The 71,858-nt window shown below is 35.0% G+C and overlaps 2 protein-coding genes and 3 long non-coding RNA genes across 7 annotated transcripts in view; 3 read left to right on the forward strand and 2 right to left on the reverse strand.

Annotated features, from left to right (window-relative positions):
- LOC101897252 (UDP-glycosyltransferase UGT4) overlaps window positions 1–9,649 on the forward strand; it is a 10,283-nt gene extending 634 nt beyond the window's left edge. Inside the window, exons 1-5 of the mRNA XM_059127889.1 lie at window positions 1–118; window positions 3,832–4,266; window positions 6,429–7,058; window positions 8,353–8,521; window positions 8,630–9,649. The exon at window positions 1–118 is cut by the window's left edge and continues 634 nt beyond it. Of these exons, the coding sequence (XP_058983872.1) occupies window positions 1–118; window positions 3,832–4,266; window positions 6,429–7,058; window positions 8,353–8,521; window positions 8,630–9,364 (2,087 nt within the window). The 3' untranslated portion in view covers window positions 9,365–9,649. The remainder of the gene's footprint in view (window positions 119–3,831; window positions 4,267–6,428; window positions 7,059–8,352; window positions 8,522–8,629) is intronic.
- Window positions 9,650–14,734: 5,085 nt separating this feature from the next.
- LOC101897074 (UDP-glycosyltransferase UGT5) lies at window positions 14,735–32,577 on the forward strand. Of its 3 annotated transcripts, none has more exons than XM_011297408.3 (3): window positions 14,735–15,452; window positions 31,514–31,682; window positions 31,743–32,577. In XM_011297408.3, exons 1-3 carry the CDS (start codon window positions 14,785–14,787, stop codon window positions 32,472–32,474), a joined length of 1,569 nt encoding a protein of 522 aa, XP_011295710.2. In that variant the 5' UTR covers window positions 14,735–14,784; the 3' UTR covers window positions 32,475–32,577. The 3 variants fall into 3 exon arrangements, with proteins under 3 accessions (XP_011295710.2, XP_011295709.2, XP_005191127.2); XM_011297407.3 differs by lacking the exon at window positions 14,735–15,452 and adding an exon at window positions 23,226–23,960; XM_005191070.4 differs by lacking the exon at window positions 14,735–15,452 and adding an exon at window positions 26,902–27,685.
- A 2,009-nt stretch (window positions 32,578–34,586) lies between these two features.
- Window positions 34,587–35,006, reverse strand: LOC131802368 (uncharacterized). The gene is made up of 2 exons (XR_009342171.1): window positions 34,867–35,006; window positions 34,587–34,775 (listed from the first exon to the last, which is right to left on the reverse strand). It is a non-coding gene; the product is annotated as an uncharacterized LOC131802368 (long non-coding RNA).
- Window positions 35,007–57,189: 22,183 nt separating this feature from the next.
- Window positions 57,190–57,837, reverse strand: LOC131805356 (uncharacterized). Its single transcript, XR_009343660.1, has 3 exons — window positions 57,527–57,837; window positions 57,406–57,423; window positions 57,190–57,331 (listed from the first exon to the last, which is right to left on the reverse strand). It is a non-coding gene; the product is annotated as an uncharacterized LOC131805356 (long non-coding RNA).
- A 4,262-nt stretch (window positions 57,838–62,099) lies between these two features.
- LOC131805382 (uncharacterized) lies at window positions 62,100–62,687 on the forward strand. Its single transcript, XR_009343671.1, has 3 exons — window positions 62,100–62,388; window positions 62,461–62,478; window positions 62,543–62,687. It is a non-coding gene; the product is annotated as an uncharacterized LOC131805382 (long non-coding RNA).
- The last annotated feature ends 9,171 nt before the right edge of the window (window positions 62,688–71,858 follow it).

The following is a 71,858-nucleotide window of genomic DNA, read 5'->3' on the forward strand; positions in this document are numbered from 1 at the left end:
AACCTGTACCGGCAGATGATAATTATGGTTTTATGTTCCGTTTGAAAAATTTATTAGCTGGTGCGATTGAAACGATGTTAGTGAAAACTCAGTATGGGACTATTGAAGGTATTTATAGGTAAGTTTCGCTTGATATCTGTTGACTTAAAATACATTTGAGAACAACTTAATCACCGTATTTTTGAGGAGTTCCAAAAAATGCAAGTAAGAAAACAGCTAAGTTCGGCCGGGCTGAACTTGTAATTCCTCAGCCATTTGGAAGAAACTTAAAAAAAAATCAAACAGCTTCCGGAAACTACAACCTAAATGAAAACTGTAATATGGGGCCTATACAAAGACGTGGACCTGCATACGAAATTTTTGTGTTATAGGCTGTAGTAACAATTAAGATATCCCAATACGAAATTTGAAACGATTTCGGTAAATAATGTTGCTAAAATCATCGAAATACCGAATATCGCGAGCTATCGTTATATGGGGGCAATACGAAGACGTGGACCTGCATACAAAAATGTTTCTCCATAGATAGTAGTATCCATTACGAACTTCAAATACGAAATTTGAAATAATGTCGCTAAAATCATGAAAATACCGAGTACCGAGAGGAATTGTTATATGAGGGCTACACGAAGAGGTGGACCTGCATACGGATTTTTTTTCCATAGGTTGTAGTAACCATTGAGATCCACCAATACGAAATTTGAAACGATTTCGGTGAATAATTTTGCTGAAATCATCGAAATACCGAATATCGAGAGCTATATGGGGGCTATACGAAGACGTGGACCTGCATACAAAAATGTTTGTCATAGGCTGAAGTAACCATTACGAACTTCAAATACGAAATTTTTTTCCATAGGTTGTAGTAACCATTGAGATCTCCCAATACGAAACTTGAAACGATTCCGGTAAATAATCATGAAAAATCGAGTATCGAGAATCATGAAAATATCGAGTATCGGGAGGAGCCGTTCTATGGGGGCTATATGTAGACGTGGGCCTGAATACAAAAGTTTTTCTCATAGGCTGTAGTACCCATAACGAAAATTAAATATGAAATTTGAAATAATTCCGGTACATACTGTCGCTAAAATCATGAAAATGCCGAATATCTGTTCCGTACCGTTATATGGGGGCTATACGAAAACGTGGACCAACATAAACATTTACGAGCCTAACCTGTCTACTGGTAACTATGCATGTATGGTAAATTTTAGCCATCTATCCTTATTCGTTCGAAAGAACAAAAGACAAACAGACAGATAGACGGACAAACCGACAGACAGACGCACATATTGTCTTAGAATTTACGCTGATATAAATATTTCGAGGATTTACAAACTGACTGACAAAGTTAATATACCCTCCATAGAATGGTGGCGAATAAGTTCTGAGTGGCGAATATTCCAGGTAATTCTTTTAAAAATAGTGCCTGATCTGTGCTATTAAAGACATTGTGTCTTACGTCATATTTTGGGTTTACGCTGTCCTGTCTGAACTATAACCACATACAAATTTTTAAATTTAGCATAGTACATAGAACATTTCGAATTTCTTGTACAATCATAGTGATTTTCTCACTTAAATTAATTTTTATTTGGCATATAGGGGTTCAGAAATCATTACCCCTACGAATACCAATTGATAGTCTGGATGATAAAAAAAAGTAATTTCGAACATTAGTTTACAAAAACCGGTAATAATCTAATGACTTGCGTTGCCGATTCAGATTAAGGGTTATGGTCAATTCAATTGATATTAATAAAATTTAAACAAGAAAATTAGAGAAATGCTCCGTCATTCCTAAACGATTGCAAATTGTTTTGATAAGACTTCATTCTAATAACATATGTCATTATGTTATATCTGTATAACATAATGACTAATCAAAATTTGATATATTATTTTCTGGGAAACAATTACTTCTGTAAAATTTATTAAGTTTATACAAAACCATTTTTGTTTTCTTTTCATATTTTAAAATACCAAACATTACAACGACTGAAAAATACACATAATTTCAAAATGTTAAATTATGTAAAAACAAATAAAAATTCAGTGAACATATCGCAACATTCCATTCGGCAAATATTGAAAAATGAGCTAGGGGTAAAGCCATTAAAATTACAAAAAGAGCAATAACTTACACCGCAACAAAAAGAAAATAGACTCAAAAGAGCTAAAGAGTTGCTTCGCTTGTCCGAAAGTGGTGAACTGTCGAGTTTCGTTTTCTCCGATGAGAAAACATTCGTTGTTCAGAAGTTTGTAAACAAACAAAAATATCGTGTTTACTTGCCAAAGAGGTCAGCTGAAAATGTGCACCTTCGGTTGGCAACTTGAACTCAAGTGCCGGCCATGGTGATGGTGTGGGCCGCCATAACAGCTCTCCGCTCGTATTAATCGACCGTGGCATCAAAATAATATTATCGCGAAAATATTCTGGAGGTTGTAATAAAGTCTTGGGCACACAGACCTTGGACTTTCCAACAGGACTCAACACCATCGCACTCAGCACACGCCACCCAAGAATGGTTACAAAATGAGTTTCCTCGCTTCATTTCCAGTGCACAATGGCCACCAAAATCTCCGGATTGTAATCCGTTGGACTATTGTGTCTGGATACAATTACGGTGAATAATATCGCAAAATTTATGAAAATACGGAGTATCAGGAGTTACCGAAGACGTGGACCTGCACAGACAGATTTCTGTCTTAGGTTGTAGTACCCTTTAGGATCTTCCAGTAGGAAATTTGAAACAATTTCGGTGAAAAATGTCGTTAAAATCGTCAAAATATCGAATATCGGGAGGTACCGTTATATGAGGGCTATAGGAAGACTTGGACTTGTATACAAAATTTTTTGGCATAGATTGTAGTACTCATTAGAACCTTCCAGTGTGAAATTTGAAACGATTCCGGTTAATAATGCTGCTGAAATCATCAAAATACCGAATATCATGAGGTACCGTTATATGAGGGCTATGCGAGGACTTGGACCTGCACAGGCAATTTTCTGTCTTATGCCGTAGTATCCATTACGAACTTCAAATACCAAATTTGCGTGAATAATGTCACTAAAATCATGAAAATACCGAATATCGGGAGGTGCCGTTATATGGGGGATATACGAAAACGTGGACCGACAATGTTAATATAGCCTCCATAAAATGGTGGAGGGTATAAAAATCATGGCGTTTTACTTTGTTGAAGCTTTTTTATCTCACCCTGTATAAAGAAAAATATAATTAGCTTTCTCTTAAAACATCTTTTTTGCTGGCTGAAGTGGCCGCACCCCTCCTAAGAGAAATCTATAGCTAACTAGTGTAATTAAGCGATATTTCCACATACAAGTTGAAACAAATTATTATTAATTAACTTTATGATTGCACATTGTTTAATAGTAATAGGGATTCCAATTCGCTAATATTATTTCTGTAGCTATTATGTGAGGGAATATATTCGTTCGTCCAACATCGTGATGAAAGACTGAATCTATGAACATTTTTATATCTGTATTTCCCAAGATATATTTCTTCCTCCTTTAATATCATTTTATATATATTTATAAAATATTCAAATAAATGACACAATAAATTTTTCGAAAATTCCCATGATCGAACTGTACATACCTAATAAGTGAAAGATGTGAGAATAAAAAAATGAGAACTGAAAATAATATCTTATAGCTTTTAAGTAGTTTACAAAAAGTTTTCCCATCGAAAAGAACAGTTCCTCAGTCGTTTTTAGTGATCGAAGCGCAATTCAACATCGTTACATTCATATACTGTTCACCAATTGCCTGAAAAATGCGAATTAACTTATTCATGTTAGCAATAATACTAAATGTGTTAATGTCACCCAGGGGAATGCTCTTCAGAAAATTCTCAAAGCATTCTCAATGATGAAAAACATGACTCTTACATTTGGTGAAATGCTCGCCGATCGTAAAATACAAAGCCTTATTGAAAATAGTGATAATAAATTTGATCTGATGTTATATGGTTATTTTTATGCGGACTTCTTTTTTGGTTTGGCGGAGCATTTTGACTGTCCCGTGGCATTGCTATGGCCAAATATACCGGTTGGAACAATTTTACAATTAATAGGAAATCCACTGGAAATGACATACTCGCCAGTCAGTTTAATGCAGAAAATTCCTCAAGACGACAATTATGGATTTGTATATCGTTTAACAAATTTACTAGTTGGAGGATTTGAATTATTGATGGCCCATTCACAATATTGGACTATACAAGGTATTTACAGGTATGACAATTGTGTAAAAATATTTTAAATATTTTTTTGGGTGTAAAAAACGTTTCTTTGGCTTGACAATTTCTATGTCTTTTTCGTCCATTATTTCATAAACCGGAAGATAATTATTACAAGAACAGATTTTTCGGCTTCAAAGTGTTCTAGAAAAATGTTGCTCAGAGAATTTTAAGTACGGTTCTCATAATGACAAAAAATGGTAATTTCATATTTTGGTGGTTTTTTTTTTAGAATTTGTCCTAAAATTGTCAATACATTTTTTTGGAAGAGAACTGAATAGTCTATTACAAGGAAGTGTAAACAAAGGACCTCCTTAAAAGGTACAAAGCCAAATAATTTTTCGTTATGCTGTGGGTAATGTCGCTAAAATCATCAAAATCCCGAATATAGGGAGGTACCGTTATATGACCTTTACAATTTTCTGTCACAGGCAGAAGGTGCACATTTTCAGCTGACTTTTGGCAAGTAAACACAATCATTTTGTTTGTTTACAAACTGCTGGACAACGAATGTTTTCTCATCGGAGAAAACCAAATTCGGCAGTTCACCACTTTCGGCCAAGCGAAGCATCTCCTTAGCTCTTTTGAGTCTATTTTCTTTCTTTTGCGGTGTAAGTTCTTGCACATTTTGGAATTTTAATGGATTTACCCTGGCTCATTTTTCAATATTTCCCAAATGGAATATTGCGATATGTTCAGCTCACGAGCCATTTTTCGGTCACTGCGACGCGGGTTTCGATTAAGTCGCTTTTTTACTTTTCGAATCATTTCTGCTGATGTTGCTGTTTTCCGTCCACTTCCTTGAAGTCTGGCTGATCTACCAGTTTCACGGTAACGACCGATGGTTCGAGACACAAAAGATTTATGGAGGGTATATTAATTTTTTCGTTCCGTTTGTAACTCCTCGAAATACTCATGTCAGACCCAACAAAGTATATATATTCTTGATCAGCGTAAAATTCTAAGACGATTTAGCATTGTCCATTTGCCTGAAGCTAAAATGTTGAACACATGTATATTTTGCCAGTAGGCAGGTTAAGTTCGTAAATAGGTCATATAGGTCTACGTTTTCATATAGCCCCCATATAACTGTACCTCCCTATATTCGGTATTTTGATGATTTTAGCGACATTATTCACCGGAATTGTTTCAAATTTGGCGTTTGAAGTTCGTAATGAATACTACATCCTAAGGCAGAAAATCGTCTATGCAGGTCCACGTTTTCCTATAGCCCCCATATAACTGTACCTCCCAATATTCGGTATTTTAATGATTTTAGCGTCATTATTCACCGTAGTAGTTTCAAACTACGTAGTTAGAGTTCGTAATGGAAACTACAGTCTGTGACAGAAGATTGTCTATGCATGTCCAGGTCTTCGTATAGGCCCCATATATCAGTACCTCCCTATATTCGGTATTTTGACAATTTTGGGTACAATAATCACCGAAATTGTTTGAGATGTCGTATTTGAAGTTGGTAATGGAAGCTACAGCCTGTGACAGAAAATTGTCTATGCCAGTTCAGGTCTTCGTATAGCTCCGATATAACGGTACCTCCCTATGTACGGTATTTTGATGATTTTAGCTACATTATTCACCGTTTATTTCAAGTCTCGAATTTGAATATGGTAATGGCTTATGACAAACAATGCCAACGTAGGTCCACGTCGTACAGACACTAATATAACGGCTATATTCGGTATTTTTAAGATGTTAGCAGAATTTTTGGCGAATGTTATCTTTTTCGAAAATTTCCAAATTCGTTCTAAATGGTAGAGGGTATTCAAAGTTCGGCCCGGCCTAACTTCCTCCTTTTTACTTGTTTTCAATTCTTTTATTAATTATAATAAAATGGCAATACTGTCATATATCTGTCGTCATAATCTGTCAATTTACTAGTTAACATTTTGGCAAAACCGCAAATAAACGATCGGATCTCATAGTGGAGTATGAAAATTGTTCGATTAAGACTTTTGTTTTAGTTCTTATCTCAATATCTTTTTATTTCTGTGCACATTCATAAGTACTTTTCGTAGCTAAGCATAAACAAATCGCAAACAGAGAGTAAAAGCTTTGAATAACTAGTCATATCTCAGAGAGAATAAAAGCTCGCTGCCACTGAGTTTTCTCTTTTAAAAACAAAACTTGATTTTCAATTCAATTCAATGTTGCCGGTGCAAATGTTTTGGTCTTTCTTCCCACCTCCAGTCCGTCACATTTAATTATTGAAACAGCAGTGGCAAGAGTTATGTCTGAAGCGAATCATAATGTGACAATTGTTTCGGTTTTACCTCTTCACCAAGAATGGTTACACACCAGTATGACGCACATAAAACTTGAATCGGGATTGCTTGATATGAATGCGGCTATTAACGGTACTCAGGGAAATCGATTTCAAAGAATGTTTAAAGCATTCGATGTAATGCAATATATGCTATTCGGCTTGAGTCACATATTCGATGATCCCAAAATGCAAGAATTAATGCATAACCCGGATAATAAATTCGATTTAGTAATATATAGTTATTTATATGCCGATTACTTTTTTGGTTTGGCGGAACATTTCGATTGTCCAGTGGCTTTACTTTGGCCAAATATACCAGTAGTGACGATTTTACAATTAATTGGTAATCCATTGGAAGTGCCGTATACCTCGGCGAGTTTAATGCAATCTGTTCCCATCGATGAAGGTTATGGATTTGAATTTCGTTTGAAGAATCTATTGGCCGCCGCATACGAAATTATTATGATGAGCACCCAATATAAGATTGCAGAAAGTATTTATAAGTAAGTTGAGTGAATGATAAGGCAAATATTTGTTTTCTCTTAGTTGTGGTTTTGTGTTATTGTTATTTTTATACCCTCCACCATAGTATGGAAGGTATAGTAAGTTTGTCATTCCGTTTGTAACACCTCGAAATATACATTTTAGACCCCACAATCCGTCCGTATGTCCGTCTGTGTTGGTACAATTTTACTTAAATGTGTATTATGTCTGCAGGACTTTTGGTATTGAAAATAGGCTATGTAGGTCCACATTTTGGTATAGCCCCCACATAATGATACCTCCCTTTTTCCGGTATTTGGTGATTTATTCACCGGACTTGTTTCAAATTTCGAATGTGAAGTTCGTAATAGATACTACAGTCTATGACAGAAAATTGAATGTGCAGGTCCACGTCTTCGTATAGCCCCCATATAATGGTACCACCGCGATATTCGGTATTTTGATGAGTTTAGCGTCTTTATTCACCGGAATTGTTTCAAATTTGGTATTTGAAGTTCGTAATGAATACTACAACCTAAGACAGAAAATTGTCTGTGCAGGTCCAGGTCTTCGCATAGCTCCCATATAACGGTACCTCCCGATATTCGGCACTTTGATGATGTTAGCGACATTACTAACCGGAATTGTTTCAAATTTGGTATGTGAAGTTAGTAATGGATACTTCAGCCTAAGACAGAAAATTGTATGTGCAGGTTCACGCCTTCGTATAGCCCCCATCTAATGGTACCTTCCGATATTGGATATTTTGATGATTTCAGCGACATTATTAACCGGAATTGTTTCAAATTTGGTATTGAAAGTTCGTAATGGATATGACAGCCTATGCTGGAAAAATGTCTGTGCAGGTCCACATCTTGGTATAACCCCAATATAATAGTATCTCCCTATATTCGGTATTATGGTGATTTTACCGACCATATTCAGCGGAATTGTTTCAAATTTTGGTATTTGAAGTTGGAGGGTGTTCAAAGTTCGGCCCAACCGAACTTGTAGCTTTTCTACACGTTTTGGCCAATAATGAGTTTTTGGCTCCCTATTACATATTCATGTTAAAATAAGGATTTGATGGGCTATTTTATTTATCGCAGTTCTAAGCTTACAGTGTCTGTCCCTAGAGTAACTGATTTTTTCGTTATATTTCCCATAGGACAGACTTGGTTGTAGTATTAGTGGAAACAAAAACATATTCCGACTACTTTAATTATTTTGCTCAAAAAAGTAATTATTTCCAAAAAAAAAAAACTTTTAAATCAGTGATTTTTTAAGAAATTATTTTTTGTTCGATTTTTATAGAAAACACTTTCCAGCCGATAAATATGCAAGCCTGGAAGAGGCCAAACAACGTGTTTCTATGATTCTGTTTAGTCATCATTTTAGTGAAAAGCCAGCCCGACCTTTGGTACCAGGCATGATTGAAATTGGAGGGATACATCTGAATGAAAATCCCAATCCTTTGCCCGAGGTAAAGCTTCCATTTTTATATACGATTTTTCCAAACTTTATTCCATTTTCCAGTATTTATAAGTAACATTCATTCACTTATAAGTAACATTCAAACTTTAAATTTTAGGATATTGAATCATTTGTTGCTGGAGCCAAAAATGGAGTTATATTCTTTAGTTTGGGTACAAATGTCAAGAAAGACCATTTAAAACCGCAAACATTGGAGAAAATCTATAACGTGCTCTCTAAGCTACCACAGCGAATTCTTTGGAAATGTGATGATGAATCAAAGGTGCCGGGAAATGCCTCAAATATACTCTTTCGCAAATGGTTGCCCCAAGGCGACATATTGGGTCATCCTAATGTGAAATTATTCTTTGGCCATGGTGGTAAAGGTGGCATAACCGAAGCGAAATTTTATGGCGTTGCTATGGTTGGTCTGCCAGTATTTGCGGACCAACCAATGAACATGGAAGAAGTTGTGGCAAAGGGTTATGGTCTCAGTATAAACCATGATGAATCATTGTCCGAGGAAATTATTCACAAAACTGTCACGGAAGTTTTAAACAATCCAAAATATTCCGACAATGTTAAACAATTTTCAAATCTCTATCGAGATAGACCATTAAAAATTAAAGATAATGCGGTTTATTGGTTGGAATATCTGATACGTTACAAAGGAGCACCACACATGCAGAGTCCCCTGAAAACAATGTCTTTTGTGGAAAAAATTAATTTAGATGTTTATGCTGTTATATTTTTAGTTTTGTATTTGATTTTAAAAATTGTCAAATTGTGTTTAAGGAGTGTGATTAGATGTATAAGTCGTGATGAAAAGGCTTCAAAATTAAAGAGAGAATAATTTTGATAATGTTATTTCATTTTGTACAGCTATATTAGGTGATTAAAGTTCATTTTGCCATTAAAAAAGTGTTTTATTGAAGTATGACAGCTCAAATGGATGTTGTTTGGACAAATGCGATATGAATTCGTTTTGAAGAGTACATAAAATTCACGATCTGTAATTATTTTTAAATGATTGATGTTTAACCTAATTCAAATGACTAACAGGTATATAATTTATAGGTTAGCTATAATTATTAACAAAAAAACAGGCCTAATTATACATATGAAATAAATGCTATATTGTCCCAAAATCAAAGAAAATTGTGTTAATACGTATACACCCAATTTTAGATCCCACTCAACACAGTGGTACAAAAACAACCAAAAAAGTGTTATAAAATGAATCAGAAATTAAAATCTATTAATCAAAAATATATCGACTGATTTTTGAACGCTTGGTGGCAGTGTAGTAAGTACTTACTTCCAATGATATGCCAATGGTGAAATAAGATGTAGGATGATAATTTGTAAGTATTAATTGATGCTAAAATTATTATTTGTTACTGAGGTTTTAAGTTGGTTAGGGAGTTATGTGAACCGAATATCCCATTAAATGGTAATCTGAACAAACTATTTTCTGCATTGCTAGTAGGTTTAAAATAATGAATTTTTCTTTGCAATATTAAATCAGTAAGGAAAAACTTAAAGTCGGGCGGGGCCGACTTTATGATAACCTACACCACTTTGCTAATTTAGTAGAGCTCCACATAACAATTAAAAGTTTTTATGGGAGAATTCAGTCATAAACGCTATGACTATAATTATAATTTAAAGTTCAAAAGAAAAGCATTTGTATCTTTTAAACTCGGACTTGAACCAATCTTGATAAAATTTGGCGAAGATATTTCTAAGCTGTATTTGATATATTTCCCTGAATATCGTTGTTACGGAGTGCATATTACGGCTGTGGGTAACAAATATAGCAAATCAGATGAACAATATATATGGGAGCTATAGCTATATCTAAGCCGATCCTCACCAAATTTTACATACTAGCTTCTACACTCAATTCGTCGTAAGTGCCGTTTGGTGTACAATAAAAGGTAAATCGGACGAAGTTACATATGGGAGATATATCCAAATCCGAACCGATCTCGATAAAATTTAGCAAAGGTATTTCTGAGCTGTATTTGATATATTTCCCCAAATATTGTTGTTACAGAGTGCATATTACGGCTGCGGAGGACTAAAATAACAAATCGGATGAACAATTTCGATCAAATTTGGGATACTTATTTGCAGGCCTAATTTGGTTGTATGTGCAAAATTCCATACTATTCGGCCTGATATTACACGTTTGGTGCACAATAAGAAGCAAATCGGACGAATATATATATATGGGAGCTATATCTAAATTTTTACCGATTATCTCCAATTTTAATAGGGTTCGTCCTTGGGCCAAACAAATGAGTTCATCTGAATCGGGTAATAAATGTGAACTGTACTTTGTTCACAGAAATACATGTACAGACGGACGGGCGGGCAGACATGAATAAATCGACTCAGAATGTGATTCTATGCAGATCATCAAAAGGAACTATGGGTCTATCTCGTTTCCTTTTGCCTGTTACAAGCAAATGCACAAAGACATAATACCCTGACCACCTTGTGGTGTAGGGTATAAAAGCAAAAGAACTTTAACTTCTCATTACCAAGCAATGAGTAATGTCGGCACAGTTTGTGCGTATCCGACCAAGAAACAGAAGGTTGTGAGTTCAAGATCTGGCGTCGAAAAACTAAGAAAAAATAGCAAGCAAGGGCAATACTGTTTGTTCACAGTAAGTTCGGCCGGACTGAACTCTAAATACCCTCCAACATTTTGAAAGAATTCGCAAATTTTCAAAAAAAAAAAAATATATATATATAAAAATAATAGTGGCAAATATGGGAAGTTATAGTTATTGGGGCCTATAAGAAGACATGGACCTGACGTCATTATGATATTCATATCCGAAACTGAAAACAATTCCGGTGAATAATGTCGCAAAACCCATGAAAATTACTAATCTTGGAAGGTACCCTTACATGGGGCTCCAACAAAGCCGTAAACCTGCATTAGAATCTTCAAATACGAAATTCGAAACAATTCCGGTGGAGAATGTCGCTAATATCATCGAAATACCGAATATAGAAGGTGCCGTTATTTGGGGCTATACAAAGGCGTAGACCAGCATGAGCAATTTTCTGTCATAGTCTGTAGTACCCAAATTTCGAATTTTAACCATTTCCGGTGAAAATCATCAGAAAACCGAATATGTGGAGGTACACTTATATGGGGTCTATACCAAAGCTTAGACTTATATTGACAGTTCTATGCAGGGATACTTCCTACAAAATGCGAACACACTTCCAATTTACAGCAAATTCAGTTTGAAGTTGTGACTAAGACAACCGAAAAACATTTAATCTGCTGGTACAAAAATATGGGACCTATACCAAATCGTCGACCTATTTAAATTACCTAACACATCTGTCTACTTCTTTTCATTCGGAAGGTAAAGCGATTTCCATGGACGGACGGACTGACAGACAGACATCGCTAAACCGACATAGAATTTGACTTCATTGTATTTAGTTCTGTCCACCCAGAACATTCAAACTCAATTCCTCCTTTATCTTATAATGGGGGTTAATTATTTAGTCATTCAGTTTGTAGCACCTCAGATAGTTTGTTGAAAACCCCATAAAGTGTATATTTTTGATCTGTTTATCCGCCCGTCAGTTGAAATAGGTGTCCCATAGGCTTCTATTCCGATCCTATTTTGTGCCAATCGGACTATAATTGCGACTTTTTTATAATAGCCTCAACTCAGTGTGTAATAGGGTGTGATAAAACTTTACAAAATGTTCATTTCAATATATGAAAATATCTCATGCGATATTAAAAATGACAAAAATGTAATAAAAATATTCACTTCTTATTGGGAAATTTATATGGGTTTTTAGATATTATCCTGTATGTCAAAAGCCCATTTTGAATAGAGTAGAATTGTAAAAATTCATCCAGCCGTTATAAGCGTTATAACTAATATACTTTTTTATATATTGTTTATTTTTCTATCAACACAAGATCTTTTATAAAGATGGTAGAGATCGGACCATTCCTTCTGGTACCTTCCCCCTCAAAGGGTCGAAGTTTGTTATATCTAAATATTTGCCTTTGCCCGAAATCTGATATGAATATGCCGTGAAGAACATCGCCTATAAAGGGTCTGCAGTTAGAATAATCATAACTCAAGGCTGGGGGTATACATCTGTCGGCAAAACCGACTGATACTATTTAACTTGTTTTATTCATATTTTTATTGGCTTATTTTTTCGCTTCCGAAATGGTGTATATTGCCAAAGTAAGGCCAGCCTTTCTTGAGTTAAAAGAGTAGTTACTAACATCACTTTCATTCAAAATAGATTCTTAAAATTAGATTTCTTCAAGATATTGCTGAAATTTCACAGGTGTTTGGGTGCAATTCTACTGAAAGTCCCACGTTTAGGGGAATATATTCGGCAGATAAGATACGATGTCTATGCTAATACAATGCTGATAGATAGCTTATCAAATATTAAAAGAATCACAAATTGATAAATATAACATTGTGCAACAATTTTTGGGTAATTTTTGAAATATCCTTTAGAAATTCCTCCAATTTAGAAAACCTAACATTACTTTTTATGTTTGGTAACAAATTTTGCGATTTCCAAAATTTGCAGAAAATTAGAAGATTCTTCCTTGTTCCATACGGTAAACTATTTTCTATGAAAATGTTCACCTTTTGTGGTATTTTCCATCTTGTCTTAATAAAAGCATTGGGATGTGTGAAATCTAAAAAGAATCCTTTGTGGGGGAGGTACTCCATGGAGTGAAGTTTTTATACCCAAAAATAAATATACAGGGTGAGATAAAAAGTCAAATGCCATAATTTTTACTTTTTAATTTTTTTTTTTAAATTTTATTGAATGAAAGCAAAAAATAAGTTTAGATTTGTTCTAATTGGTCATCTTTGGCACGTATTATAGCCTTCAAACGGCCAATGAAACAATCACACGCTGCCAGAATGTTGCTCTGCGGTATTTAAGCCCATTCCCGGCGAATCGCATGCTTGAGGTGTTCGACACTTTGGTATTTTTTAGTGCCCACCTTACTTTCGAAAATACTCCAGACACAATAGTCCAACGGATTGGTATCCGGAGATTTTGGTGGCCATTGTGCGCTGGAAATGAAGCGAGGAACCTCATTTTGTAACCATTCTTGTGTGACACGTACTGAGTCTTGTTGGAATGTCAGAGGTCTGCGGCGAAAATGTTTGCGTGTCCAAGGCTTTAATACACCCTCGAGAATATTTTCGCGATAGGTGCGACCATCGTCTGTTTTGGCGGCCCACTCCATCACCATCGCCGGCACTTAAGTTCTGGTAGCCAATCGAAGGTGTACATTTTCAACTGACCTCTTTTACAAGTAAACACGATCATTTTGTTTGTTTACAAACTGCTGGACAACGAATGTTTTCTCATCGGAGAAAACCAAATTCGGCAGTTCACCACTTTTGGCCAAACGAAGCAACTCTTTAGCTTTTTTGGGTCTATTTTCTTTCTGTTGCGGTGTAAGTTCTTGCACTTTTGGAATTTCAATGGCTTTACCCCGAGCTCATTTTTCAATATTTGCCGAATGGAATATTGCGATATTTTCAGCTCATGAGTCATTTTGCGGTCACTGCAACGCGGATTTCGATCAAGTCGCTTCTTAACTATTTGAACCATTTCTGTTGTTTTCTTTCGTCCACTTCCTTGACGTCGGGCTACGCTACGTATCACAAAAGATTTATTCACATTTAAATGATGGAGTGCTAACGATAGCCACTTGTGGTTTTCCCGCCGAATATAAAGAAATCACACTATCATGTTTGAATTCCATCACGAATAACTTTTTTCTGGAAATTTCTCACCAAATGCTTTTGTAGGCTTCTTAACAATATAATGAGCTGTAACTGGAATAATTTTAAAAGCTGTCGGACGAGTGGCTTTGATATGACAGCAGTCTGAAATTGGTTGCAGGTTTTACATCTCACCCTGTATATAGGGCCTTAACGAAGACGTTAGCCGATAATGATTTTTTTTCATGAATTTTTCTAATTGTATGTTTTTCGAAAAACATTCCTATAGTTCTTAAAAACTCACCCTATATAATCCAAAGAGTAAATTTACAACCAACATTTTTCTATTTCATAATCGTATCTTAGTGAACATATTGTGTATTTTTATGTTGCCCAGTGTCCATCAACAATTACTGTTGAATTCAAATTTGAATTTTGGTTAGTTAAATTTTGGTCATTGTGCTGATAGATTATAAAATAATTGTAGTACGCGAAAACAAATCGGAATATGCACAAAGTTTTAACAACATTTTTCCTAATAACATGTCTCGGCACCAACATCACAGAAGGGGCAAATATTTTCTCCCTACTATTAACTCCGAGTCCTTCACATCTGGTAATTGAAATGAATGTCATCGAAGGTTTGGTTGCGCGCAATCACAATGTTACTCTGCTTACTGTCATACCTCTGAAACCCGAATGGTTATATCCGAATATGAAACATTTGCAACTAGATAGTGGCCTCATAGACCTCGATAATGTTATACACACCACTAAAAAATCGAATTTTAATCGACTTGCCAATACTTTGCCATTGATGAGAGAAGTTCTAGCATCGTTGGGAAAAATACTCGAGGATCCAAAAATTTTGGATTTAATGAATAATCGAGATAATAAATTTGATTTGATGTTACACGGTTATATGTTTTTTGATTTCTTCTTCGGTTTGGCTGAACATTTCGACTGTCCTGTGGCTTTAATACGGCCCAATGTACCGTCTACGGCAATTTTAGATTTAATTGGAAACCCATTGGAATTATCGTACACCATGACGACAAGACACCATGTTGCATCTAACCCTGAAGGTTTCAGTTTTCGTCTGAGAAATATAATTGCAACCGGAGTTGAGAATGTATTTATGAAGATACGAGATATTTTATCGAAAGATATGTACAAGTAAGTAGTATTTGTAATTTACAATTTATAAAATAAGAATAATCGGATCAAAAGCTATATGGACTACATTTTTGGGAAAATATTCCTTATACGCCAAGAACTTTGGTTTTAAGCGAACTCAAATTTATTATATAGAAATGATATTTGTTACAAAAAAAAAAAAAAAAAAACAGGAAAGAAAGTTTTAAAGTCGGGCGGGGCCGACTTTATGATACCCTAAACCACTTTGCTAATTTAGTAGAGCTGCGCATAACAATTAAAAGTTTTTATGAGAGAATTCAATCATATACGCTATGATTATAATTATAATTTAAAATTCAAAGGAATAAATATGCCGAAGCATTTGTGTCTTTTAAATTCGAGCTTGTATTGCCCATTTGGTGCACAGTTAATTTAAAATCGGATAAAAATATATATGGGAGCTATATCCATATCGGAACCGATCTCGATAAAATTTGGCAAAGATATTTCTGAGCTGTATTTGATATATTTCCCTGAATATCGTTGTTACGGAGTGCATATTACGGCTGTGGGTAGCAAATATGACAAATCGGATGAATAGTATATATGGGAGCTATAGCTATATCTGAACCGATCTTCACCAAATTTGACATACTAGCTTCTAGTACTAGCTTCGGTCGTTAGTGCCAAATTTCATCCCATTTGGACAAATATTAGATGTTTGGGGCCCAAAAAAAAATTAAATCGGACGAAGTTATATATGGGAGCTATATCCAAATCTGAACCGATCTCGATAAAATTGAGCAAAGGTATTTCTGAGCTGCATTTGATATATTTCCCCAAATATTGTTGTTACAGAGTGCGTATTACGGCTGCGGAGGACAAAAATAACAAATCGGATGAAAAATATATATGGGAGCTATAGCTATATCTGAACCGATTTCGATCAAATTTGGCACATATATTTTCAGGCCTAATTTGGGTGTATATGCAAAATTCCATACAATTCGGGCTGATATTACACGTTTGGTTCACAATAAAAGGCAAATCGGACGAAGATATATATGGGAGCCATATCTAAATTTTGACCGATTATCTTCAATTTCAATAGGGTTCGTCCTTGGGCCAAACAAAAGATCTTTGCAAAATTTCATCTGGATCGGGCAATAAATGCTACCTGTACTTTGTTTACAAAAATACATGGACAGACGGACGGACGGACATGCATAAATCGACTCAGAATGTGATTCTATGCAGATCATCAAAAGGAACTATGGGTCTATCTCGTTTCCTTCTGCCTGTTACAAACAAATGCACAAAGACATAATACCCTAACCACCTTGTGGTGTAGGGTATAAAAATGACCAAAATGTTGGACTAATGTCTTGCCCTTATCTCTCTCTCTTCATGTGACCTGTAAAGCGACTTCAAAATCAGGAAAATTTAAATTTGTTGGTCCATTTGAAACCGTAAATATACATCCTAAAAACAATATGCTTCTATTCTGACCCTAACCCTACCTTCATGAAAAATTTCGTGAGAATCGGGCGATATTTGCGACCTGAATATAATACTCTCAACACTTAGTGTTACAGGGTGTAAAAATACTAAAAAAATTACGAATCAAAATTGTAAGACAAATATAAAACCAGTAAAGAAAGTATTAAAGTCGAGCGGGCCGACTTTATGATACCCTACACCACTTTGCTAATTTACTTGAGCTCCACATAACAATTAAAAGTTTTTATGGGAGAATTCAATCATACACCCTATGATTATAATTATAATTTAAAGTTCAAAGGACTAAATATGCAGAAGCATTTGTATCATTTAAATTCGGAATTGTATTGCCCATTTGGTGCACAATTAATTTGAAATCGGAAAAAGATATATATGGGAGCTATATCCAAATCTGAACCGATCTCGATAAAATTTAGCAAAGATATTTTCGAGCTGTATTTGATATATTTCCCTGAATATCGTTGTTACAGAGTGCATATTACTGCTGTGGGTAACAAATATAACAAATCGGATGAATAATATATATGGGAGCTATAGCTATATCTGAACCGATCTTCACCAAATTTGACATACTAGCTTCCAGACTCAATTCGGTTGTATGTGCCAAATTCCGTCCCATTTAGACAAATATTAGACGTTTGGTGCACAATAAAAGGTAAATCGGACGAAGTTATATATGGGAGCTATATCGAAATCTGAACCGATCTCGATAAAATTTATCAAATGTATTTCTGAGTTGTATTTGATATATTTCCCCAAATATTGTTGTTGCAGTGTGCATATTACGGCTGCGGAGGGCAAAAATAACAAATCGGATGAACAATATATATGGGAGCTATAGCTATATCTGAACCGATTTCGATCAAATTTGGCATACATATTTTCAGGCCTAATTTGGGTGTATATGCAAAATTCCATACAATTCGGACTGATATTACACGTTTAGTGCACAATAAAAGGCAAATCGGACGAAGATATATATGGGAGCTATATCTAAATTTTGACCGATTATCTCCAATTTCAATAGGGTTCGTCCTTGGACCAAACAAATAATTTGTGCAAATTTTCATCTGGATCGGGCAATAAATGCGACCTGTACTTTGTTTACAAAAATACATGGACAGACGGACGGACGGACAGACGGACGGACGGACATGCATAAATCGACTCAGAATGTGATTCTATGCAGATCATCAAAAGGAACTATGGGTCTATCTCGCTTTCTTTTGCCTGTTACAAACAAATGCACAAAGACATAATACCCTGACCACCTTGTGGTGTAGGGTATAAAAATCACATGCGATAAAAAATTTTGATAAGAAATATTCACTTTTTATTGGCATATTTTTCGCGATCTTCTTAGATTTTATTCCATTCTGGCAAGAGGCCATCCCGAGTTGGTGAGAATTGTCAAAATCTGTCCAGTGGGTTCTGACTTATAAGCGGAATACATAACATCATTTTTTTGTGCAGACTGATGTCATTTCTAAGCCACTCCTCCGACAGCTGTTAAAATTATTCCAGTGACAGCTCATTATATTGTTTACAAGCGTACAAAAGGATTTTGGTCAGAATTTTCCAGAAAAACATTTATTCGTGATGGAATTCCAGCGTGATAGTGTGATTTCTTTATATTTGGCTGGAAAACCACAAGTGACTAGAGCACTCCAGCATTTAAATGTGAATAAATCTTTTGTGTCTCGTGCAATCGCTCGTTACCGAGATACTGGTAGCATAGCCCGACGTCAAGGAAGTGGACGGAAGAAAACAGCAACATCAGCAGAAATGGTTCGAAAAGTAGAGAAGCGACTAGATCGAAACCCGCGTCGCAGTGGCCGAAAAATGGCTGGTGAGCTGAACATATAGCAATATTCCATTCGGCAATTATTGAAAAATTAGCTCGGGGTAAAGCCATTGATATTCCAACAAGTGCAAGAACTTACACCGCAGCAGAAAGAAAATAGACTCAAAAGAGCTAAAGAGTTCTTCACTTGGTCGAATGTGGTGAACTGCCGGATTTGTTTTTTTCCGATGAGAAAACATTCGTTGTCCAGCAGTTTGTAAACAAACAAAATGATCGTGTTTAATTGCCAAAGAGGTCAGCTAAAAATGTGCACCTTCTGTTGGCCACCAGAACTCAAGCGCCGCCATGGTGATAGTGCGGACCGCCATAAAAGCCGTTGTTCGCTCTCCGCTCGTATTAATCGACCGTGGCATCAGAATAACTGCCGAATATTATTGCGAAAATATTCTGGAGGGTGTATTAAAGCCTAGGGCTCGCAAACATTTTGGTCGCAGACCTTGGGCATTCCAACAGAAATCAGCACCATCGCACTCAGCACGCGCCACCCAAGAATAGTTACAAAATGAGGTCACCAAAATCGCCGAATACCAATCCGTTGGACTATGGTGTCTGGAGTATTTTGGAAAGCAAGTTTGGCACTAAAAAATACCAAAGTGTCGATAACCTTGAGGAAGCGCTTCGCCGGGAATTGGCCAAAATACCGCAGAGCAACCTTCGGGAAGCGTGGGCTGGTTTCATTGGCCGTTCAAACAAATCTAAACTTATTCTAAAATTTGATATTATTTCCGACATTTTTTGCTTTCATTCAATACAATTAAAACAAATATAAAAATTATGGTGTTTGATTTGTGGCAGTTTTATTTTTATTTCACCCTGTATAAGTTGTATGATTTATTTCACACAAAATAATATGTTCTTCACTTTAAATTGTCGCACATATTTAAAAAAATAAAATTAAGTACAAAAAGCGTTTTTGAAAACAATGGATTGAGTTGAATATTCCGGAGTTACCTCAACCATTCAGAATTCGCTGAACTTCACGCTTGATATTCATCAAGTAAAAATTGGTACACAAAGAAATTAGGTTAAAATACGATAACGATTGTGTAGCGACAATTTAAACACTTCGTTTTCGTTTTTAATTTTTTTGTTTTTATTAAAAACAAGTAAGCAAAGGCTACAGTCGAGCGGGGCCGACCGTTGAATACCCTACAACACTATAATAAACCATACAGTTTATATAGGCGAGATAATCGAAAGAACTCCACAAGATATTGTGACAAATAATAAAAGAAAACCATCATGTTTCGTTCTCTAATTTTCGGATAATAGCAACTTAAATTTGATCATTTCCAATTTATTGGTAGATGTCGCTGGAATGGACATTTTCGTATTTAGTCTACAAAAGTTGGCAAACTATTTCACACATTGAATATTTTTGGATGGCCATCCGAAACTGCTTGGCTTTTGCAATGTGCGGTAACCCCCATTAAAATGGGCGTGAGGATCGGGAGATAATTACGACCTGCTGACAATTTTGCAGTTTTTTTGGTCCATTTCAACCCCTAAATATATGGCGATCATCTCCAAAAAGAGTAGGCATCTATTCTGACCCTCATCTTATCCCCATGCAAAATTTCGTAAGAATCGGGCCATAAATGCGATCTGTATATGACATCCTGATATCCTAACTACTTAGTTTTGTTAGCTGTAGAAATATTACCAAATGTTTAATTCAAAATGAAAATATGCCAAAAATATGACAAAATTGAAAAAATATGAGAAAATTTTACAAAATCAATATTTTCATCTTTAGAGAGATATTTTTATGCGATTTTTTTAGACGGGTTTTCTTTCCTGCCAAGAGGCCATTCTGAATTAATGAGAACTGTCGAAATCAGTTCAGCCGTTCTCGACATATAAGAGATCTTTCAAGCATATCTTCTTTCATAGACGTATATATCGCACATATTTTGCTATATATCCGATTTGTTGGATGTTAACATCAATGTAAAGTTCAGAAGTAACCTTGTGATGGCTTTGTGATTTCGCCAGGATTTAAAATATTCGCGGTTTAATGAAAAATGTTGAATTTTTTCAACACAAAAGATATGTTCTATTTTATCCGCTAAATATTATCCGATGACCACCCAAATTGGTAGGCTTCTTGCCAGCCCTAAACTCTAGCTACATGCGAAATTCCGCGTCGATTGGTCTATAATTGCGACCTGTATAGCTACTGCAAAATCCGAAATTTTTTCAGTATTTGGTCCATTTCAACCCCTAAACATTTGGCGATCATCTCCAAAAGAAATAGGGTTCTATTCTGGCCCAACCCCGACCTCCATTCCAAATTTCGTGAAGATCGGGCCATAATTGCGACCTGTAGAGTGATTACAAATTAACATGGACAGACGGACAGACGGACGGACGGACATACATAGCTAGATCGACTCAGCTCGGCGAGCTAGGATGATCCATATATACTTTCCTATGTGGGAAACCAATATTTCGTGGTGTTACATAATTTTTGGCCCAATCAAACTTATAATACCCCCAACACATAGTGTTGTAGGGTATAATGATAAGATTATAAAAATGTATATAGTAAAACACTTCAAATTTGATTTTTCCATCAGTTGGTATAAGCCAATGTTTCCATTGTAGAATTAGAAAGTTATACAAGATTACTATTTTTTAAAATTATGTTGGCGATCTTAGTCATAGTTGCTAGCGAAATAGGTTAAAATTCGTTATTTGGATTTCATAATGGTTTCCTCTTCCAGTGACAGAAAATGTTCTATATAGGTCCATGTTTTCTTATATCCCCATACATTCCCGTATTCGGCATTTTGATAATTTAAGCAATGTAATTAGTAATGGAATATAATTCGGTAGTCACAGCTCATAATGGGCTCTACCTACTGTGGCAGAAATTGTCCACATAGGTTCATGTTTTTCAATAGCACCCATTTATGACATTTCTCTTTATTCGATATTTTTCCGCCTTTGGCCACGAAATCAGTTAAAAATTCGGATTTCGTAAAGAGTTCTCTACTTTTTTGCAGAATAATTTTTACGAAAGCAACATTTGTCCATGACTTTCCCCCGATATTTATTATTTTGTTGACTTTAGCCACGTTTTTATACCTTTAGCCATATGGTTACAGTGAGCATATATCATTTGATACGGACAAAACGTATCTCATCGAAATTGCGGTTTTAAGAATCTTTGAAAATATCCGATTCAGTACTCCTTCTGGTACCATTGTGTATAGCCAAAATCTATCCAATCTCCAATCTAATCCAATTGTCTTAAAATGTCACCGAATTGTTTTAAAATGTCCAATACTTTTATTAACACTAGATCTGGTGTAAAGATGGAATATATAGAAGCACTCCTTCTGGTACCTCACTCATAAAGGGTCAGAAGTTTGAATAATCATACCTCAAGTCAATATTTATGTAAACAAAGAGACATTGATTAAGGGCCGAAAAACCGATTGATACTTTCTAATTTGTTTATAGAATTGATTGTAATTTGGATTGGATTTTCCTAATGGCAAATCTGAAGCATACCCCTCAAATACTGGAATTTCGGCATTAACTCACATATTTTTACATGAGTTATTTTCTAACATGTGTAAGGTATAACGGATTGAACTTAACTGCTTTATTTACTTTATTTTTATACCGTCCACCACCATAACATGGTGGGTATAATAAATTTGTAACTCGTCAAAGTTATCATTTTAGAACCAACATATTCATGAGCAGCGTAAAACTCTAATCCGATTTAGCCATGTCCGTCTGTCTGTTCTTCTGTTGTAACCACGTTATCATTCGAAGAAACTGAGATGGCAATTTTGTACACATTCTTTTTGAATCTGAAGTTGGTTCGTATATGTGCTATATCGGTCAACTTTTCCGTATAGTCCCCCTATAGTGGTACCCCCTCGGTATTTAAAGGTTGTAACGGTTTCCTAACTACCTTGCAAAAAAAGTAAATAAAGGTCCATATTGTGGTATATCTCCCATATAACGGTACCACTCTATATTCAGTATTCTGATGGCTTTCCCCAAGTTTTTGAACGGAAGTTTCTAAGGGGTGTCCAACTGCCTTAGAAAAGAAATTGTTAATATAGGTCCTCATTTTGACTTTGTACATATCATGGTGGAGGATTTAAAAATTTTGATCCGGCCGAAGTTACCACATTTTTTTTTTTTGATTTCACTTTATTTGATTTCAGTTCAAATATGAAATAGTTGGGTCATGTGCCAAGTGTTGATTTATTTTTTTTTTACACCCAGGAAAAAGTCCCAAATAATGGGTTATCTTATTAATTTTAAACTAAAACTTTGTTGCCTTATACAAAGTTTTAGTATACAATTGAGATTTTTTTTGTAAAAGGCGATAAGATAGATTTGACCGTTACCTACCACCACTGTCGTTGAAATCGCCACTAAATTTTGTTTCAGTATATAAGTAGACATTGCCGTGATCGGTCGTTTCATATTCTCCTCTGATAAATTAAACGTGCTTGGAATATGAAGCAGATTTCAATAACAATATCTTTTGTGTTGGCAGTTTGCCTATCACTCAGTGTAACAGAGGGAGCAAATATTCTTGCTCTCCTTCCCTCACCGAGCTCGTCACATCTGATCATTGAAATGGCCGTGATCAAGGAACTGGCAGTGCGTAATCACAATGTTACCGTTGTATCAGTTCTACCCCTTAAACCGGAATGGATGCATCCGAGCATCACCCACATTCAATTGGATCATGGTTATATTGATATGAATGCAGCCATAAATTCAACCAGTAAAACGGGAATAGCGCGTGTGTTCGGTGCCGTTTCAATGTTTAAAAATTTTATTTTATCCCTGGCCGACATTTTGGAGGATCCAAAAATGTTGGAACTTCAAAATAACCGAAATAATAAATACGATTTAATGTTATTCGGTTATATATTTGGTGATTTCATGTACGGCTTGGCGGAACACTTTAATTGCCCCGTTGCTTTGCTATGGCCAAATATACCAATTACTGATATTTTGGAAATAATTGGAAATCCGTTCGATATCACGTATACCGTGTCATCAATGATTAATCTATCGGCTGATACGAATGGTTTTCTATTTCGTTTGAAAAATATATTCGCTTTTATTGTGGACAAAACGTTTAAGCTTATGCGAGACATGACATCGAAGGAGGTTTATGAGTGAGTATTCACAATTTATTTGACTTAAAATGAAATGATAAAAGTGTCAGCGGATTTAAATATTTACTTTCAGAATTTAATATCTCTACAAATTAATTAATTCTCTAATAATTTGCTACTCTTTTGGATGTAAATCTATATTTTGTTTATAAGTAACTTGAGGCAATGACTTTTAACTTTTTTATTCAAACATAAACTAGCGCCTATACGTCACATCAACAAACAGATAAGAATGGCAAATATTTTGATTTACGCAAACATACGTCTGCAAATTAAAAACATTTTGCCGGCAGTAATAATTTAACAAAACGTTGTTACATGTACAGGGTGAGATAAAAATAAAACTGCAACAGAGTCAAACGACATAATTTTTACATTTTTTTCAATTGTATTGAATGAAAGCAACAAAATGTCGGAAATGGCATCACATTTTAGAATAAGTTTAGATTTGTTCGAATTGGTCATGGTCATTGCACGAATTATGGCCTTCAAGCGGCCAATGAAACCGTAACACGCTGCCCGAATGTTGCTCTGCGGTATTTTGGACCATTGCCGGTGAAGCGCTTGCTTGATGTGATCGACACTTTGGTAATTATTAGTGCCAACCTTGCTTTCCAAAATACTGCAGACACAATAGTCCAACGGATTGGTATCTGGAGATTTTGGTGGCCATTGTGCACCGGAACCATTCTTGGGTGGCGCGTGCTGTGTAGGATGCGATCAAAATGTTAGCGTGTGCCCAAGGCTTTAATACACCCTCCAATTTATTTTCGGCATTTATTCTGATGCCACGGTCGATCATCATCTCTTCTGCACCTTGTTCTCGAGAGAATGACTCTCTTCAGCTCGTCTTCGAAGGAAAAACACCCTTAAGCTCGTCTGTTAGAAAACGGCTGCCTTCAATTCGTCTGTAAGAAATATTCTTCCTTTAACTCGCCTGTGGGAAATAGACTTCCTTCAAATCGTTTGTAAGAAAAATACTACCTTCAACTCGGCTATGACACAAAAAATCCATTCGGCTCGGATGTGACCATTCAATTCGTCTATTCAACAAAGACTCCCCTCAACTTGCCGATGACACAAAGACTAGTTTCAGATCGGTTATGACAAAAAGATTCCCTTCAGTTTGTCCAAGAGAAAAGACTCCAAAGACTGATCTCGTCTATGACACACGACTCCCTTTAGCTCGTCTAGGACAATAATAATAATCCCTTCAGCACGTCCCAGAAAAAATACTTCCTTAAACATGTCTATGATACATATAGTTCCTTAGCTCGTCCATGAGAAAAATACTCCCTTAAACTTGTCTTCGAGAGAAACACTTTCTATAACCCATTTTCGGAAGGATATTGCCTTCTGCTCTTCTGTGAAAAAAACTCCCTTCAGCTCGTCCATGAGAAAAATACTCCCTTCAACTTGTCTTCGAAAAAAAAAAAAACACATCCTAAACCTCATTTTGGGAAAAATATTACCACAAAGACTTCCTCAGCTCGTTCATGAGAAAAATACTCCCTTCAACTTCTCTTCGAGAGAAACACTTCCTATACCTCATTTTGGGAAAAAAAATATTTCCTTCAGATCTTCTGTGAGAAAAAATACTCCCTTCAGATCGTCTATACCACAAAGACTTCCTCAGCCCGTCCATGAGAAAAATACTCCCTGTCTTCGAAAAAAACGTTTCCTATACTTCATTTTCGGAAAAATATTACCTTCAACTCGTCTGTGAGACAACGACTACCTTTTGCTCGTCTGTGAGTAAAAGTCTTCATTCAAGTCCTCGACTAAAAAAAAAAAAAAGACTTCCTTCTGCCCATCTATGATAAAAAGACAGCCTTTATTTCGTCTGAGACGATTGCCTTTAGCTAGTCTTTGAAAAAAGACTCCCTTCAACTCGTTTATGAGTAAATGACCCACTTCAGCTCGTCTCTGAGAAAAAAATTTCCCTTCAGCTGAGATCAGATTACATTCCATTCAACTGCCCTTTTATTAGCACACAACTTGCTTTAGCCCATCCAAGATGAAAAGTACTCTCTTTAGCTCGTCTATGAGAAAAAGACTATCCTCAGCTCGCGTAGAGAAACGCTCCCTTTAGCTTATATCGTCTATAAGAGCATTCCCAGCTGCGAATGGCTCCTTCAGCTCGTCTTTGAGACAAATTTGTTCCTTCAGTTGAGATTAGATTCCATCCCATTCAACTGTGCCTTTATTAGTACACAACTTGCTTTAGCCCATCCATGATGAAAAGTACACTCTTTAGCTCGTCTATGAGAAAAAGACTATCCTCAGCTCGCGTAGAGAAACGCTCCCTTTAGCTTATATCGTCTATAAAAGTATTCCCAGCTGAGAATGGCTCCTTCAGCTCGTCTCTGAGAAACATTTTCCCTTCAGTAGATTCCATTCCATTCAACTGGAATCTAACTTGCACAAAACTTGCTTTAGCCCATCCATGATAAAAAGTACTCTCTTTAGCTCGTTTATGAGAAAAAATGTACTCTCAGCTCGGGTAGAGAAAATGCTCGGCTTATCTCGTCTATGAAAGCATTCCCAGCTGTTCACACATGAAAACTCCCTTCAGCATTGCTAAGACTCTTTCAGCTTAGGTCATTTATGAATGATTTTCTTGAAGCTGTCTATAAAAAAACTCAGCTGAAATTAGTTTGTGTTTGGTTCTTTTCAAAATATCATAATTTCCAGATTTCACAATGACTAATCATTTTGATTAATCACTTTAACTAATGAAAGTATTGTCCATATAATAGGTATTCAATTGAAGTTGATTATTTTCAATTGATAAGCAATTCAGTAGACATAGCGACCCACATGGATCATGACTTTTCAAATAGTGGTTGTTTTTAACAGATAAGAAGCTTTTCCCAACAGTGTGTCTACCCTGAAACAGGTAAACACACATTCAACGATAAAATAACTCAATAGATTATATTAGAAAGCATTTCATTTTAGTTTCACAATTGCTAACATATCGAACGATTCTGAACGGCGCGTTATTGAAATTTTTAAAATCGATCTATAAGCGTGACAATGAATAATATTCCCACGCGTAATTTGCTATTGGTGCTGGCAGCATTATCATTATGTTGCCTCATTGAAAATGCTGAGTCGGCAAATATTTTAGCGCTGTTACCATCTTCAAGTCCTTCGCATGTAATCTTTGAAATATCGGTGGCCCGACAAATGGCCATGCGACATCACAACGTAACAATTATATCGGTATTACCACTGAAAGAAGACTGGTTACATCCGTCCATGAAACATATAAAACTTGATAAGGGCCTATTGGATATGACAATGGCTGTGAATTCGACACAATACAGTGGCTTGGCACGAGTTAAAAGTTTCATGGAAATGTACAAAACTATGATTGTTGGCCAAGGAGATATTTTGGATGACCCCAAAATGAAGGAATTAATTTATAATACTGGCAACAATTTCGATTTAATACTTTGGGGTTACTTTGCTGGTGACTACTTTTTTGGTTTAGCTGAACACTTCGACTGTCCCGTAGTTCTGTTATGGCCAAATATACCCATAATAGCCATATCAAATCTTATGGGCAATCCCCTTGAAATGTCGTATACTGTTACGACAATGATGAATATGGCAGCGGATACTACCGGATTCGGGTTTCGTTTGAAAAATGTATTGGCAAACGCCGTGGAATCTGTGCTGACTCGATTGCGTGATAAATGGTCAAAACCTATATATGAGTGAGTGTTTTAGATGATCTTAAAAATCTTTCTGAAAATCGGAAATAACGTTAGTAGAGATGTGCGTAAAGTAATTTGTTCTAAAGATCTATTGCATTAAGTATTGGCTGTGAGAAAAATAGAATTGGACAACGAAGCATAGACCATTAATTTACACATTCAAAGACGACGAAAATGTAAATATTGACGAGAAAAACAACTAATGTGCGAAATTTTAAATTATGGCAAATCGAGTGTCCTAAAGGTTTTTAAATCTTAAATATAACATATCATATTCGAAGTGTCAATTCCTATAAATACTACGTACAAAAAAACTGCAACAAAGTCAAACGCCATTATTTTTAATTTAAAAGTCGAAAATAGCATCAAATTTTAGTTTAGATTTCTCAAAATTGGTTAACTTTGGCAAGAATTATGACCTTCAAACCGTCAACAAAACGATCGCACGCCGCCCGAATGTTACTCTGCGGTATTTTGGCCCATTCCCGGTGATCGACACTTTAGTATTTGTTTAGTGCCATAATAGTCTAACGGAATGAAGCGGGAACCTCATTTTGTAACCATTCTTGGGTGGTGCGTGCTGAGTCCGATGGTGCTGAGTCCAGTTGGAATGCCCAAGGTCTGCGGCCAAAATGTTTGCGTGCCTAAGGCTTTAATACACCCTCAAGAATATTTTCGCGATAATATTCGGCATTTATTCTGATGCCATGGTCGATTAACACGAGCGGAGAGCGACTATCGGCTGTTATGGCGGCCCACACCATTACCATGGCCGACGTTTGAGTTCTGGTGGCAAACCGAAGGTGCTCATTTTCAGCTGACCTCTTTGGCAAGTAAACACGATCATTTTGTTTGTTTACAAACTGCTGGACATCGAATTTTTTCTCATCGAAGAAAACCAAATTTGGCAGTTCTCCACTTTCGGCCAAGCTAAGAAACTCTTTAACTCTTTTGAGTCTATTTTCTTCCTGTTCCTTTATGAGGGGCCCTGAAAAAAATTGACCTGGGAAACCATAATCCTTTTGAGATTTTGATCTACTAACCGGATACTATCCACTCAGAATATTTCAATCCCCAGAATAGCTGTCATCACTCTCGTATAACAGTAGCTGTGCTTTAAGTATCTTAAGGTTTCGGAAGAATTTTCGAAAGATATGATTACTTCACTCACTAAATTTTCAATTTACTCTATAATATAGTATAGTCCGCATATTGCAGTGTCTATTTATATTTGATTGCAGTCCCAATGAATTTTGCATTTTGATTTCTCATTAGACGGATTATTGACCTCTAAAAGAAGTAGGTGCATGTCTTGATATGAGCTCCATACATCTGTGTTGGCCATTTTTGTTTATTGGAATGTGTTCGCATCTTTCAGCTGAAGCATGATTTAGGTCCTGGGTTTGTTAAGCTAGATGCCATTTTTAGTCAGAAATATCACTATTTAGGAAAAACACCTTTCAAATGAAACACCTTATATGTGGCCTATACAAAGAAGTGTCCCTTCATAAGTATTATAATTATTATTAATATATTGTTATTACCATTATTACGAGCTTAAACTACGAAATTTGAAAAAAAAAATCTGGTTAACGATGTAGCTTAAATCATTAAAAATATCGGCAAGTATAGTTAAATTAATATAGCAGCAACATTTTCCAAATGGCTCATTCTAAATTTCGCTTTTGAAATTCTTTGTTTTTATTTTTTTTTTTAATATTGTTCGCTTGTGAGGCATGTAAAAGAAATATTGGATCTTCATTCTCCATTTTTACTCCAGATATGGACCCAGTCACATAAAAATTTTAGGATGTGCGAAGTCCTAAATATATCGGACACTTCCTTTGAGAATTATCATGCAATCATGTCTATATCGAGACCAAATGTCCTCCAACGAACTTCGACCAAAGAGACATGAAGTACCGTGATTTCGGTGAGAATCAAGGGTGAAGGCATAACAAAACTAATTATGATGATTTTTATACCCTTCAACACTATGTGTTGGGGTATTATAAGTTTGATTGGGCCAGAATTTATGTAACACCTCAAAATATTGGTTTCCCACATAGGAAAGTATATATGGATCCTCCATCTCGCCGAGCTGTGTCAATCTAGCTATGTATGTCCGTCCGTTCGTCTGTCCGTCTGTCCATGTTAATTTGTAATCACTCTACAGGTCGCAGTTATGGCCTGATCTTCACGAAATTTAGAATGGAGGTGGGACAGGGGAGATGATAACATAATATTTAGGGGTTGAAATGGACCAAAAACTGAAAACTTTAATGATTTTGCAGTTGCTCTACAGGTCGCAATTATAGACCAATCGACAGAATTTAGCATGGTGCTAGATATTAGGGCTGGGAAGAAGACTTCCAATTTTGATGGTTATCGGTGTAGTGGGTGAAATAGACCAAAACATTTATGTTAAATAAAAGTCAAAATTTTCATTAAACTGGCAATATTTTTAATCCAAGCGAATTCACAAATAGACAAACAGGTCAATTCTAACCGTTACGTAGATGCCGATAGTAAATATATCAGATCTATTTAGCGAAATATATACAATGAGTATATACAAAGGAAGGGAACGTTATCTAGAATGCTCAAGAATGGCTGGACAGATTTTGACAAATGTTGTCAATTCAGAATGCCCTCCTGGCATAAAAGAATAAAATATAAGAAAATCGCATAAAAAGATATCAATAATGATGTTAATATAGATTTTGTTGTATTTTGTGACATTTTTTTTATTTTTTCATATTTTTCATTGCATGCAATTTTTTCAATTTGACTTATAATATTGAAGTATATATTTTGTAATATTTTTTCACCTTACAACGCAGGTTGGGGTTATTATAAACAGATTGCAATTATCGTCCGATCCTCACGAGGGTAAGTTTAGACCCAGAAGGGCTAGGCCTATTGTTTTCAAAGATATCCGCAATATATTTAGGGGTTGAAATGGACCAACAAATAAAAATGTTCCTGATTTTTCAGCCGTTAAAAAGGTTACAAATATAAACCTAAGCACACGAAATCTTGCATGAAATTAGAGTTTAGGACAACGGGTAGAATATAGCCAAATATCGTAGACAAGCAAATCATACAGATGAGTCTAAATTTGGAGATACAGAGGGGCCTCTTCCTTTTGGAGATGATCGCAAATTTTTGTGGTTCAAATGAAAAACAGAAACAATTTTCTGATTACACAATTGAAGCCAATCGACATGCCTGAGAAGAGAGTTAAAGACAGGAAAGAATTCCAGCATTTTGGATGACCATTGGAATATATTTAGCTGTAAAAAGGACCACAACAACTTGCAGCACGAGGGAGTGCGTAAATATTGGCCAAATGTTCCCGTTCAAAAAGCTAAGGGTAATATCTGGGAAGTGCTCTATGATATAATTTCAAAAGCGAAATCTTCCAAAATGGATTTGGACATAAGGGGGCTTCTAAAATATTGTAGGGTATAACATGGTCGGCCCCGCACGACTTTAGCCTTTGCTTGTTTTATTATATCACAAAAGAAAATTTCTGTCCATTTAAATTGCAAATACTAAGATAGGTACTAAAATAAAACAAACAATAAGCTCAATCTGGGAAGAAGATTAAAATGTTATAGTAATATTATAATGCAATAGAATTGAAGTTAATCTGACACTATTTATTTTAGGTTCAAAATATGGGTTTTCAAATTGATTAATTTTTGGGGATTTATTTAATGATAACAAATTGACCAGATTTTTCTAAGAACTATTGAAATGAACTTTAGTGAATATAATTTCATAGATATTAAAAAAATGAAAAAAATCAATATCTTCTTTCAGAAAATATTTTCCAAGCGATAAATATGTCAGCTATGAAAAAGCCAAAGAACGTGTCTCCTTAGTCCTGTTTAGTCATCATTTTTCCGAAAAACCTGTGCGTCCATTAGTACCTGGCATGATTGAAATTGGAGGCATTCATTTGGACGAAGAAACTAAACCATTACCCAAAGTAAGATCTATGCTAAAAATTACCCCAAGTTTCGTATTCATTTTCTATTTTCGTTTCCAGGACATTGAAGAATTTGTCAGTGCCGCTGAACATGGTGTGATATTCTTCAGTTTGGGCACAAATGTCAAAGCGAAACATCTCCAACCTCAGACATTGGAAAAAGTCTTCAATGTACTCTCGAAACTACCACAAAGGGTTTTATGGAAATGTGACGATGAATCGAATGTACCGGGAAATTCAACGAATATACTCTATCGAAAATGGCTGCCGCAAGCCGATATTTTGGGCCACCCCAAAACGGTGTTGTTCTTCTGTCACGGTGGCAAGGGAGGCATAACAGAGGCGAAATTTTATGGTGTTCCCATGGTCGGCTTACCGATATTCGGTGATCAACCCATGAATATGGAAGAAGTTGTAATGAAAGGTTATGGTCTGTCAATAGAGCACGACGAGTCGTTATCGGAGGAAGTGATCCGGAAAACAGTCAAAGAAGTTCTAGAAAATACATCGTATAGAAATAATGTCAGACAATTCTCGAATCTTTATCGTGATCGTCCTTTGAAAATCAAGGATAATGCCGTTTATTGGTTGGAATATGTAATTCGTTACAAAGGAGCTCCGCACATGCAAAGTCCATTGAAGACAATGTCGTTTGTAGAGGCCAACAATTTGGATGCCTACGCTTGTATACTTTTAGTGTTTTACATAATTGCTTTATTGGTTAAGCTCATTTTGAAACTAATTATTAACCTGGTATGCCGCAAATGCATGGGGAAATCGAAGAGAGATTAAATCCAATATTTGGAAAAATTTTTAGAGAATAATTTGATATAAATGTACATTATATTAATATTTTTTTGTTAGTTAATTCAAATATAAGTCAAGAAGCTCTGAACTGATTTTGAAAATTGCTTCCCATTCTGAATGACCTCTTGCCAGAAAAGGATAAATTCTATGAAAATCAAGTAAAAATATACCAAAGGTCTTTTCTAGAAATGCAAGAATCTAAAAGTTTTTACTACAATAACCGATTTTCTTTTTATGATATCGAAAAAAATTACCAAACCTAGGAGATTCTTGCAGGTTCTGAAACATAGCAAATATTAAATTTTACATTTTGGAATATTTTTTCATCCTAAAACACTATGTGTTGATGTTATTATATTCAGGTTGCAATTATCGTCCGATCCACACGAAATTTTCCATGATTGGGGTCAAAATTGAATCCTATTGCTTGCTATAATGGACCAAGAATATTGACTTTGCAGTCGCTTTGCAGATCACACTTAAAAACCAATCGACACGGAATTTTCCATGAGAAGGACCGGGCAAAAGTTTAGCATTTAAGATGATCATTACATTACAGGGTGAGATAAAAAAACTGCAACAATGTTATAACTTTCATATATTTTTTTACATTTTATTGAATGAAAGCAAAAAAATTCGGAAATAGCATCAGATTTTAGAATGAGTTTAGATTTGTTCGAATTGGTTACCTTTGACCCGAATTATGGCCTTCAAAAGGCCAATGAAACCGTCACATGCTGCTCGAATGTTGCTCTGCGGTATTCCGGCCCATTCCCGGCGAAGCGCTTGCTTGTGGTGATCGACACTTTGGTATTTTTTAGTGCCAACCTTGCTTTCCAAAATACTCCAGACACAATAGTCCAACGGATTGGTATCCAGAGATTTTGATGGCCATTGTGCGCTGGAAATGAAGCGAGGGAACTCATTTTGTAACCATTCTTGGGTGGCGCGTTCTGAGTGCGATGGTCCTGTTGGAATGTTCAAGGACTGTGGCCAAAATGTATGCGTGCCCAGGATTTTAATACACCGTTCAAAATACTTTCGCGATGATATTCGGCATTTATTCTTACGGTCGATTAATTAGAGCGGGGAGCGACCATCGGCTGTTATGGTTTCCCACACCATCACCATGCTGATCGCTTGAGTTCTGGTGGCCAACCGAAGGTGCACATTTTTAGCTGATCTTTTTGGTAAGTAAACCGATCATTTTGTTTGTTTACAAACTGCGGGACAACGAATGTTTTCTCATCGGAGAAAACCAAATTCGGCAGTTCACCACTTTCGGTCAAGCGAAGCAACTCCTTACCTCTTTTGAGTCTATTTTCTTTCCATTGCGGCATAAGTTTTTGCACTTTTTGGAATTTCAATGGCTTTATATTTAATTATGAAATATTGTGATATGCTCACGAGCCATTCTCGGCCATTGTGACGCAGGTTTCGATCAAATCGCTTCTTTATATTTCTAACCATTTCTGCTGATGTTGCTGTTTTCTTCCATCCACTTCCTTGACATCGTGCTAGCTACCTGTATCACACATTTAAATGCTGGAGTGCTCTAACGATAGCTACTTGTGGTTTTCCAGCCAAATATAAAGAAATCACACTATCACGCTTAAATTCCACAACGAATAAATTTTTTCTGGAAAATTCTCACCAAAATGCTTTTGTACCTTTGTAAATAATATAATGAGCTGTCACTGGAATAATTTTAACAGCTGTCGGACAAGTGGCTTAGAAATGACAGCAGTCTGGTTGCAGTTTTTTCATCTCACGCTCATCCGTTTAGCCCAATGGCATCATACTCTTTCCAACATTTCGGTCGGTATCTAAAGAGTCATTGCTTCAATGTTGTCTTCCAATACTTCAAATGACGTATTGGAAGGCTGGTCTGTGTAGACATAAGCGTCAACATAGTCCCATAAAAAGTAATTTCTAAAGGGATTAAATCTCACGATATATCGGCCAGTAACCAACCCCGAATGTGAAAGAAAATGTTCACCAAACTCACCTTTCCATTATTACATGTGACATCATTTTTTGTAACCAAATGTCATTCTAAAGATTCCAACCACAATTTCCAACCAAATAATCAGTATTTTTATATTCCAAACTTCAAAATTTGATAATTTTATTGCTTATTCCTGAAATTTATAACGGATATTTCCTAATTAAATTTTATATATTTAATGAATTTCATTTCTTATTCATATGTAATGCCCTCTTTAACTCGGTGGAGGCTTTTCCAACATATTCACCAGCTGTCAACACCTGTTTGCCAACAAAGTGCTACATTAGAAAAAAATGAGAAAAGCACTTCAGTTTTGTCATCTATCAGCCAAAAAATATGTTGTTCCAATAAAAAAAAACGAAAACTTACTGCATTTCTTGCAAGAGATGCAAGAGTACGACTACCTGATGCTGCCATGAAACCACTAAGTACCAAAACTAAAAATAATAAATTAAACTTCATTTTAAGTTTCACGTTCTCTGTTAGGTATTCTCTATTAAACACACACACACGTTCGATGTTTGTATGAAGACTAATAATTAATTGATATTTTTCAATAGCTTTTATAGGCAATTGCAATGTGGTTAAGAGTATTTATTTTAATAGCAATATTGAATCATTATCCATTTAAAATGTATTGAGTTAAATAAATGCAAATAATGATATACATGTAATATAAGAATTAAAAGATTGCGATACCATAATAGGAGAAATCTTGTATGGGATGAATAAAACAATTTATATAAAGATTTTCGGGCGAATCACAAAAAAAGTTAACATTTTTCTACAATTTACAGGATTCTAAAATAAAAAACAATTTTATCGGAACAACAAATACATATTACGATTTCCGGAATTTAAACAAATGTTTCTTTGAAAAATTTTACTTCAATTGGATAGATATTATAATTGCGGACAAATATGGTCCATCTTCGATAGAGCCGAGTTTGGATACTTCCTTTTGGAATAATCTAAGCCAGTTAAAAAGGCAGATGTAAATATTTTGAAACGGAATTCGGAATACTTTTAATATAAATGTCTTCTATATTTATAATAGATGAAAATGTTTGTACGTTTGATTGTTTATTTGTAATTTATAGACTCAAAAAGTGTTAAGCAGCTTTTCCTGAAAATTTCCATAACACTACAGTATCGCCTGAAAGTAACATAGGAGGTAGTAACATAGGTGGCCGGAGGTACATCCAGAAGATTTAGTTTTTGAATGCACATATATATTTATCGATTTTAGATGCAGTCTCCAAATTTCAAATGCGTAACGGAATTTGAAACAAAAATAAATTTGCCAAATTATACTGAAATCGGCTCAGATTTGGATATACACTGGTGGCCAAAACTAAAGCAACTAAAATCGCAAAGACAATAAATGTCCTGTAACTTTTACAAAAATAAACAAAACGTAATTATTTTTCCAGTTTTAAATGAGGTCTTTAACTCACTTTTAAGAAACTAAAAATAAAAATTCAAAAATAATTTTGAACGAAATATAATATATGGAAAACTAAAATGACCTAATTTTTGCTTGGTCAAAACTAAAGCAACTTTTAGATTTTTTATTTTAAAATAATTAAATTTTGGCTAGTAGTCGATAGCATCCATTATTTTTCATAGCAGCTGCACACCTACGAGGCATAGAATCTATAACACGCTCAATTTGATCCTTGGGTATGCTTTCTCAGGCACCCCGAATTCTTTGTTTCCGAATCTCGCTTGATCTTCCTGTCTACGATACTCCAAAGGCTTTCTATGGAGTTTATGTCAGGTGATTGTGCCGGCCATGACAAAACATCGATTTTTGACTCCCGCAACCAATATATGGCAAGTTTTGATGCAAGTTTGGGATCATTGTCATGCTGAAACACCCAAATGAGCCGAATATTTTACTCAGGGTAAGGGAACAACGTGATGTCCAACACTTCTTTGTAAACAAACCGATCCATAACTTCCTTTCTTTCATGGAAAGGCCCAAGTCCATAGAAAGAAAAACAGCGCCACGCCATTTTTGACCCTCCCTCATGCTTCACTGTACTTTTGCAACACTGCGGCCTGAGTCTTTAATTTTTTGGTCTTCTCACTATAAAATTTTTTACGTCTGAGCTTTTAATATTAAACGTAGACTCATCCCAGAAATTATGTTTTTCCATTGAGCTGGATTCCACTTAATATTAGCGTTTCCGAAAGCCTTTTTGATTTTTTAGATATAAATGGCTTTTTTGATGTCTTACGGGCATGCAGACCAGCTACCACTATTAGCATAGACAAATTAGGTATAGACTAAAAAGTTGTCTCATCAGTTATCTCTGAAAAAAGTGTTTCATTAGATGTCGTTCATGCTGTGAGAGAGGTTCAGTAGACTCGCTCAATTCTCTCAAAATACAAAATATTAAATATTTTTATGATTCTTTATTATTTATCAACTAAAAACGAAACGTCGACTTTGTTTACTTTTACATTATACAAATATGTCGTGAAATATAAAAATATAGAACTTAAATAGCAGAAAAATTAATGAATTGTTTTCGAAGTCGAGTGACTTCGCTAGCCCTGAGTGACTTGACTGGCCCAAGATCAACAATAGTGACATCTGCCGGAAGGGAAAATTTTAAAACTTTTTAGTCTATACCTTTATTTGTCTATGCTATTAGTCTACGCACTGATCTCGAGCTTATATCCAATGATTGCTCTCTCACCAATCCAGTTGAACTCTTAAATTAGTTTTTTTTTATTTTTCTCACAATTTGTTGATCAGTACGTGCTGAAGTTTTTCACGACCTTCATCCAGTTTAATAAAACTGATCCAGTTTAATAAAACCGACTTAGTATACAGAAATATTTATGAAATCACATAAATATTTATGAAATATTTCTCGGAAATCATTTTCTGCGATATGTTGTTTTTATAGTCACTGATAATTTGCAGTTTAATTCATGTACTGTGTTTGCTTTTATCCATTTTTAAAGTTTTTTGGGCAGTACTTAAAAAACGAAAAGAAAAACACATGCTGTTGTAAAAAACTTCTGAAAAAGGATTTATGACAAGCGAAATTGTCGAAGGAAGCAAAAAGCAATAACTATAACAGTAAAAACAACTGAAATTACAGCGGTCATATGAATGTACAACAGAGTTGATTTTGTTTTGTCCAAGCCAAAATTGGGTTAATTGACTTTACCATACATTAATTTTTATATAAAAATGAATTTTGGTTTTTTGTTTTAGGTTTTTAAAAAGTGGATAAAATACTTAATTTAAAGCAAGAAAAACTTTCTCATTTTCTTAATTTTTAAAATGTTACAGGGCATTCATTCTCCTTGTGATTTCAGTTGCTTTAGTTTTGGCCACCAGTGTAGCTCTCATACATATTTTCGGCCGATTTCATGAATTTGATGCCCTAAACACCCTCTGCACGCCACATTTAAAAGTGGGCCTTGAGCAATGAATATATAGACCACGGAATTCTCTCACAACCTATCATATAAAAAACGAGTATGAGTGAATATGTTGAAGACATCCAAATCTAAAATATTTAAAATATTTACCACTGTAAGAGATTTATGAACTTGAAATTGTGAATTGGAATCGAAAACCTACCAACTACATAGCGATATGAAAAAATACTGAGTTAATTGTAGTTTTTGCAAATAAAATAAATATGTGTTTGTTTTCTCTTTCGAGACGAGCTTAATGATCTGAAATTTGCAGTGAAAAGGAAAGCCAGATAGACACTATCATACACTCACCACTATGCGACGCGTTTCGCCGTGTGTGTGAGTGTGTGATAGTGTCTATCTGGCTTTCCTTTTCACTGCAAATTTCAGATCATTAAGCTCGTCTCGAAAGAGAAAACAAACACATAAATCATAAAACATATGATCTTCGCCTTAACAAGGCAAAACTCAAAAATTCAGCCGAGCCTGGCTGTGGGATTTGAACCGCGGACCTCGGTGTGCAGCCAACTAGAAGTTGCCGTCTCTACGTTCAGAGCCATTACCCCGTCTTCCTAAAGCAGCACTAAAACAAGTGTATGCATTGGAAGCAATGTAGTTGTTGTGGACAAAAAATCCATCACTACAAAAACAAAACTTTGCTGTGAAAAAGATCTGCCAATAGAACTTGAGTCGAACCTGGAGAGTTTCTAGTGTATAATTCGCATATGCTAATTTGCAATAAGTTCGAAATATATACTACTTTCCAGAGAACGGCCCTTGTAAGCCATCATCCACACCAAATATGCCTGATGAGCCGATTAACCAACGGCGAAACGCGTCGCATAGTGGTGAGTGTGTGATAGTGTCTATCTGGCTTTCCTTTTCACTGCAAATTTCAGATCATTAAGCTCGTCTCGAAAGAGAAAACAAACACATAAATCATAAAACATATGATCTTCGCCTTAACAAGGCAAAACTCTAAAATAAATATGTTTTCGAAGTCGAGTAAATCGATCATGCGACAGTTAGTAACCGATATTGCAAACTTTAGTTATCTATATTTCCATTTGTCTATATTCATAAGTTGATGTAGTGGAGGGTATAACAAGTAAAAATGCTAGACTTCTTCCCTGTACTTAACTCTCTTCTCATTCAAAATTCATTGTCGATTGGTTTTTAATTGTGACCTCTAGAGCGTCTGCAAAATCAGGAAAACTTTAATTTGTTGGTCCATTTGAACCCCTAAATGAACATATTCAAACACAATAGGTTTTAATTCTAACCGCAACCACATGCACAATTTCGTGAGCATCGCACGGTAATTGCGATCTGTATATAAAAGCCTCACCTCATAGTGTTGCAGGGTGTAGAAAAACTTTAGAAAATGTACAACTCAAAATTGTGAGCCAAATATAAAAAAAAAAAAATGAAAAATACTAACTTTTTTATTGTTATATTTTTACGCGATATCTTGGCTAATAGTATCACTGTAATGGTCAGAAGTGTATTTTTAAGGTATTTGTGGTTTGGCCGGGATTAAAAATATTCGCGGTTTAGTGGAAATTTTCGTAGTTTTGTTATAAAGTTATGATTTATTTTACCCGCTAAATATTGTCCGATTACCATCCAAATTGGTTAACTTCTGTCCAGCCCTGAACTCTAACCTCATGCAAATTTCCCCGTCGATTGGTTTATAATTGTGGCCTATAGAGCAATGGCAATCCATTCAATCTATTTAAACACCTAAATATTTTGCGATTATCTCAAAAAACAATAGGGTTTTATTCTGACCCTAACCCCACCTCCATTTTCAATTTCATGAGGATCGAACCTCAATTGCGACCTGTAGCGTGATTATAAGTTAATATGGACAGACGGACAGGCGCACAGAAGAATGGACGGACATACATAGCTAGACCGACTCAGCTCGACGAGATAGGAAGATCCATATATAGTTTTCGATATTGGAAACAATTATTTCGAGGTGTTACATAATTTTTGACCCAATCAAACCTATAATACCTCCAATACATAGTGTTGTAGAGTATGAAAATACTGCAATAATCTATTTTCGCCTTTTAATTTTACGACCTTTGCTGAATAAGCAGAGTTAAAGACATAAAGCTATAAAGATTGAAAAAAATGCATATTGCCGTTTAATGTCTCGATAAGGCAACAGATGACCGACGATATGAAATAAATGCATTAGAAACATTACATAAATATGTTCAAATGACGGAACCCCGCATCGGAAGTGATAAATAGCGACTGATAAATCTATTCCAGAACATTTCCGTTTAATCGATAGAAATCAGCCAAATCCTTATGAAAACATGCGGTCTCTTAAATTACAACATAATTCCACACAACATGATGGCCCAACATATTTTAAGGTCAGTCGTATGCTATCATTGATCGCAAGCAGACGTATATTTTTTTTTTTTTTTTCCTCCGTCGCGTAGCACGGTCTACTCTACCAACAAAGCCAGTGTAATCACTGTTATAAAAATCGAACCAATCTAATATTGAAAAACCAATAACAACTATTAGTGGTACATTCAAATGCAGTCACTAAAACGAAAGATGGTGTCAGGAAGAGCGCCAAAAGAAAAATATAAAACTAGTGAGAACCGTTTTAACATACTTCAGTCATTTGACAATGACGACGACGGTGATACCTACAGCGAAGGAGAGAGTGAAGTACGAGAGTACAAAATTGTTGTTCCTCCAATTGTTGTGGATGCTGAGCACAAGTTCCTAAGTGTGTACAAATTGATTGGCACATTATATACATATAAGAGAATGTCCATCGGTACTAAAATTATCTCACCTTCAATCACACTCTTTGAGCAAGCAAAAAAGAAACTTATTGACTCAGGGTATACTTTCTACTCTCATGAGTGCAAAGACACCAAGGTATTTAAAATGGTACTCTATGGCCTCCCGCAACTTAATACCAGTGAGATCAAAGACGAATTAAAAAATTCCTACAACATTAATGTTGTCAATATCAAAGAAATTAAAACCGCTCGTTCTTCTGAAAGTGATGCAATTTATATGACTGAGTTCGATCGTTCAGTAAACAGTAAAGCCCAAATCCTCAAAATTAGGAAAGTATGTAAGATTAATATTCACTGGAGAAAACCTCTAAAAGGAAATAAAGGCTATACTCAATGCACAAAGTGTACAATGCATGGTCATGGAGCCAAAAATTGTTTCAGAAAAAATGCATGCATGGCCTGCGGTGGTAATCACGACGTAGCTATATGCCAAATAGACAAAAATCCACAAGGAAGTCCTGCCGCATACAAATGTTTTAATTGCACAAAGAAAAATTTTAAGAACAACAACCATAGAGCCGACGATCCACGATGTCCATGCCGAAAAGAGTACCTGGCAATTCGAGAAAATCTAACGAAAAAATTGTCTGTAAAAAGACGACCTGGTCCTGTTAACTTTGATATAGCCGCAAATGAATTTCCCCAACTTAAAAACTCAATCTATACTCCAAACGACCCTAAAACATTCAATCCGGAAATCTCATATGCCGGATTACTTGAATCATCAGCTCAAAAAAGGTCAACGGCCGAACTTTACAGTATTGACGAACTATTTCAAATTTTTACTCACGCGATATCAGATCTACGTAAATGTAGAACAAAAATGGAACAATTAAATGTTATTATGACTATGCTAAAATATGCAATATAATCATATACAAACAAGTCTTAGAGTAATGCATTGGAACTGTCAAGGCATTACCACTCTCTCGCAGTCTGCAGAGCTTTATACATTTTTAAAAGAAAAATCCATTGACATTCTCCTACTGAACGAAACATTTCTTAAACCAAATCATAACTTAAAATTACCTGGATACAAAGTACACAGAAAAGATAGAAGCTCCCATGGAGGAGGAGTGGCAATCGCCATTAAATCTTCTTTGAAACACAAGATTGATTCATCCTATCCTACAAAACTGATAGAAAATATATGCATCACCGTCGAGTTTCTCAACTCCAAAATCAAATTCATATCTGTATATTGTCCTCGGTACACATCTGACTTTATCTTTGACCTTGATATGATAACATCAGAAACGGTGGATTTCTTCATTTTAGGCGACTTAAATGCACAACACCCCAGTTGGAACTGCACAAAATCCGATCCTGCCGGAAACGCTCTATTTAATCATCAAAATAATAACAATTACTATATATATTACCCACCTTACCCCACCAGATTTCCACAAAATTTGACCCATAGACAAGCCTCAACTATTGATCTTCTGCTTTCAAACTCGACAGTGTCATTCACCGACCTGGAAACATATCCTCATACTTTACGTTCCGATCATGTGCCATTACTTTTTTCCATTAAAGAAGAAATTTCCAATACAGAAACAACTTATCTAGATTTCCATAAAGCCAACTGGAACAATTTTACAACTTTAATAAATTCAAAAATAACGGCTTCCACATTACTCAATAGCAGCATATCTTTATCAAACATTGAAGAATCGATAAACGAATTTACGAATATATTAAAATCCACATGTTTTGAGTCAATATGTACTAAACACAAAAAACATAACAAAAGCAATGTGAACGATCTTTGTAGATACTTGATATCCACAAGAAATAAATATAAACGAAAATTTCAACGTTGTGTAGATCCAGACGTCAAAATAACCATTAATGCCATCATCAAGGAGCTTAATAAACTTATTTCAGTAAATGTAGAAAATGAAAGAAATCTCCAATGGTCTAATTTTTTGTCCACTCTGCCTACTGGCAGCAAAAAATTTTGGCAAATTGCAAAGAAAATCCGAGGTAAAAATATTCCAATGAAAACACTAGTAGCTAATGGTAATGAAATAGTATCCAATGAAGAAAAGGCAAATATAATTGCTGACCAATTCGAAAAAGCTCATTTAATTACCTTAAACTCTTCTAGCTCAATGGAAATCAAGGTTAATAATATTTATAATCTCTTGGAAAAAGACATCACTCCATCACATACAGATGCCAACTCCAGAACATCTTTTGAAGAAATTAAGTATTTTATTTCATGTCTTAAGAACTCAAAAGCACCTGGCATAGATCAAATTTATAATATATTGCTAAAAAATCTACCTCACTCTGCTGTAAATTGCTTATTGAGAATATACAATTTTTGTATAACAAACTCATACTTTCCGAGTGCTTTTAAATTAGCCAAAGTTATTCCGATCCCAAAAAAGGGTAAAGATCAAAGAATTCCTTCTAATTACCGGCCAATAAGCTTATTAAGCTCTTTAGGCAAACTCTTTGAAAAAATTATCTTCCAACGACTTCAAACATTCGTAGAAGAGAATAATCTGATACATAAATATCAATTTGGTTTCAAACCTGAACACTCTACAACACACCAAATTAGAAGAGTAGTCAATTTGATTAAATCAAATAAAAGACGAAGGTATTCAACGGGCGTTATTCTTCTTGATGTAGAAAAGGCGTTCGACTCCATTTGGCATAGAGGCCTTATCTTCAAACTCTATAAAATGAATATTCCATTATATCTAACTAAACTAGTGAAAAGTTTTCTCAAAAATAGAATGTTCACTGTAGATGTCCAAGGAAGTCAATCATCGTTGCGTAATATCCCCGCTGGCGTTCCTCAGGGTTCAATACTTTCTCCAATATTATATTCTCTATTCATCTCTGATTTTAACATTTCCAGAGGAAATGATATAGCTTTTTATGCAGATGACAGTGCTATAATTTGTCATGGAAAAGTGTCCAACGCAATTGTGAACAGGATTCAGAACGCTCTTCTATCAGCTTCCAATTATTTTTCCAAATGGAAAATAAAAATTAACGAAGAGAAATCCCAAGCCATCATATTTCCTTATAATAAGTCTCCTAAAAGAATTCCCTCTAAAAAATTGTGGATACAAGGCAAAGAACTTCAATTTGCGAAATCCGTTAAATATTTAGGCATTATCCTAGATGAAAAATTAAACTTCAAAGAACATTTGGAGGCGACTTGTCTCAAAGCGGTAAGAAGTGGAAGATCCCTATATCCCATTCTGAATAGAAAATCTAAATTAAATTTTAAAAATAAATTACTGTTATATAAAATGTGTATAAGGCCAATCCTAACGTATGGCTGTCAAGTTTGGTATAATTGTGCCAAAACTCATTTAAAAAAGCTGCAAATAATACAAAACAAAAACCTGAAGATAATTTACGACCTGCCAAGGAGATATTCTACATTTGAATTACACTCAAGATCTCACATGAAGATGATAATTAATTTGGTAAATGATATGACGCTGTCATTTGAAGAAAAATGCAGAAGATCAAAGTATGACCATCTGAGAAGTTTGATTTGATAACACCTAATCTCTACTATACTATTCGTATAGCGGTCATTAGATGTTGTTTTAAAACTTATCAATAACTTTTGTGATAATACATTATAGGTTTTTTACTATCTTTTTCCTATTAAATAGAATTTTTTAAAATGTATTTAGTAATTACCAATATGTTATATTTTGTTGAAATATCTTTAAGATAGAAACCCAAAATATTGTACATAATCCTAACTATACTATGTTCCTATGATAGAATAAATAAATAAAAAAAAAAAAAAAAAAAAAAATATTTTAAGGTTGCCAACGCCATCTGGTGCACCAAAGGAACAATCATATTTATATTACCATCTACGACATATAACATATACATTTGGTTTTTGTCCATACTGTCTGCATTATATATGCAAACCATGTGTTATACATTTTGGAAAAATTGTATTAGAACTCACCATTTTCTACGGACAGCAAGGATTAAAAAATACACAAACACTCGCGAATTAAACCGAACGATGCAATATTATCTTAACTTTTTGGAGCCATAGATCGCATTTTAAACACATCTTCAGAGAAAATTATGAATATTAATTTTAGGAAGCCTATGTTTGCTTTTGTTGACTAATTTTTTTTTTCATTTTTTACACTTAATCACCACATAGTATTGAAATTAACCGCGCACGATATGTTCATTATAACACCGAAGAAACTGTGATACTCCCATTTTAATTCAACACACTTTTAATGTTATAACACACTTATACAAGTTTTATTTCAAAAGAACTCAACGAAGAACTTCCACTTTTCTTCTTGGACAGGGCTTTCCACCACTCTTAACAGGAAATATAGAGACTTTTAAACCGGGAGCGGATATGAGGACTTCTCTGGCAGACATTTTGAATTTTAAAAGTGGAAAACTCTCTTTTTGGTTTGCACTTCATTTTCTCTTAAACTCTTCAAATCGAACGCGCAGTTATGAGACGAACGAACACACAAACACACGCGAATACTTAAACGTTTATGTTGGTTGATGGCAAAGCAAAAGCACCAACAATGCTATTAACGAATACACAGGGAACAGCGAGAAGAAAACTGATTTGTATGATATTTTAGGCATTATTTCATTGATTTTTTTTAAATAAACACAAAATAATGTTTAATTATTGATTTATTAACTACTTTTCTAACATAGTTTTATTTATTTCTTCATTTATTCACATATTTATTGGGAGCACCACAGAACACGACCGAACGGAATGAAGACGACGAAAGAACTGAATTGAGCGCAAAATTGTCGAATAACTCATTAGTCGAAATGGGAGAGAGATATGTTATTGGATGTTGGAAGAGCACTTGTTGCATGCACAGTTGCCACTGAGTGAAAACATTGTCTACCAAAATGCTCGGAATATGTATAAAGTCATTATGATTATTGGTTGGGCTATGAAAATAAAAACAAATAATAACAAAACTTTTCTTCAAAACTTATTCTTTTGATTATTGTTTGTAGCATAGCCGCTATTATTAATGTTGTGCTTATACGTATGGCTTAAAATTTCACCATGAGGAAAATAAAAGCTTATTATCTGTCCTGCGAGGTATAAAAATCAACAAAATAAGGATTTCAAAAAGAACCAGTCTGGGGCCGTGACGAGGGTATTGTTGCGGATTAAACCCAAATTTGCGTTACTTATCAGGTCCCAGGATGGCCTTTGATTGTGCATTCACTGAAAAACTTGAACAAATCATATATGCAACGTCTCCAACAGACCCAAATGCAATTCCCAATGATTTGTTGCAAAGGTCGGGCTGAATTCTTACCAGTTCCTGCATTACATGTGGTACTCCCATGTCTCAGGATTGCTGTCATTAAAGGGTACAATAAACCTATTGTCCAGTCTGCTAGCGTCAAAAGCTCCAAAGCAGAAACAACATTAATCAAAGTATAAATTCGATACCCGTGCTCAGAGATGTGTTCGACTACAAAGTTGGGTCACACCATTGTGTTTTGTCTAGTCTAGCAGCAGTTTAAGCACACACACACCGAATCTGAATCCATACATTGAGCCACAAAAAACATAATCATACGGTTTAGACTTATGTGATCAACCAAGGCTATAGCAATCGTAACAGCCCGATTCATGTGACCACCATAATGGTTATTGCTTTCAAAGTACTGAAGCTAAATGAAAAGTTTCATGACGTCCCATCCTTCGGTTAGGTATACGAGTCAATAGAAAAGTAAAGAAAATAAAATTTCTCATAAATTTTCCCAGGGTAATTTCTAAAGAAATCAATTTGCAGTTCTGCAAATCCAAACAAAACACCGATTCAAACAAACTATGAAATGAAATTGACAAACAAAAATAAAAAAGTTTAAAACCATATGATTGTCAATTACACTTTGACTAACCTTGACTAACTAACCTTGACCTTGACTAAAACGAAATATATGTAATATGTCAAGTTACCAACCCTAAACAACGTTATCCATTTTGGAATAATTCTACCCACCGTAGCAACCCTTATTGCATGTATATTTTAAGGAAGACAGCAATTGCTCACATTTGTAAACGGCTTTGGGTGCCTCAGAATATTTCACAATTTTATTTCATTTTTGAATGAGAGAAGCTTTTCAATTAAACCTCATTTTGTTTTTTTCCTAATCCACTATTTCCATTGTCGAATTTAATTAATTTAACATCAACTTTCTATGGTTAGTTACAATTATTTATTTCTTAGGCAGTTTGATATGAAATACAACAAAACTGAAGACACGTGATAGAAGGCGACGATTTTTTCGAAGATGGTCTTTATCAGTCAACGTCTTCGCATGGTCCCAATGGTATCTACATATGAAATAAAGTTGTGTTAGTTACTACGCTTTTAACTTAAGATCGGCTGATCTGATATTGACGATTCAGACAAATTCGGGATGGTCTCTTGGCAAATAAGGATAAACAAATTGCTTAAAATGTTGAGATTTAAAAATTTTCCTTCTGACTTTTGGAATGTACAATTGTAATGTTTTATATTGCATGAAATGTTTTAATTTTGACTTTGATTGTACATCTGTAGCGTTTTTTAATTCTAATGCGATCGTAGTTGTTAGTTTTTATTTTTTATTTATTTATTTTTGTATAATGTATGATTTTGCTGCAACTTACAAAACTGTTATTTGTAGATCTATATATATAAAAAAGTTATATTATTTACTACGCTTATAACTCGAGATCTGCTGCACTGATTTTGACAATCTACATTATTTTAGGAAAGTCTCTTGTCAGAAAAGGATAAATTCGCGTATTTTTACGCTAATAAACATGTGAATAATCTTGTTAAGTTTTTTATACCCTTAACCATAGTATTGAGGGTATATTAAGTTTGTCATTTCCTTTGTAACACCTCGAAATATACATTTTAGATCCCAGAAAGTATATACATTCTTGATCAGCATAAAATTCTATGTCGATTTAGCCATGTCCGTCCACCTATCCGTTTGTGGAAATTAATTTTAATTCCGAACGAAATGAACTAGATTGATAAAATGTTAACCAAATGTATATTACGTCTGCATGACTTTTGGTATTGAAAATGGACCAAGTAGGTTCACATTTTGGTATAACCTCCATAAAATAGTACCTCCCTATTTTCGGTATTTTTGCGATTTTAGTGACATTATTCACCGGAAATGCTTAAAATTTTGTATTTGATGAGAGAAAATTGTCCATGCAGGTCCATGCCTTCTTATAGCCCCCTTATAACGGCATCCCACGATATTCGGTATTTTGATGATTTTAGCGATATTATTCACCGGAATTGTTTCAAATTTGGTATTTGAAGTTCGTAAAATATACTACAGCCTAAGACAAAAAATTGTCTGTGCAGGTCCACGTCTTTGTATAGCCCCCATATTCCCTCCCGATATTCGGTACTTTATTGATTTTAGCGACTTAATTATTTCTGCTGTTTTTACAAATTTTCGTAGTGTTTGTTGGCCTTAGTCAGTAGAGATTTGTGGTGATTTTTTAAAAAATTATCTGTAGCGATTTTTACGCTGGAACTGTTGGCATCCCTGAATTTAATTATTATTTCCTCTCTAAAAATGTTATTGCATTAAATTCCTTCTCTCCCTCCAAAATTTTATTTCTCCGAGCAAAATTTTGCAATCCTAAGCCTTATGCAAATGTAAGCATTTTTTTCTTAAGCCCATATACATATATGCAACAAATGCAGTTGTCTCTCCCACTTCGGGTCATGAGATGTTCTCCCATTCTGCGCTCAATTCAGTTCTTTCGTCGTCTTCATTCCATTCGGTCGTGTTCCGTGGTGCTCCCAAAACAATTGTAAATAACAAACGAAATAAATAAGACTATGTTACAAAACTGTTAATAATTCAATAATTAAACATTATTTTGTGTTTATTTACCAAAATCCAATAGAGAAACTACAGAATATACAGCACAAATCAGTTTATTTCTTTCTGTTCAGTGGGAATCTGTGCGTCTGTGTTTGTGTAAGTTCAGTAAAAAAGGCGCAATCCGCTTGCTTCGGTAAAAGCAATAGAAATGTCTATGTATACGCGAGTGTATGTTTCTTTGTCTCTTTGAAGTAAATATGCTCATTCGGTGTGAGAGTTTAAGAGAAAGGTGTATGTATGTATGTATGATCAAAGTAGTTAATAGACAGTGTCAACAATCGCAAAGGCAAAGTGTTCTCATATCCGTTGCCGTTCCATAATCTTCTCATTTCCTGTTAAAGCTCAGAAACTTTTCTGTATTACGGTTTCACGGTTCTTCGTTAAATTTGTTTTCAAGATAAGTGGCATAATTCGATTTTGATTTATTTCCCAAGTGTTATACAATAATAAAAAAGCTCCTTGCATTCGGTTCATTTCCACAGTTGTGCCTTTGTGTCTGTGTTATATTCGGTTAAGTTAAATAAAATGAGTGTATCGATTTTGTTTCTAAAAAAAATAGTGTTTTGAAAATAAGTGTGAATATGTTATGCAATTAATGAAGAAAATCATTTGAATATTAAATTTTATTTTACGTTGGGAGCATTTCTTACAAATAGAAAAAGGTGAGTAAATGTTTCTTCTTAACTGTTATATGTATGAATTGATTTCATATATTCTCGACACAAACCTAAAGTTTCGCGCTTTGGTGAAATTAGATGTATATAACCGCCAATAGGTGGCGCCCAGGATGATAATAACATAGTCGCCGAATTTCGAGTAAGATGAGTGTTGAAAAGCTGGCATTTAGTAGATTAAGTCTCGGTCTTACATTGCAATCTCTAAAAAAATAATTTTACTAATCTGATCTAATCTGAGCTGAACATATCGCAATATTCCATTCAGGAGCCATTGAAAAATGAGCTCGGGGTATAGACATTGAAATTCCAAAAAATGCAAGAACTTACACCGCAACAGAAAGAAAATAGACTCAAAAGAGGTAATGACTTGCTTCGCTTGGCCGAAAGTGGTGAACTGCCAAATTTGCTTTTCTCCAATGAGAAAACATTCGTTGTAAAGCAATTTGTAAACAAACAAAATGATGGTGTTTACTTGCCAAAGAGGTCAGCTGAAAATGTGCACCTTCGGTTGGCCACCAGGACTCAAGCGCCGGCCATGGTGATGGTGCGGGATGCCATAACAGCCGATGGTTGCTTTCCGCTCGTATTAATCGACCGTTGCATCAAAATAAATGCCGAATATTATTGCGAAACTACCTGTTTAAGAATATGAGTGTTTTGTCAGAATTTTTTAATGTTTGCATGTATGGATGTATGTTTGCAAAATCATAAATGGTACAATCAAACCAAGGAAGCTAGCGAGTAGTTGCGTTTACATGTGTATTCTTTTCAATCACATGGATATTGTTTACAAAATAATCATAAATGGAGAGAATTATTAAAGTTATTTAAACAATTTTGAAAAGAATCTTTGGCCTTCTATTCATTAATGTATTACTAGTTTATATATTCCAAAAAAAAAAAAAAAAAAAAAAATACTTTGTTTTCCCAAAATCAGCTGTTTTTTGTGTTTCCGTCAAAAAATATTTGTCGGTCAGATTGCGACTAAGAAATATTTGAAATTTTTCGTCAAATATTTCCTCAATGTGACCTTACCTTTAGGCTGAAGTATCTATTACGAACTTCAAATATCAAATTTGAAACATTTCCGGTGAATAATGTAGCTTAAGTCATAATAATGTGGCTTAACTTTGGAAGTTAATACTGGTATAAAATTTTATTTAGAGTGTAGGATATCTAGATACAAAGCTACATATACTTATGTACCCATTTTTAGAAATTTATTTGAAAGAAAAGTACGATATTATATGAGATTAGTACGATTTTATATAAGATAAAATTTTCCATGTTAATTGAAATACGTCTCACAATTTATAACATTAAATTATTTTCCAGTGTTTTTTATCATCACCCATCTCTTTCTCTCTTGCACAAAGTTCATCTAGATTTTGGCCATTCTCAACTTCTTTAATCAATCCCAATAGTTATGGAAAATGATCTCTTCCACAACCAAGTCCTTATCATTTTTGTCTATAAAAAGCTGAAGTTTTTTCAATTCTTCACGGATTTGTGGCTATTAACTCATTCCAAAGCGATGGATTTCGGAAAATTTTTGGTTATCTTTGTAGTTGTGTTAACGGTTGTTGTAAACCACGCTCAATGTACAGGGTCATTGGATGGCATCGGAGATAAAATTGTAAAAGACTGTAGTCAAGTAATAAAATACTTATTTTATTTGTGTTGTTATTTTTTGTTTTCTAGAAGCAGCTGGGGCAACAACTTAAAGAGAAACTCGACGGTGTCCAACAATCGTTACAATCACTTAAGTCAAAATTATCGAAATCAATATAATCCATTTTAGTCATCGTAATTTGAACAACACTAAAAAGATTAACAAAAAACTATTTTGTATATTAAATAATAAAAAAATCCTATACTCAAAACATTAATTCAGAACTTGCTTTCTTTCCATAGACATAACAATTTTATAAACTATGGTCATAGATGGGGCAATATAATAAATGAGATATTCTTAAAACAATTTTGAAATAATCTTCCTATCTGCAATTGTAATTCATTTAATAAGTTTTAAGCAAAATTATATTCAATTGTAGAAAATTATTCGTATAAGTCTATTTGATGACGTTTTACTCATGACAGAGAATAAGAGACAGCAATGCTAGAGTGCATACTTGACCATCTATGCCTATGACTCTTTGGATGAAATCCACTTCAGATATTTGAAGTCGATCTAGAGACGTCCTTCGGTCTATCTGACTTAATATTATAATAAAACTAGAAGGGAATATTCGATTTAGTACAAAATTTTAAAAATTGTTATCACTAATGCAAAACTTGAGGCCCTGCTCATCTACAAAAATGTTTAAAATTTCAAAATAATATCAAAAAAAGTTAAAAAGCAGTAAGTTCGGCCGGGCCGAACTTTGAATATCCTCCACCATTTGGAACAAATTTAGAAATTTTCAAAAAATAAAATCCTTAAAACATTCTGTTAAAATTTTAAAAAATACCAAATATAGCCGTTATATTGCGGTCTATACGACGTGGGCCTACATAGGTATTGTTTGTCATAATCCATTACCATATTCAAATTCGAAACTTGAAATAAACGGTGAATAATGTAGCTAAAATCATCGAAATATCGTATATAGGGAGGTACCGTTACATCGGAGCTGTGCGAAGTCCTGGACCTGCATAGATAATTTTCTGGCACAGGCTGTAGCATCCATTACGAACATATCAAACAATTTCGGTGGGTATTGTACCTAAAATCGTAAAAATACCGAATATAGGGAGGTACTGATATATGGGGCCTATACGAAACCTGGACCTGCATAGACAATTTCCTATCACAGACTGAAGTTCCCATAACGAACTCTAAATACGTAATTTGAAACAATTCTGGTGAATAATGTCGCTAAAATCATCAAAATACCGAATATAGGGAGGTACTGTTATATGGGGGCTATACGAAGACGTGGACTTGCACAAACAATTTTCTGTCTTAGGATGTAGTATCCATTTCGAACTTCAAATACCACATTTGAAACATGAAAAGTTAATGTATCCTCCATAGTATGGTGGAGGGTATAACAAGTAAGCACATGCTATAGTCCTGCGGGGCCTACCATGTGATACCCTACCGCACTAAAATATGTTAGAGGCCCCCTTATGTCTAAATCCATTTTGGAAGATTTCGCTTTTGAAATTATGCCACGGAGCACTACCTAGATATTATACTTATCATTTTGACCAGGGAAATTTGCCCAATGAATACGCTGTTAGTTACAGCTAAATATAATCAACCGATCAATCAAAATCCTAGACTTTTTACCTGTCCTTAACTTTCTTCTCATCGTAAGTTCCGTGTCGATTGGTTTCAATTGTGTGTTCAGGAAAATTTTTCTGTTTTTGGTTCATTTGAATCCCTCAATATTTTGCGATCATCTCCAAATGCAAGAGTCCCTATATATATATTTCGCCTGGAGTTAATTTCAGCGTTTTTGTAGAATGGAAATGTTGGTATTTTTTCACACAAAAGTAATCGCCTATTCTACTTACACTCCTAAACTCTAATCCAAACCTATTTGTAAGGTGAAATCAGTAAAGAAAGTCTTAAAGTCGGGCGGGGCCGACTTTATGATACCCTACACCACTTTACTAATTTAGTAGAGCTCCGCATAACAATTAAATTTTTTTATGGGAGAATTCAATCATACACGCTATGATTATAAGTATAATTTAAAGTTCAAAGGACTTAATATGCCGAAGCATTTGTATCTTTTAAATTCGGACTTGTATTGCCCATTTGGTGCACAATTAATTTGAAATCGGATAAAAATATATATGGGAGCTATATCCAAATCGGAACCGATCTCGATAAAATTTGGCAAAGATATTTCTGAGCTGCATTTGATATATTTCCCTGAATATCGTTGTTACGGAGTGCATATTACGGCTGTGGGTAACAAATATGACAAATCGGATAAACAGTATACATGGGAGCTATAGCTATATCTGAACCGATCTTCACCAAATTTGACATACTAACTTCTAGACTCAATTCGGTCGTAAGTGCCAAATTTCATCCCATTAGGGCAAATATTAGACGTTTGGTGCACATTAAAGGTAATTCGGACGAAGTTATGTATGGGAGATATATCCAACTCTGAACCGATCTCGATACAATTTAGCAAGTGTATTTCTGAGCTGTATTTGATAAATTTCCCCAAATATTGTTGTTACAGAATGCATATTACGGCTGCGGAGGACAAAAATAACAAATCGGATGAACAATATATATGGGAGCTATAGCTATATCTGAACCGATTTCGATCAAATTTGGCATACTTATTTTCAGGCCTTATTTGGTTGTATGTATTTTCAGGTCCAAGCGTGCAAAATTCCATACTATTCGGACTGACATTACACGTTTGGTGCACAATAAAAGGCAAATCGGACGAAGATATATATGGGAGCTATGTCTAAATTTTGACCAATTATCTCCAATTTCAATAGGGTTCGTCCTTGGGCCAAACAAATGATCTGTGCAAAATTTCATCTGGATCGGATCAGAATGCATATTACGGCTGCGGAGGACAAAAATAACAAATCGGATGAACAATATATATGGGAGCTATAGCTATATCTGAACCGATTTCGATCAAATTTGGCATACTTATTTTCAGGCCTTATTTGGTTGTATGTACAAAATTTCATACTAATCGGGCTTATATTACACGTTTGGTGCACAATAAGAGGCAAATCAGACGAAGATATATATGGAACCTATATCTAAATTTTTACCGATTATCTCTAATTTCAATAGGGTTCGTCCTTGGTCCAAACAAATGATTTGTGCAAAATTTCTTCTGGATAGGGGAATAAATCCGAACTGTACTTTGTTTACAAAAATACATGGACAGACGCACAGACGGACGGACGGTCATGCATAAATCGACTCAGAATGTGATTCTATGCAGATCATCAAAAGGAACTATTGATCTATCTCGTTTCCTTTTGCCTGTTACAAACAAATGCACAAAGACATATTACCCTGACCACCTTGTGGTGTAGGGTATAAAGATAGTACAAAATATACACTTCAATATTATATGTGAAATTGAAAAACGATCATTCAATAAAATTTAAAGGAAACAAATGTAAAAATTATGGCGTTTGAGTTTGTTGCAGTTTTTTATCTCACCCTGTATATACAATCTATATGTAAAAGAAATTGATGTTAGTTTCTAAACATGTAACTCAGAAACGACTGGACTGATTTTGACAATTGTCACCAATGGCCTTTTGGCAGAAAAGGATTCAATCAACGAAAATCGCGAAAAAATGTCAAAAGTGTTTTTTTTATATTTTGTTATATTTTTTATGGCATGAGATTTTTATACCCTGTGTTGAGTTTGATTGCGCCAAAATTATTTAACACTTCGAAATATTGGTTTCCCATATAGAAAAGTATACCTGGATCTCCCTATCTCGCCGAACTGAGTCTATCTAGCTATGTATTTCCGTCCGTCCGTCTGTCCATGTTAATTTATAATCAAGCTAAAGGTCGCAATTATGGCCCGATCCTCACGAAATTGAAAATGGATATGGGGTTATGGTCAGAATAGAACCCTATTGTTTTTGGAGATGATTGCACACTATTATGGGGTTGAAATGGACCAAGAACTGAAAATTTTCATGATTTTGCAGTTGCTCTATAAGCCACAATTATAAACCAATCGACGCGGAAATTTACATGGAGTTAGAGTTTAGGACTGGGCAGAAGCCTACCAATTTGGGCAGCCACTTTAACTTTTATGTAAGGAAATAAGAAAATGTCCACTAAACCGCGAATATTTTCAGTCCAAGCCAAATCACAAATACATTAAAATATCACTTCTGACCATTACAGTGATGCTAATAACCAATAAATCGGATATATAGTCAAATAGGTACAATATATATGTAAAATAACATATCTTATTTATTCTACTTATAAGTCAACAACCGCTGGGTCGATGTTCACAATTCCCATCATTTCGGAATCTTATCTTGCCAAAAAAGGACAATATCTAAGAAAATCGCGGAAAATATAGCAATAAAAAAGTTAATATCTTTCGCTCCATTTTTTTTTCAATGTTTGTCAATTTTTTTTTACACTTTGTCCGATCCTCACGAAATTTGGTATGGCGTAGGGTAAGGGTCAGAATTAAAGCCTATTGTTCTTAAGATTTGCATTTAGCGGTTCAAACAAAAATTTTCTAATTTTGTAGTCGCTCTATAGACCACAATTAAAAAGTAATCGACACGGAATTTCGCATCAGAAGAGACCTAAGGACAGGGGCATTATTTTTGACATTATTTCAAAAATGAAATCTTCCGAAATGGATTTGCACATAAGGGGACTTCGATCCAATTGTAGTGTTGTAGGGTATCACATGGTCGACCCCGCACGACTTTGCTTACTTGTTTAATATTTTAGCTTACTTAATGTAAAAACAAGTAAAAAACATTAAGTTCGGCCGGGCCAAACTTTTAATACCCTCCACCTTAGGGTAAAGGAAACATTAGAAAAAATGTGGCAAAAACTATTAAAATGCCGAATATCGGGAGGTATCGTTATATTGGGGCTATACCAAATCGTGGGCCTACACATGCAATGTTTCGCCAACGGAGCTAGAACCCATTATGACCTACAAATATCATTTTTCAGACAAGTACGTGAAAAAATGTGGCAAAATCATTAATTACCGAATATTGGGAGGTACCGTTATATGGGGGCACCTGCAATGTTTCGCCAACGGAGCTAGAACCCATTATGACCTACAAATACCAATTTTCAGAGAAGTTCTTGAAAAAATTTGTCAAAAATCATCAAAATACCGAATATTGGGAGGTACCGTTATATGGGGACTATACCAAATCATGGACCTACACATGCAATGTTTCGAAAACGGAGCTAGAATCTATTATGACCCACAAATACCAATTTTTAGACAAATCAGTGAAAAAATGTGGCAAAACCATCATAATACCCAATATCGGGAGGTACCATTATATGAGGGCTATACCAAATCGTGGACCCATACACGCTACCGGAGCTGGAACCAATTATAACCAACAAATTCCATTTTTTAGACAAATCCGTGAAAAAATGTGGCAAAAATAATCAAAATACCGAATATCGGGAGATTCCTTTATATGGGGGCTATATCAAAACGTAGACCTATACATGCAATATTTTGCCACACGTACAGGGACCCGTTATGACCTACAAATACCAATTTTCAGACAAATCTGTGAAAAAATGTGGCATATATCATCAAAATACTGAATATTGGGAGGTAGCGTTATATGGGGACTATACCAGAACGTGGACCGATATATCTCTTTTTCAATACCAACCATCCTAGACACAATACCAATTGCTCTGCTAAATTTTGGCGCTCTACGTCAAATAATGTGAGCTGTATCGTGATTCAACAACAACAGACAGACAGACGGACATCGTCGATTATGAATATATATACTTTATGGGGTCTACGACGAATATTTAAGGATATTACAAACGGAATGACAAAGTTAATATACCCTCCTCTCCAAGGTGGAGGGTATAAAAATCGAATGTGACCGAGTTTATTTTATTGACCCATGTACCCATGGATTTTTACTTATAATGCAAATTGATGCCATATATATGCAAGTATAGAAAGAAATAACTGCATATAATGAGGGGTGAGTTGGCTATTTTTACGAAAATGTTTTTTATCTAATGGGTTGTAAAACAAATAATTAACAACCAGTTAGCACAATATTGGAAACAATTGAAACGCAATAAATTTCACTCAGATAACCAAATTCATTAATTTATTAACATTGCCAAAAAGTTTAACCAGAAATTAGATTAGTAACTGCGTCATTAGCTACTTGGCCAGCAATTGGAGCTGCAACTTCCTTCATTTTACCGAAAGTTTTCTTCAACTAAATATTTGCAATGGAATTGAGACGATAAGCGGGAGCTTTTAACATAAGGTTTTTATAAAATATGTACTTACGAATTTCTTAAGACTTTTCTGTTGTAAAAAAGAAATTTAAAGAAAATTATTTTAATAAGATAATCTCGAATAATATTTTAGTTTTTAAATTGAGTATTGCTTTAATACACTTTCAACTTACAGGTTGTGGAGCAGCTGAAACTTGTCCGCCAATCACAGCAAAGATAACAATGAAAGCAAACAGAAAAGCAAAGGACAATTTCATTGTTGTTGTTGTTCTAACTTTATTATTATAATTACAGAACTTCTACAAATGAACGGATCTTTCAAAGTTATACTTTTTATAGTCGAAATTTGCGTTATTTTTTTAAATTCAACTATGAGGAAATGTCTAATTATTTTTGTTTATGCAACATTTTAACTGTACACATTATGCATTATAATAGGAGTTGACGTGAATTTTGCGACAATATTTGTACACCAAATATTCTTTTCTCGCGCGTGTATTTTCATTAAATACGTTTTATTAAATAACGATGACAATAGAAATTTAAGTAAACATGAATTTGACTATTCTTCGATTGGAACAGAAATAGGCTGTTATTTGAAAAAAGCTTAATTATAGATTCACTACAGTTTTTTTTATAAACAGATACTTATATTGTTGATTTAATATAGTCTGCTTTTTAGAAACAATACCTTTTTATTAGCAGGTGGGAATGATTAGACAAGGAAGTCTAAAGTGAGAAAGTATTTCCAATTTGGATAACTAAAGTGCGAGAGTACTTGAAAACTGATGTTGAAGCTTTTGAAATATTGAATAGTAGGAGGTTCCCAAATTCGTGGGCTCTACCAAATATTTAACCTATGTTCAAAATGCTTGGCAAAAAGAGATTACACCTTCTGGGAACTTATGATGCCAAATTACGACTATTTTGGTTTGAAAATGCGTCGGAAACACACAAAATACTAAGAAGACCTAAATGGAATAAATAAAAAAAATGAAATCTTGGAATCTTCGTGGACTGACATCCAATTTTTAACAACAACCATTTTAGGGGTACTAGAAATATGTTGAGAACATTTCGTTTATATATCTTAAAAATTGTGACTTATATCTTGATATCCAAGGACTGACGAGCATCATTGAATTTCCTAAGAACTTCCGTTTTTGACCTGTGACTTTACTCTATATTTACACACTCTTTCATACTGATAGGTATTCAAAGAAATTTCACTCAAAAGTTGTGGTATCTGCCACATATTATCCATGGTCACCCAAAATGCTAGGCTTTTGCCCTGTACTAAATGTTATCCTCATGCGAAAAACAATTGTCCATTATTCTGACCATAACCCAACCCTCATGAGAAATTTCGTTAGCTCGGACGATAATTGCGATTAGTATATAATACTCCCAACACATGGTTTAAAAAATATTCAGGTTGAACGAAACCATAACAAGTGGAGAAAGATATAAATGTTTATAAGTGCGGTTGTAAGATTTAGAAGACTTTCCAAAAGAATTTTAGTTTTATTTAATTCTTTGGTTCCTCTTCTATTGAGCTTACGATCTCGTCACTTGGGTAAAAAATGTTTTTTGTCATAGAAGTTATTTTTAAAATAACTTCTGGGGAGAATATCCCAGACAAAAAACAAGGGAACTGATGAGGATTGGTGGCTCTTTCCGAAACCTAGGTATTCCCTGCCTTACCCCCTGGTAAACATTACCATCGTTCTCCACTAATAAACTAACGTTGTTTTTATAAAAACAACTAAAAAAGGGATAAAGCCTGACCATTTTGCAACAACAAAATACTACGGTATCCCGAACAAACAAGCCACACTGTTCTAATATTACAAAATGTACAAATGCATGTCATATTCCGACCTTAACCACAGCTCCATGCAGGAGGATAGGGTCATAATTTCGACCTGTAGCGTGATTACGAATTAAAATGTACAAGTTAAAACGCAATAAGCTCGGCCGGGCCGAACTTTGGATACCTTCCACCATTTAGAACGAAATTTGAAATGAAAAAAAAAATAAATAAATAAATAAATAAAAAATCCGTTAAAATCATAAAAATATGTAGTATAGGGAGTTACAGTTATTTTGGGGTCCATACGAAGACGTGGACTCGAAAAGACAATTTTCTGTCACATGCTGTAGCATCCATTACAAACTTCAAATACGAAATTTGAAACAATTCCGCTTAATAGTGCCGCCGAAATCATCAAAATGCAGGATATAGGGAGGTACCTTTTTATGGGGGCTATGCAAAGACTTGGACCTGCAAAGCTGTAGTATCCATTACGAACTATCATTAAGAAAATGGAAACGATTCCGGTGAACAATGTCGCTAAAATTATCAAAATATCGAATATAGGGAGGTACACTTATATGGGAGCTATAACAAAACGTTGACCTATATAGCCCATTTTCAATACCAAAAATTCTGCAGACAAAACACACATTTGAGTAAAATTTTATTAACTTACTTCAATTCGTTCGGAAGCTAGAGTGATTTCCACATACGGACGGACATAGGGACAGACAGACGGACGGTCATTCATCATCATGTTATGCTACAAACGGAATGACAAACTTAATATACCCTCCATACTAAGGCGGAGGGTATAACATGCGGACGGGCGGACATACATAGTGAGATCGACATAGAAAAAGGAAGATATATAACAACCTCTGTCTTAGACCTATATTTCGAAATGTTACATACATTTTGGCCCAATCAAACTTATAATACCCCAAAACATAGGGTTGTAAGATATAATAATAACTTTTCTATAGATTTTCATCGTATTTTAAAACTAGAATGTTTCCAATTGCAACAATGGAATAAGTAAAAATACGTTAATTTCGGCCGAGGAAATCTTTTACCGCGCTCCACCTAAAAATAATGAGAAATAATGAGCCTATTCAAGCAGACTTCTGCCACAGAGGACAGCACCCATTACAAACTCTACATACAGCACCCATTACAAACTCTACATACAGCACCCATTACAAACTCTACATACAGCACCCATTACAAACTCTATATACAGCACCCATTACAAAAACATCAGGATACCAAATATCGCAAAATTTGAATGTAGGCAATGATCTGCACCTAATTTTAAACAATTCTGTTAAAAAATGTGTCGAAATACCGAATATTGAGAGGTACATTTATATAGCTCCAATGTAATGTGTAACGTAGACCGACCAAAATACATACAGGGTGAGATAAGAAAACTGCACCAAAGTCAGACCCCATTATTTTTACATTTTTCTAATTTTATTGAAGAAAGCAAAATATGTCGAAAATAGCATCAAATTTTAGAATAAGTTTAGATTTGTTCGAATTGGTCACCTTTGGCACGAATTATGGTCTTCGAACGGCCAATGAAACCGTCACACGCTGCATGTATGTTGCTCTGCGGTATTTTGGCCAATTTCCGGCGAAGCGCTACTTGATGTGATCGACACTTATTTAAGTGATCGACTCTTTGGTATTTTTTAGTGCCAACCTTACTTTCCAAAATACTCGAGACACAATAGTCCAACGGATTGGTATCCGGACATTTTGGTGGCCATTGTGCGCTGAAAATGAAGCGAGGAACCTCATTTTGTAACCTTTCTTGGGAGGCGCATGCTGAGTGCGATGTTGCGGAGTCTTGTTGGAATGTTTAAGGTCTGCGGCCAAAATGTGCGCGCCCAAGGCTTAAATACACCTTCTAGAATATTTTCGCGATAGTATTCGGCATATATTCTAATGCCACGGTCGATTAATACGAGCAAAGAGCGACCATCGCCTGTTATGGCGGCCCACACCATCACCATGGCCAACTCTTGAGTTCTGAGGCCAACCGAAAGTGCACATTTTTTGCTGACCTCTTTGTCAAGTAAACAAGATCATTTTGTTTGTTTACAAACTGCTGGACAACGAATGTTTTCTCATCGGAGAAAACCAAATTAGGCAGTTCACCACTTTCGGGCAAGCGAAGCAACTCTTAAGCTCTTTTGGGTCTATTTTCTTTTGGTTGCGGTGTAAGTTCTTGCACTTTTTGGAATTTCAATGGCTTTACCCCGAGCTCATTTTTTAATATTTGCGAATGGAATATTGCGATATGTTCAGCGAACGAACCATTTTTCGGCCACTGCGACGCGGGTTTCGATCAGGTCGATTCTTTTTTTTTCGAACCGTTTCTGCTGATATCGGTGTTTTCTTCCGCCCATTTCCTTGACATCGGGCTATGCTACCAGTAACGAGCGATAGTACGAGACACAAAAGATTTATTCACATTTGAATGCTGGATTGCTCTAACGATAGCCACTTGTGGTTTCCGGCAAAATATAAAGAAATCACACTATCACGCTTATATTCCATCTCGAATAACCATACGCTTGTAAACAATATAATGAGCTGTCACTAGAATAATTTTAACAGCTCTGGGACGATTGGCTTAGAAATGACAGCAGTCTGAAGTTTTTTTCATCTCACTCTGTGTGTGGGCAAAATTTTAGTCTTCCATCTCAATTTGTTCCAATGATAGCTAAATAGACTTATAATATTACGCTAATGAAGAATATATGTACATCGGCTCTAACATTAGTGTTTCGAGGAGTTACGAACGGAATGTCAAAATTAATATACCCTCCGTAATATGATGAAGTGCATTAAAATAAATAGGTATATAATTTATGATCATTTTTAAAAATATATTTATTCAAATGACATGAATGTTTGTTGAAATATAAATATTGGCATAGTTGTGTAGAATACTATGCAATGTTATTTAAAATATGCATAAATAAAACGGAAATATTTGTGAAATATATTCTTTGTTTCATTTCTGAATAACGCCCTTCCGCGTATATAAGTTTGAAATTTGGGAGCTCCAGTTAACATTCTAGTTGTACATTTCTAAGAAGCAACAAAGAAAACAAAGCCACAATGAAATTGTCCTGCACCTTACTATTCGCTTTGATTGTGATCTTTGCTGTCATCGGTGGACAAGTTTCTGCTGCTCCTCAACCTGTAAGTTAAATTTTTTAAGATTTAGATATTCGTCAATTAATTTGTGTATTTGTTTTCGTTCTGATTTTATAGAGGGGTTTAAAGAAATTCGTAAGTACATGTTGGCATAAAACCTTTTAGTTTTTTTGAAAACGTTTTTTATTTTAATCTATAGTTGAAGAAAACCTTTGGCAAGATTAAGGAAGTTGCAGCTCCAATTGCTGGCCAAGCAGCTGGTGACGCAGTGACTGGTCTAATTGCTGGTTAAATAAATACTTTTGAAAAACAAATAAAATATTGGTTTGGGATATCTGACTGAATTTAATTTATTTTATTTCTAAAGCTTCCTACGATGTAATGCTTAATGTAATTTAGCTTCATATCCGCCTGTTTGCATGTGTGTATGTCTATTGTAATCACGCTATCTTTAGAACGAATTGAGATAGACTGCTAAAAGTTTGCACACATGTGTATTTTGCCAGTAGGCAGTTTTAGTTCGTCCTACAATGGTTCCTCCTATATTCAGTATTTTAAGCCACATTTTCATATGGAATTATTTAAAATTCGATATTTGGAATTTTTAACGGGTTCCAGCTCCTGTTGAAAAACCTTGTCCACATAGGTTCCGATACCCCTATGTAACGCTATCTCCTTATATTCAGTATTGTGATGATTTAAGACTCATTTTCTAACAGAGTTGTTTGAAATTTGGTGATTCGGGTTCGTAATGGGTTTTACCTCCTGTGGCAGATCACGTTTTGTCGCCATGTTGCTGCACTTATTCGGTATTCTGCTGATGATAGCCACATTTTTCAGGGTAGTCGTTAAAAATTCGGTATGCAGAGTTTGTAAGGGTTCTGCTTTCTGTGGCAGAAGACTGATGGAATAGGCTCATTTTTTATCACTCATAAGGCGATACCTCCAAATATTTGGTCTTGTTGTGATTTTGTCTTAATTTTATTAATATTCGCCATTTATTCTGATGCCACAGTCGATTAATACGAGCGGAGATCGACCGTTGGCAGTTATGGCGGCCCACCATGGCCGGCGCTTGAGTTCTGGTGAACAACCGAAGGTGCACATTTTCAGCTGATCTCTTTGGCAAGCAAACACGATCATTTTGTTTGTTAACAAACTGCTGGACAACGAATGTTTTCTCATCGGCAGTTCCACGCTTTCGGCCTAGCGAATCAACTCTTTAGCTCCTTTGAGTCTATTTTCATTCTGTTGCGGTATAAGTTCTTGCACTTTTTGGAATTTCAATGGCTATACCCAGCTCATTTTTTCAATATTTGTTCAGGTCACGAGCCATTTTTCGGCCACTGCGAACTGAAAATGGGTCCTGTAGGTCCATATTTTGGTATAGCCACCATATAATTGTACTTCCCAATTTTTCGGTATTTGTATTTGAAGATCGTAACGAATACTACAGCATATGACAGAAATTTGGCTGAGCAGGTCCAGACCCTAAAATAACGGCCTTGAACATTACAACGGTATTTTTAAAATTTTAACAGAATTGGAATTTTTAAGAAAATTCTTAAAATTCGATGAACAAAAATGGTGAGTTTTTAAGGAATCCAGAATATTTACAGAAATTTTTTCAAGGACCTCCAGAAAGAAAGTATTTTTAAAAATTTACTTTTCCTGGACCTCTTGATAAATGTTTTAGAATTTTTTAATGACTTCCCAAAAAAATCGTGAATTTTTTAGAATTATTTTTTGAAGGACTTGCTGAAAACATTTCTTCAAGTTCGTATCAGAAATCGTTGATTATTTCAGGAACTCATTTAAGAATGTAGGAAAGTTGTGGAGTTTTTAAGTATAAGTTTCTAAGTAATTTCCTCACAACAAATTGTGGATTCTAAAGAAATTTTTATGAAGGACCTCTAGACCAAAATGTTTGGAAGTATTTAGAAAATATTTTCCAAGGACCTCCTAGTCAAAATAATAGTAGATTTTTTTAGATAAAAAAATTGTGGATTTTATACTCTAAGCCACATTGTAATAAGAGTATTATGTCGCTATGCGATATAGACCCATAGTTACTTTTGAGGATATAGAATCACTTTCTGGTTCGATTTATGCATGTCATTCCGTCTGTCCCTTTGTCATATGTATTTTTGTGAACAAAATGCATATCGCATTTATTATCCGATTGAAATGAAATTTTCCAAACAATATTTGCTTGGCCCAAGGACGAACCTTAAGGAAATCAGTAAGAATAGGCTCAAATTTAGATATAGCTCCCATATATATATCTTCAACTGATTTCGGGTTAATTGTGCACCAAATGGCCAATATCAGTCCAAATGACCTTAAGTATAGCACATCCGAGAGAATTCAGCCTAGAAGCAAGTACATAAAATTTGATGAAAATCGTTTCAGATATAGCTATAGCTTTCACATATATGTACTATCCGATTTGGTGTTTATGTCCCCCTTAAGCGTAATATGCACTTCACAACAATGATCTTTGGTACCAGATATCATACATAGCCCGGAATACCACTGTGAAATTTTATCGACATTGGATCAGATTTGGAGATAGCTCCTATAGATATCTTTACCCGATTTCAGGTTTATTGCATACCAAATTGCTAATATCAGAACCAAATGAACTGAATCTTGGCAATTCGATCGTAGGTTTCTATTGTAACCTCCATGCGAAATTTCGTGAGGATCGTGCCATAATAGACGGACGGGCGTACACACATAGCTACATCGACTCAGCTCTGCGATTTGGAAAGATCCATATATTACATCCCATGTGCAGGACCATAATTTTTGGTCCATTAAAACTTATAATACCCCAACCCATAGAGATGTAGGGTATAGAAAAGAAAATTGTGAAGTTAAGAGCCCGATTTTCGCAATTTGAAGAAAGAATCCAAAATTTCGAAAATCGCATTTTTCGAATTGAAAAAAATGAAATAATTGAACTCGCTTTTCTGCTCAGTTGTTGCGTTAATTTTCGATACCTCTCGGACTTTTCAAAAAATGATACTTTGGAAAATATTCCAGAATTGCAACATTCGAATTTTATTTACCACTTTTCGACGAAATCTTCGAATATTTGCATTTATTAATCTTTGAATTTCGAAAATACAACATTTGTGCTAAGTTGTTTGTGCCGTTTTACATTTAATCACTGAAATTGAAAAATTATATAAGTTTTGTAAAAATTCAAATTTTTGAAATTCGATATCGGAAAACTAGAAGTTTAGAACAAATTTTCCTCCATACATCACAAATTTGAATTTCTACTTTTTATTGCGAAGCTATTTTATGCCGATAAAATGCCATGTCATACCTAAACAAGTAAGCAAAGGCTACAGTCGAGCGCGCCGACCGTTGAATACCCTACAACACTACAATAAACGATACAGTTTATATAGGCGAGATACTCGAAAGAATTCAAGATATTGTGACAAATAATAAAAGAAAACCATCAGGTTTCGTTCTCTAATTTTCGAATAATAGCAACTTAAACTAATTTGCTCATTTCCAATTTATTGGTAGATGTTGCACGTAAATGGTCTTCCTAGATCTGGAACCAATATTTCCCAAAGACCTATAATCTCTCAGAAGTGACAAAAGATTAACATTTATTATTGGTTTTTGACTGAAACGCATCTATGTGAGATACAGACATTTGACTATATTCCTTAACGAAATCAGAGTTAACGAAATAGTCCGTAGTGCGTCTTTCTTGTATTTGTGAATTCTCCAAAAAGTCACTGGAATGGACATTTTCGTATTTTGTCTACAAAAGTTGGCAAACTCCTTCACACATTGAATATTTTTGGATGGCCATCCAAAACTGCTTGGCTTTTGCAATGTCCGGTAATCCCGATTCAAATGTGCGTGAGGATCGGGCGATAATTACGACCTGCTGACAATTTTTCAGTTTCTTGGTCCATTTCAACCCCTAAATATAGGGCGATCATCTCCAAAAAGAGTATGCTTCTATTCTGACCCTCATCTTATCCCCATGCAAAATTTCGTAAGGATCGGGCCATAAATGCGATCTGTATATGATATCCTGATATCTTAACTACTTAGTTTTGTTAGCTGCAGAAATATTACCAAATGTTGAATTCAGAATGGAAATATGCCAAAATTGAAAAAATATGAGAAAATATTACAAAATCAATATTTTCATCGTTAGAGATATATTTTTATGCGATTTTTTAGACGTTTTTTCTTTCCTGCCAAGAGGCCATTCTGAACTAATGAGAACTGTCGAAATCAGTTCAGCCGTTCTCGACATATATGAGATCTTTCAAGCATATCTTCCTTGATAGACATATATATCGCACATATTTTGCTATATATTCGATTTGTTGGATCTTAACATCAATGTAAAGATCAGAAGTAACCTTGTCATGGCTTTGTGATTTCGCCGGGATTTAAAATATTCGCGGTTTAATGAAAAAATGTTGAATTTTTTCAACAAAAAAGATATGGTCTATTTTAGCCGCTAAATAATATCCGATGAGCACCCAAATTGGTAGGCTTCTTCCCCGCCCTAAACTCTAGCTACATGCGAAATTCCGCGTCGATTGGTCTATAATTGCAACCTGTATAACTACTGCAAAATCTGACATTTTTTCAGTTTTTGGTCCATTTCAACCCCTAAATATTATGCGATCATCTGCAAAAGAAATAGGGTTCTATTCTGACATTAACCCCACCTACATTTTAAATTTCGTGAATATCGGGCCATAATTGCGACCTGTAGAGTGATTACAAATTAACATGGACAGACGGACGGACGGACGGACATACATAGCTAGATCGACTCAGCTCGGCGAGATAGGAAGATCCATATATACTTTCCTATATGGGAAACCAATATTTCGAGGTGTTACATAAATTCTGGCCCAATCAAACTTATAATACCCCCAACACATAGTGTTGTAGGGTATAAAAAGGCATATGAAAGATGTTTTTTTTGGTTTGTTCCCACGCCTCTCATCCATAGACGGCCCGTGATAAACATTGCTATTCGTCTATTAAATACTTATCCAATGTCTTCTATCCATGAAAATGTTATTTTCCTTTTGAAAATTTACAGACTAGCTCTGATCCCTTAAGCCATATTTTGTCATAAAAGTATTAAAGCTTATTTTGTGCACCACAAAAACGAAAAACATCAAATCATTGATTATTATCTTTCGAAAATCGAATATTTAACGAGTTGTAGCATAAACAGAAATCTACTCATCTAAATTGCAAATGTATTTTTCTTTCTCCGGGTTTTTGTTGCTCGCAAACACTAAAACCAATCAAAAGGTTAAGGACAACAACAGTTTTTTCACAAATCCTGATGAGAATGGCACAAGTCAGCGATTGCGATTCACTTCCCTAAATCTATTCTAGGATGGCAAATGAGAATAATATGATTTTGCAGATTTATGTTGTTCCAACGTCATCCCCATCATCGTCGTCATCCCCATCGTCATCATCTTGTTTTTGCCATTCCCATCCGCAAGCTCAACATCTACACACACACCAACCCAAACCGACACAGGCAAAAGAACAAACTATTTATTGACTCATAGAGGCAATAGCCAAATCGACTGACAAAATATGTAACTAACTCACAAATTGATTGAATGACTGATTGAGTAAGTGAGCGACGAGTGACTGGGTAACTGAGCGAATGAGCGAATGAACAACAACGATTTAACAACTTTTATTGAAAGTTTCTTCTTTATGTCAATGTTGTTATTTTTTTTATTGTAACAATCTGTTGATTGCCGTGATGATTGTACATTGATCCAATTACCAGATATTCTATTTTTTTATTTTTTATTTTTATATCTTGGCCATACCAATATTATCTCCCAATTTCACACACACACACACACACACACACACAGAGTTAGGTTTTTGCCAAAAATACGGGCCACGATATGTGGTTCACACAAAAACCATTTGAAATAGGATTAGGTTTTTTACAGATTTCACTGCAATACTGCTGAAAGATTATGCAGTGCCAGTAAAATTTCAAAGTTTTTCATACCAATTTTCAATTGCGATGGGCATTCGTTTTAGAGTTTGCATCATTTCCGATAAGGCGGAAGGGTAGAGATGAAAAAAAAAATTGATCATAGTATAGAGTGTTACGGGTAAATACCTATCTGCTAAATAAAACAACATATATTAGAAACTATTTTAATGGCTAGACGAAGACCAATTTAGTAGCATTTCATTCATGCGCAAACAAGTACTTATTTAGCCTCATTGAATTTTTTCTCTAGACAATACACAGCATTTTGTCAGGAGGTCCTTAAAATGTTTTTTAATAAATCTAAATCTAATTTTCTTCAACAGGTTCTTGAAACTATTTTCTAAAAATAAGTCAAGGATGAAACATATGTAATGGAACTATATTTAAATCAGAACCGATCTTTTAGTCGTATGTGAGGGACTTAAAATCCCAAATCGGATGAAAACCAGTAAAGAATGATATGATATGATACCCTACACCACTTTGCTAATTTAGTTGAGCTCCAATTAATAATTAAAAGTTTTTATGGGAGAATTCAATCATGATTATAATTATAATTTAAAATTCAGAGGACTAAATATGCATTTATATCTTTTAAATTCGGACTTGTATTGCCCATTTGGTGCAAAATTTATTTGAAATCAGATAAAAATATATATGGGAGCTATATTCAAATCTGATCCGATCTCGATAAAATTTGGCAAGATATTTCTGAGCTGTATTTTATATGTTTCCCTGAATATCGTTGTTACGGAGTGCATATTAGGGCTGTAGGTAACAAATACAACAAATCGGATGAACAATATATATGGGAGCTATAACTATATCTGAACCGATCTTCACCAAATTTGGCATACTACCTTCTAGACTAAATTCGGTCGTAAGTGCCAAATTCCATCCCATTTGGACAAATATTAGACGTTTGGTGCACAATAAATGGCTCATCGGACGAAGTTATATATGAGAGCTATATCTAAATTTTTACCGATTATCTCCAATTTCAATAGGGATCGTCCTTGGGCCATTTTGATCTGCATTTTGTTCACAAGAATACATGGACAGACGGACTGACATGCATAAATCAACTCAGAAAGTGATTCTATGCAGATCATCAAAAGGAACTATGGGTCTATCTCGTTTCCTTTTGCCTGTTACAAACAAATGCACAAAGACATAATACCCTGACCACCTTGTGGTGTAGGGTATAAAAATGTATGGGAGCTATAGCAATATCTGAACCGATTTTCCCAGCATTTGATGTACTTGCTTCTATACTGAATTTGGTTGGATGTGCCATAATTCAGATGATTTCGACTAAATTTTATCCGATTTTCTCCAATTTCAATAGGGTTCGTCCTTGGGCCAAACAAATATTGTTTGCAAAATTTCATCGCAATCGGATAATAAATACTACCTGCATTTTGTTCACAAAAATACATGGACAGACGTATAGACGGAATGACACGCATAAATCGACTCAGAATGTGATTCTATGAAGATCCTTAAAAGGAGCTATGGGTCTATCTCGCTTTCTTCTCAATGTTGCCAACAAATGCACTAAGACATAATACCCTTACCACTATATGGTGTAGGGTATGAAAATTATAATGGACAGACGGACGTGGAGATATGATGATGATCGGTTGGGCTTATAACCAATGCTTCGAGTTATTAAAAACTTTTGGGCAGGGTCAACCAGACAGTTTATGTCGGTTACGAAGTTTGTCGGCTATTCTCATGAATATTACAGAATGCATGGGGCAAGGATGTAATGAACTTTTTATACCCTCCACCATAGTATGGAGGGTATATTAAGTTTGTCATTCCGTTTGTAACACTCCGACCTCACAAAGTATATATATTCTTGATCAGCATAAAATTCTATGTCGATTTAGCGTTTTCCGTCCATCTGTGGAAATCATTCTAGCTTCCGAACGAAAAAAAATAGTTTGATAAGATTTCACTCAAATATATATTATGTCTGCAGGACTTTTGGCATTGAAAATGGGCCACGTATAACGCTATCTTCCGATATTCGGTATTTCGATGATTTAATGACATTATTAACCGAAATTGTTTCGAATTTGGTATTTCATGTTCGTAATAGATACTACAGCCTATGACAGAAAATTGTCTGTGCAGGTCAACGTCATCGTATAGCCCCCATATAACGGTACCTCCCGATATCTGGTATTTTGATGATTTCAGCAACATTATTCACGGGAATTGTTGGTATTTGAAGTTCGTAATGGATACTACCGCCTATGACAGCAAATTGTTTGTGCAGGTTCACGTCTTCGTGTAGCCCCCACATAGCGATACCTGTCGATATTCGATATTTTGTTTCAAATTTGTTTTTGTTTCAAATTTGGTATTTGAAGTTCGCAATAGATATGAAAGAAAATTGTCTGTGCAGAGCCATGTTTTGATATAGCCCCCATATAATAATTCCCCCCTATATTAGGTATTTTGATGATGCAGGTCCACGTCGTGGTATAGACCCTACTATAACGGCTACATTCGGTATTTTTCAGATTTTAACAGAAATTTTAACGGATTTTATTTTTTGAAAATTTGCAAATTCGTTCGAAATGGGGAAGGATATTCAAAGTTCGGCCCAGCCGAACTTATAGCTTTTTTACTTGCTTTCTTTCTATTTGTAAGCTTGAAGTAAGCAAAACAATTATAAATAAATAAATTCTATGTGAATTTAGCCATGTCTGTCCGCCCGTCCGACCATCTGTCTGTTCGTCTGTGGTAATGAATTTATCTTCGGAACGGAATGAAATGGGTTGATATGATGTTAGTCAAAAGTATAGGGCCGTAGAATTATTGGCATTGAAAAGGGGTCATATAGTTCCACTATTTGGAATAGCGCTCATATAACGATTTACGGTATTAAAAGTTTCCAGTTTTTTCTTTAAATTTTCCTTAAAATGTTACATTTTACACCCTACACCACAAGGTGGTCAGGGTATTATGTCTTTGTGCATTTGTTTGTAACAGGCAAAAGGAAACGAGATATACCCATAGTTCTTTTTGATGATCTGCATAGAATCACTTTCTGAGTTGATTTATGAATGTCAGTCCGTCTGTCCGTCCGTCCGTCTGTCCATGTATTCTTGTGAACAAAATGCAGGTCGATAGAGATGAAATTTTCCAAACAACATTTGTTTGGCCCAAGGACGAACCCTATTGAAATTGGAGATAATCGGTAAAAATTTAGATATAGCTCCCATATATATCTTCGTCCGATTTGTATTTTATTGTGCACCAAACGTGTAATATCAGCCGGAATAGTACGAAATTTTGCACATACAACAAAATTAGGCCTGAAAAAGACCAAATAAGTATCGGTTCAGATATAGCTATAGCTCCCATATATATTGTTCATCCGATTTGTTACTTCTGTCCTTCGTAGCCGTAATATGCACTCCGTAACAACGATATTCAGGGAAATATATCAAATACA

This window comes from Musca domestica, unplaced genomic scaffold (assembly GCF_030504385.1).
Source record: "Musca domestica strain aabys unplaced genomic scaffold, Musca_domestica.polishedcontigs.V.1.1 1, whole genome shotgun sequence".
In the NCBI taxonomy this organism is placed as follows: Eukaryota; Metazoa; Arthropoda; class Insecta; order Diptera; family Muscidae; genus Musca; species Musca domestica.

What these genes read in the sequence shown, in the direction of transcription:
- LOC101897074 (XM_005191070.4), top strand. Translation starts at nt 27,000, where the DNA reads ATGAATAATATTCCCACGCGTAATTTGCTATTGGTGCTGGCAGCATTA. An exon ending in TGGTCAAAACCTATATATGA is followed by an intron (nt 27,686 to 31,513) that starts GTGAGTGTTTTA and finishes ATCTTCTTTCAG; the next exon opens with AAAATATTTTCCAAGCGATA. An exon ending in AAACTAAACCATTACCCAAA is followed by an intron (nt 31,683 to 31,742) that starts GTAAGATCTATG and finishes TTTCGTTTCCAG; the next exon opens with GACATTGAAGAATTTGTCAG.